General features: G+C 45.9%; 1 protein-coding gene across 1 annotated transcript; it reads left to right on the top strand.

Annotated features, from left to right (window-relative positions):
* The first annotated feature begins 23341 nt into the window (after positions 1–23341).
* On the top strand, positions 23342–54472 carry LOC134996703 (gastrula zinc finger protein XlCGF26.1-like). The gene is made up of 7 exons (XM_063951211.1): positions 23342–23429; positions 36319–36423; positions 36819–37010; positions 40294–40372; positions 40487–40584; positions 40749–40905; positions 50816–54472. Exons 2-7 carry the CDS (start codon positions 36346–36348, stop codon positions 52144–52146), a joined length of 1935 nt encoding a protein of 644 aa, XP_063807281.1. The 5' UTR covers positions 23342–23429; positions 36319–36345; the 3' UTR covers positions 52147–54472.
* Positions 54473–72089: the final 17617 nt, after the last annotated feature.

The following is a 72089-nucleotide window of genomic DNA, read 5'->3' on the forward strand; positions in this document are numbered from 1 at the left end:
GCAATGAGAAAGGCAAGTCAGATGCTTGGTGCATAGGGAGAGGAATCAGTAGCAGGAAAAGAGAAGTGATAATGCCACTGTATAGGTCATTGGTGCGGCCCCATCTGGAATACTGTGTCCAGTTCTGGAGACCATGTCTCTTGGGTAAGAAATTGGTTAGATAATAGGGAGCAGCGCGTTGTGGTTAATAGATCATTTTCAAATTGGACTGAAGTACTAAGTGGTGTGCCACAAGAGTCTGTACTTGGGCCGCTATTGTTCAACATTTTCATTAATGACCTAACAGTAGGTCTAGAGAGTTTGGCGTAAATTTTTGCAGACGATACCAAGTTATGTAAGATTATAAATTCGGAGGGCAATGCTGAGTCTCTCCAGAACGACTTAGTTAAACTGGAAGCATGGGCCCTTATTCCGAGTTGATCGCTCGCTAGCTGCTTTTAGCAGCATTGCACACGCTAGGCCGCCGCCCTCTGGTAGTGTATCTTAGCTTAGCAGAAGTGCGAACGAAAGGTTAGCAGAACTGCTCGTAAATATTTCCCTGCAGTGTCTGAGCAGCTCCAGACCTACTCCTACCTTGCCATCACTGCAGACAGTTTAGTTCCTGCTTTGACATCACAAACACGCCCTGCGTTTGGCCAGCCACTCCCCCGTTTCCCCAGGCACGCCTGCGTTTTCACCTGACACGCCTGCGTTTTTTAGCACACTCCCGGAAAACGGTCAGTTGCCACCCAGAAACACCCACTTCCTTTCAATCACTCACCGATCAACAGAGCGTCAGAAAAGCGTCGCTCGACCTTGTGTAAAACTGCATAGTTTTGTGTGATAGTACTTGGCGCGTGTGTACTGCGGCCCGTATGCATGCGCAGAAATGCCGCTTTTTCACCTAATCGTCGCGCTGCAACCAAAAGCAGCTAGCGAATAACTCGGAATGAGGGCTTCTGTACTGGAAAAAGACTTAGGTGTTCACATAGATAGCAAGCTAAGCGCAGTACCCAAAGTAGGATGCAGCAAAGAAGGCTAATAAGACGGGGAATGGATGCAAGCGACGAGAGTGTTATACTCCCATTATATAAATCACTAGTGAGGCCTCATCTCGAATACTGTGTACAATTTTGGGCACCATACTACAAAAAGGATATCCTGGAGCTAGAAAAGGTTCAGAGGCGGGCGACCAAACTAATTAAGGGCATGGAGATGCTGGAATATGAGGAAAGGCTTGCAAGTTTGGAGGGGGAGAAGGGAAAGGGGGGACATGATAGAAACTTTCAAATATACCAAGGGTCTTAACAAAGTTCAGGAGGGAAACATTCTTCAAAGGAAGAGAAGTATTAGAACTTGAGGACATATACTGAAACTGGAGGGAGGCAGGTTCAAGGGAAATTTAAGGAAAAATTACTTCACAGAAAGGGTAGTGTATAAGTGGAATAGCCTCCCATCAGAGGTGGTAGAGGCTAAGATGGTAGAGCAATTTAAACATGCTTGGGATAATATATATCTAAATATATATATATATATTATATGAATATCCTTACAAAGAATTAAGGTTCAAAAAGGGTTGAGATTACCCGAAGGATAAAAAAAAAGGGGTAGACTAGATGGGCCAAGTGGTTCTTATCTGCCGTCAAATTCTGTGTTTCTATGTTAAGAATTATATAATCTAAAGGCAAAAGTAATAAATATGGAAGACAGAGCAAGGAGAAACAACCAAACAAAATTGAGGCATCCCAGAAAGTGTTCAACCCGGGCAATTAATCCAGTATATCTCAGATATATTCCAAAAATTACTTCCAGATAATCCTAAATCACAGCTGATAATAGATCGCATACACAGGCTCCCAAAACCCCCAAAAAGTCCTTGAAGAGCCACCCAGGGACACGATAATGAGAATATAGTATCAAACCAAGGAACAAATCTTGAGATCAACCCGAGACAACCCAAAGTCAGAAAATATCTTGGGAAACCTACAGATTTTTGGGGACATTTCAATCGCAACACTTTCAAGAGAAGGGCCCTCTCCAGAGTTACAAATGTGCTCCGACAAGCAAATATAGCATAGAAATGGGGCTTCCCAGTTAAATCAATCCTAAATCATGAAGGCACTATTAAAATCTTGAAGTCCAAAGAAGAAGCACTTAAAGCCTTGGTGGAATGAAAATCAGATATCCCTCAAAACCACAAGAGGGAGCACAGCCAGTCCAACAGGCATGGTCGGATGTAGGCCACAAATAGGGAGAAGGAAACCTTGAAAAATGGTGGAGGACTACCCTAAAATGAAAAAGGAGGTGGTGGGGAGAGGTTTTGTTTTTTTCTCTCCCTCTCTATTTCTCCTTTATGTACAAAAGGGCAAAAGCATAACGAGGTATGGAGAGATTTATTATTGGTGCATCACAAACCTTAAATTAATGTATGTATAAATGTGTATATTCAGATGTGAAAATGTCATGTATTTGCCTCTTCTCTTTTCCCTCCCTGACCCCCCTTCCCCCTCTCCTTTGGACTCCCCTTACGGGAGAAGTCTTTCTTACCCTGAGTAGGAGTTCTAAGTGGTATATTAATAGGAGTAAACAAGCTCTTTTTTTAATTCAGTTTTTAATAGTGGATTTAATGTTGACATTGAGAATAACAAAAAGTAAAATTATTAATTTGTAGTTCGTGATGGGAAATTTAAAAATTCAAATGAATCCCTCAATGTCTAGAGGTTATGAAGGCACTCGAGTTAGAGCCTTGTCAGTGTAGGTCTGTATATGTAATGTCTTAAGTCTTGTTTGGTATTTGTTTTGTTATCTTTCATGTGATACACGACATAAGATAAAGAACATTATGGATTTAAACGTAATAAAGAAGAATAGAAGGGAAGAATCTAGAGAAGAAAGTAGAAAAGGGGGAAACATAAAGGAGTAAGATGATTAATATGATGTCAATAAAGGTTTATAATCACCCCAAAAGAGGAAAGGGCAATGTAATAATTTTATGATCCAAAAAATGACTTGGTAGCGTTTCAGGAGACATACCTTCTAAGGATGGCGCCCCCATCCTTTTTAGATAAAAAGATATACAAAGGCGTTCTTCTCTAGCGCTACCAACAAGAAATGTGGCGTTGCCCTTTTATTTAGCTGCAAATACTGATTTTGAGCTTGGTGCTCAAATCTCAGATAAATAACGTAGATATATCATCGTAAAAGGGATACTAAATGGAAAAACAAGTATGGTGGCATCCGTATATGCGCCTAATGTCTCACAAATAACTTTCATAAAAACTTTTTAGAAAAAAAAATACAGAAAATGTCAGAGGGCTCAGTCTTCCTATATGGAGACTTTAATCTTTAATCAATTTTTAATTCATCAGAGAAATTTAATAAATTGATACAGGAAACTGAATTATATGATATATGGAGAGTAAGACACCCAAACAACTCAAGAGTCGAGACTACACATTTTTTTTTTCTAGCGTACATAAAACATATTCACGAATAGATTTTGCCTCTAGTTAGGTTGACTTTACAGAATATTAAAAAAGCAGAGATTCTACCAAGATCATGGTCAGTCCATGCACCATTAGTGGTAAGATGGGAGGAGTGATTCCATAAGGAGTCCTAGAATATGGAAATGCCCACATTTTATCTTCAACTCACCAGAAACTAGACAACTGATTAAGAGGTTTCCGGAAGAATTCCTGATCTTTAATAATGAGCAAACTAGTCTTATTACTTAAAATATATAAAACTATCTTAGCATGGAAGAGGTCTAGGAAATCACTGGACATACATTGCCTTCATCACGGACAGGCCTCTTTTCCTTTCAATAGCTGGAACTTGGCAGGAATCGTCCATAGTCGAAATCTTCTCAACTCCTCACATGAACCCCTCACCTTCACTGAAGCTATAGATAAATATAATATTAACCCCAACCATGAATTTTATTATTTTCAGGCCTCCCATTATATATGCTCGATTCTAACACGACTTGATGCTAGGGATTTCCTTAACCCCCTTGATACGCTTCTACACTCCGGTACATATTCCATATCAACTATATATGCTCGAATACGCACGGACATCATTCCCTCTTCCGATCTCACACAACTCACAAGATGGGCGTCCCAAATCCCTTCTTTATCCCCGGAAGCAGTGTTAGACTGCTTCAATACATCTCTGAGGCTTATTCCAGCGAGTATCTATCAGGAAATGTCATATAAAATCTTACATAGGGCTTACATTTCCCCAAAACAAAGTCACCTGATGGGCCTCTCGGAGTCTGCAGCATGCGTCAAATGTTCCGCACCAGTAGCCGACATTATGCACTGCTTTTGGCACTGCCCCCACATGCAAACATTTTTGGGCGAACTGCAAGCATACAGCTCCTCCTCTTTAGGTATTAATTTTCAATGTACCGCCTCATGGGCTCTTTTTGGTTACCTCCTAGATCAGCCAACCATTCCCTCTACTGACAAAAAACTAGTGACTCTTTTATCAGCGGTGGGGAGAAAAGCTATTCTCCAGCAGTGGATACACGCTAATCCCCCCTCCCTACCCATGGCCACCTCCAGACTGCTCTTCCTTTTTACCATGGACTGGTTGTAGACCTCTCTTGATAGCGAGACCCTTACCCCTGCACTGTTTCTATGCTGGGGCAAATACATCCACACACTGCCCACATCCACCAAACGAGCCATCCAACAAAGCTTTCACTACACCACTTGGTACTGTCACCAACTTCTAGACCATAGACCCCCTGTCTCTCTTCCATAACTCGATGCGATGGGAACACTCCGTCTGCTTCGTGAGCCGACCCTCTCTTTTTCTCTCTTACTCCCCCCCCCCCCTTCCCGTCTTATGTCACTCCTTCTTAAACCTCTCTTTGATTTCCAGTACTCATATCCTCTTCTTTTTTCTCTGCCCTGATATTCTCTCCATGGATGGGTTGTGGACCCTCTGGCCTTGGCGGATGACTTAATTAAGTTTTATTTTTATTTTTGTTATATGTTTTTGGTTCTTAATAAAAGTTTTTTTTTCTTTTAGATATGTGTCCTCCGTGTTGAAGGACACCTTGATATAAGTATAGTTCAGAATAATATAGGACCGGTTGTGATTCCGTAGAGGTGTATTATTACTTCTACGTCTATTTGTATCATTTTCTCATACTATGTTCTGGTCACCCTTTTCTAGTCCACTTGTTTTATATTTGAAAATGGAAAATGTGAGGTATAATTGGGTTTATACAGATGCCGCTATATATCTCCTCGCTCAGATATCTTCAGTTTTGTACACAAGGCTTTATTCCTGTTACTTGTATTGCTCATGTTGGTTTATGACTGTACCTCAATAAAACATATTTTGAACAGAAAATATTTTTTTTATAAAACAAGAGGCTAGACTTTTTTAAATGAACTAGAAATTAAGATAATAATAGTAATAATAATAATCATCATCATCATTTTATTAATATAGCGCTCTTTCTCCAATAGGACTCAAGGGTTCTTGAACACAATCATAAGGCAAAACGCAATGATGATCAAATTAGACATGAACTTACTAAACTAAGAGCGGAACTAGAAACTCATAATATCAAACAGATCCTTAGGGATTGGTATAGGCTTAACCAAAGACACTATACAGAAGGAAATAAAGCCTCACCGTTTTTAGCTAGGAAGATTAAAGGGAGAAGATTGAGGAACTCGGTCAAAGCCCTTTATAATTCCAAGGAGCTAAAATAACAAATCCCTTAGAGATCTCGAATATATTTGCTGAATATCTTAAGCAATTATATAACATAAAAGAGGATACCAATACGTATCAGCCATCTAAAGAAGACATAAATGCCTTCCTATTAAAAGTAAATCTACCTAGAATAAACCAACAACAATTAGAAATACTTAATGTGCCTTGGAAATTACAGAAAGTGATAGAAGCCATTACGACATTGAAGGTAAATAAGTCGTCAGGGCCAGATGGATTAATAAATCATTTTTTATAAAAACTACCAAAAATAATTAGCTCCAGTTCTTTTACAAGTACACCAAGCAAGAATGCAGGAAGGGAAATTTCCGGAAGAGATGCTTGAATCCCATAGGGGAAGGGAAAGATCTAATATCATCACAAAACTATAGGCCGATATTCCTATTAAGTACGGATATCAAAATATATGCTAAAATGATTGTAAATAGATTGATCCCACCCCTGGGGGAACTTGTTAAACCAGATCAAGTAGGTTTTATAAAAGATAGAAAAGGACTGGATAATATTCGCAGAGCAATGAACATAATAGAACAACGTGCTCAAAAGGAAACTCCACTAGTGGTTATATCACTGGATGGAGAAAATGCTTTTGACCACTTGCATTGTGGTATATGAAAAGGACACTTTATGGAATAGTGGGGGGCTTCTTGGATGCCATATTGGCACTTTATACCAACAGCCCATGTCTATTGTAATGGACTTGTTTCATCCAAATTTCCCACCATGAATGGAACTAGACATGGGTGTCCCTTGTCCCCAATTATCTTTGTGTTGGTGATAGAACCACTAACGGAAATTATTAGACATGCTCAGGAAACAACTTGGGTAGGCTGGATTGCGGTGGGGGGAAATATTGAGTTGGAGGAGAAATTGGTAGGAGAAATACCATTGAGAGATATAATATGGTTGCCACCACAAAGTCAAAAGATGACAAAGCCAATATCAAAAGCAACAGGGGCGACATTGAAAGTCTGGGATGGCGTCATAGAGCAGCAGATACTCTGGAGCCCTGATGAGGCACTTATCAGTAGAGACACTGACAAACATCTCCCCTAACTTGAAGTTACACAGCTGGAGGAAGAAGGGAATTAACACATTGAACGATCTATATCTAGAGAATGTTCTGATGTCATTTGCACAGATTGAGGAAAAATATAAAATTGCAACAGGAGAATTGTATACAATTTGTAGAAATTAGACACTGGATACATTCATATCCTGCTGTCTAAAAGGTGGAGGGGGTACTGCCAAGGAAGGTCCTGGCCCAACTTTCTGCACCAATGAAAAGGGGAGGAATTGCATTTTGGAAGGTACTGCTAGAAGATAAATGGGAAGACAAGACCGTGTGGCAGAAAAGATTGGAACAAGACCTAACGATTTTGATGGATTAGACACAATGGGCCCAACTGTTCCACTCAGTACACCAAATGTCTAAATCAATGACCCATACTGAAAGATACATAAAGATTTATTTATCACATGTATCTAACGCCAGCCAAGATGCATAGAATATGGCCAGAGCAACTCGATCTCTGTTGGAGATGTCGAGAAGAAATTGGAGATATTATACATATATTTTGGTCCTCTAAAAACTTGATTCTTTTTGGACAGAGATAGGAAATCTGTTGACCCAAATCTTTGGGCTTGAAATACAAATATCTCCGCAGATGGTATTATTACATATCTTCTCACTTAGCATGGGGAACACACAGAAAATAGGATTTTAATGACCTACCGGTAAATCCTTTTCTCGTAGTCCGTAGAGGATGCTGGGGTTCCATTTAGTACCATGGGGTATAGATGGGTCCCTTGGGTGCCATGGACACTCTAAGAGTTTAATAGTGTGGGCTGGCTCCTCCCTCTATGCCCCTCCTACCAGACTCAGTCTAGAAACTGTGCCCGAGGAGACGGACATACTTTGAGAGAAGGAAATACACAGATAGTGGTGAGATTCATACCAGCTCACACATAACAAAAGGAAGGACAAGCTAACCAACTTGGAACAGTTCAGCAACGGCTGAACAACAGTACTTAATCAAGTAACAATGCAGTACTTAACCAAGTAACAATGCAGTACTTAACCAAGTAACAATGCAGTACTTAACCAAGTAACAATGCAGTACTTAACCAAGTAACAATGCAGGAACAACAAAGTGCTGGGCGGGTGCCCAGCATCCTCCATGGACTACGAGAAAAGGATTTACCGGTAGGTAATTAAAATCCTATTTCTCTTACATCCTAGAGGATACTGGGGACCACATTAGTACCATGGGGTATAGACTGGTCCACTAGGAGCCGTGGGCACTTTAAGAGTTTAATAATGTGGGCTGGCTCCTCCCTCTATGCCCCTCCTACCAGACTCCGTTTAGAAAATGTGCCCGGAGGAGGCGGTCACAGCTAGGGGAGCTTCTTTAGTTTTATTATCTTTCTAAGAGTATTTAAGCACAGGGAGGCTGCTGGCAACAGCCTCCCTGCTTCGTGGGACTTAGGGGAGAGTAGTGTCCGCCCTGCGGGGTCTGAGCCACTAACTCCGCTGACAGGACACTGAGCTCCTGTGGGTGATGATCGTTAGCCGCCCCAGGCGACCGCTCACTCCCGCAGCACGCCGCCACCCCCTAACAGAGCCAGAAGATTCCGGTGGCGAGTGAGTCACCAGCCCCCCTGACAAGCCGGGAGCTGGTGTGAAGATGGCGACAACAGGGTGGGAGCGCGGTATTAACCGCGCTCCGGAGGCTCACCGGTACAATGTGCGGTGCTGTGAGGGGCACCCTGAGACAGCGCCTATACCCTACACTGGTCACTCACACTGTCAGGGACCTCGGTAACGCTGCCAGCACCATTCCTCAGGCCAGTATAAAGATGGGGAGTGCGGGAAGCAGCGCCATGTTCAAGGGGCGGAGCTTCTCCTCAGAGCGGACCCAGCAGCTCACCAGTGCCATTTTCCTGCCTGCAGATCCAGCTACAGTGACGCTGACAGGGAGAGCTGTCCCTCCACGCGACTCCAGCTATCCTGTGTGGTACCAGGGGGTTGTAGAAGGAGGGGGGGGGGGTTGTGTAAAGTCTGTGTAGCTATTAAGGTATACAGACAGCGCTGGTAGTTTCATTACTTCTACCTCAAACAGCGCTGTGTGTGTGCTGGCTCCAGTCTCTGTGTCTCTCTGTGGCGTACTTGGGGGAAACTGTGTCTGGCATTTCCCTGGGTGAGTGTGGTGTATGTTTCTCACATAACCATGTCCAGGGACTCTGTGTCTTATGCTGCAGAGGATGTTTCTTCTCCAGAGGAATCCATTCCATGTACACAGGAATGTAATGTCTTGTCTCAGATTCCTGTTACTGAGCCAGAATGGCTGACATCTATTAAGGGACTGATCTCTCAGGTCTCTACTAGGGTAGCTCATACTGAGACTGAAACTCAGGTTTTAAAGAAGTCTATGGCAGTGTGGTCAGGTTTCATACCTATTCCTTCTAACACCCCTAGCGTATACCCACAGAAGCGTGCACTTGCCCAGATTATGCAAGATGACACAGATACCGACTCTGACACGGCGGACGGTGATGGGGATGTGCTGAGGGGGGTGGCATCCCTTGCAAAGGGGGTGCAGCTGATGATTGAGGCCATTAGAGATGTGTTAAACATTACTGACACACCACCTGAGCAGATTGAGGAGGCTTACTTCACAGACAATAAGAAAGCCTCGCTAACCTTCCCTGCGTCCAAAGAATTAAACGCTATATTTGTTAAATCCTGGGAAGACCCGGAGAAAAAATTCCAGATCCCCAAAAGGGTTATGGTTGCTTTTCCCTTCCCTGAAGAGGATAGAAAAAGTTGGGAGACTCCGCCTATAGTTGACACATCTGTCTCCAGGCTGTCAAAAAAGGTGGTGTTACCTGTCTACGTTAAAAGAACCGGCTGATCGTAAAATTCACACTATGCTCAAATCGATATACACTGCGTCAGGGGTGGCGTTAAGGCCTACTATTGCCTGTGCGAGGATCTCTAAAGCTATAGTAAAGTGGTCAGGCACGGTACTAGAGAGCTTAGATACAATGGTTAGAAGTGACATTGAATTGTTTTTACGCAACATACAGGATTCTGCGGGGTTCATGGTGGAATCCATGAAGGATCTGAATATGCTGAATGCAAGGATATCTTCCATGTCCATCTCAGCTCGCAGGGGACTCTGACTACGCCAATGGTCTGCCGACGCGGAATCCAGGAGAAGTGTGGAGAACCTACCCTACACAGGTCAGGCTCTATTTGGGGAAGCATTGGATGCGTTTATTTCCACGGCAACCGCGGGTAAGTCGCCTTTTCTTCACTCAGCTCCGCCTTCTATGAAGAAACCCTTTTCTTCATCTGCATCGCAGTCCTTTCGGGCCACTAAGACAAAAAAGTCCAAGCCTCCTACCACCTTTTTTAGAGGAGGTCGTGCAAAATCCAAAAAACCTGCACCTGCAGGTCAAAATTCTCAGCATGACGGTAGACCGCACAGCCTGGAGGATGGTCAAGTGGGAGCAAACTCAGAGGTTTCAGCCACGTCTGGGTGTCATCCAGCCTGGATCCCTGGGTACAGGATATTGTGTCCCATGGGTACAGGCTGGAGTTACAAGATCTCCCACCTCACCGATTCTTCAAATCAGACTTGCCAGCTTTACTGATAGGGCTATCCTACAGGAAGCTATCCAAAAATTAGAAAAGTCAGATGTCATTGTTTCAGTTCCACCTCATCAGCAAAACAAGGGTTACTATTCGCACCTTTTTGTGGTACCGAAACCGGATGGTTAGGTCAGGCCAATTTTGAACTTGAAATCGCTAAACCCTTATCTAAGGGAGTTCAAATTCAAGATGGAATCTCTGAGGGCGGTGATCTCAGGTCTGGAGGAGGGGGAGTTTCTGGTGTCCCTGGATATCAAGGATGCGTACCTCCACATTCCCATTTGGCCGCCGCATCAGGCTCATCTCAGGTTTGCACTGTTAGACGATCACTATCAGTTTCAAGCACTCCCATTCGGTCTCTCCACGGCACCGATGGTCTTCACCAAGGTGATGGCAGAGATTATGGTTCTCCACAGACAGGGAGTGAACATAATTCCATATCTGGATGATCTGCTGATAAAGGCATTGTCCAGGGAGAAGTTGTTACAGTCCATTGCTCTCACGACTCATCTGCTCAGGGAGCACGGTTGGATCCTGAACCTTCCAAAGTCACATTTGGAGCCGACAAGTAGATTATCTTTCCTGGGGATGATCCTCGACACGGAGGTGCAGAGGGTGTTTCTGCCAGGGGAGAAAGCGTTGGTGATACAATCAATGGTCCGGGATGTCTTGATGCCTGCCCGGGTATCGTTTCATCAGTGCATTCGCCTTCTGGGGAAGATGGTTGCCTCTTATGAGGCTCTACAGTACGGAAGATTTCATGCTCAGTTGTTCCAACTGGATCTGCTAGACCAGTGGTCGGGATCTCACCTACACATGTACCAGAGGATACGTCTGTCGCCGAATGCAAGGATTTCACTACTCTGGTGGCTGCAACTGCCTCACCTTCTGGAGGGCCGCAGGTACGGGGTTCTGAACTGGATCCTTCTAACCACGGATGCAAGTCTCAGAGGTTGGGGAGCAGTCGCCCAAGGGGAAACCTTCCAAGGAAGGTGGTCAAGTCAAGAATCCCTTCTTCCTATAAACATCCTGGAGCTCAGAGCCGTGTACAACGGGCTTCTTCAAGCAGCAAACCTTCTACAGGCTCAGGCCATTCAGGTGCAGTCGGACAATATAACGACAGTGGCCTACATAAACCGACAGGGCAGAACGAAGAGCAGAGCTGCAATGTCAGAGTGTCAGGCTCCGGAGCCTTACCTCCGGCGGGTGCTCCCATGGGTTACCGTCCCGCTGGTTGGCGCGGCCGCGGCGGCAGGGAGCTGCTGGCGGCGGGTCCTTCTGGACAGATGTGCAGCTGCCAAGGGCCGGGGGCCGAAGGTCTGGAGAGCCGTGCGCTGCGGCAGGGGTCGCTGCGGTAAGGTCCTCTAGTGGTGACACAGTATAGTGTGTCAGAGACTGAAGCTGGCTAAAGCTGTGCGCTAACAGCTAAGTATGTCTCCTGTGCTGGGGGGGCAGCCATATTGGAGACCAGAGTATTACCAATGAAGTTCCCAATCTGTGTCCAGCCAATCCTGCGTGTTCTCCCCTTACTAAAGGGGGCTGGTTCAGAGGGAGAGTGCCAGTGCTTCAAGTTACCTCCTTGTGAAAGGTTCTCCAGCTCTGTGCTCCCAGGTTACTTCTGGTTCCCTGGTCCTGGTTGCTCTCATCCATTGGTCACCTAAACACTGCTGCAGTCCTGCTGTCTAAGGCCGTTGCCATTCATGGAAGCGCTCATGGGGTCCCAGGTCGTAGAGGACTCCAGGTGCTAACAGCGGTTCCCGCAGACATCTTCATTTCTTGAAAGTCCAAGTTCTTCAGCCTCGTCTTTCAATCACAAACCACAGTCTTCATTTCTTCAAAGTCCAAGTTCTTCAGCCTCGTCTTTCAATCACAAACCACAGTCTTCATTTCTTCAAAGTCCAAGTTCTTCAGCATCGTCTTTCAATCACAAACAACAGTCTTCATTTCTTCAATGTCCAAGTTCTTCAGCCTCGTCTTTTAATCATAAAACACAGTCTTCAGTTCTTCTTTACCGGCGTTCTTCAGCTTCACTCTTCAAGTAATTTAACCATAGACTCTAATTCTTCCAGTTTCTTCAATTGCTCCAATATTCGTGTACAGCCTGATTAGTCATTAAAACTACAGTTATCTTCCTACGAAGTCCTCCTTTATTTTACGCCCTACGGCCAACGTTAACACTTAGTATGGCTTCCACCCCATGAGGAGGAATTACATTCAGCCACCTTGTTTGCTCTCCTCACAGGTAGCTGTCCCTTCAGCCAGAACTCTGTTGTCGGAACCCCAACTTACGCCGAGCGAGACACAGAGGTGACAAAAATACTCCTCTGGACAGAAAGGCACGCGGTGGCGCTGTCAGCAATCTTCATTCCGGGTGTGGACAACTGAGAAGCGGACTTCCTCTGCAGGCACGATCTCCATCCAGGAGAATGGGGCCTCTATCCGGAGGTGTTCACAGAGGTGACCAGTCATTGGGGCGTGCCTCACATAGACATGATGGACTCGCATCTCAACAAGAAACTTCGGAGGTACTGTTCCAGGTGGAGAGACCCACAAGCAGTGGCAGTGGATGCTCTGGTAACACCGTGGGTGTTCAAGTCAGTGTATGTGTTCCTTCCACTTCCACTCATTCCAAGAATTCTAAAGCTTGTAAAAAGAACAAGAGTTCAGGCGATCCTCATTGCTCCGGACTGGCCAAGGAGGGCTTGATACGCGGATCTTGTGGACTTACCGCTGGAAGATCCGAGGCCCCTTCCTCTTCACGAGGACCTTCTACTGCAGGGGTCATTCGCTTATCAAGACTTACCGTGGCTACGTTTGATGGAATGGAGGTTGAGCGACAGATCTTAGCTCTAAAGGGTATTCAGAGCGCGGTTATTCCTACCCTGATACAGGCTAGAAAGTAATAACATCTAAACACTAACATCACATGTGGTATATTACAGAGCTCCGGGCACTAACTGTGTATATTACAGAGCTCCGGGCACTAACTGTGTATATTACAGAGCTCCGGGCACTATCTGTGTATAATACAGAGCACCGGGCACTATCTGTGTATAATACAGGGGGAGCCGGGCACTATCTGTGTATAATACAGGGGGAGCCGGGCACTATCTGTGTATAATACAGGGGGAGCCGGGCACTATCTGTGTATAATACAGAGCACCGGGCACTATCTGTGTATAATACAGGGGGAGCCGGGCACTATCTGTGTATAATACAGAGCACCGGGCACTATCTGTGTATAATACAGGGGGAGCCGGGCACTATCTGTGTATAATACAGGGGGAGCCGGGCACTATCTGTGTATAATACAGGGGGAGCTGGGCACTATCTCTGTATAATACAGGGGGATCCGGGCACTATCTGTGTATAATACAGGAGGAGCCGGGAACTATCTGTGTATAATACAGGGGGAGCCGGGCACTATCTGTGTATAATACAGAGCACCGGGCACTATCTGTGTATAATACAGAGCACCGGGTACTATCTGTGTATAATACAGGGGGAGCCGGGCACTATCTGTGTATAATACAGGGGGAGCCGGGCACAATCTGTGTATAATACAGGGGGAGCCGGGCACTATCTGTGTATAATACAGGGGGAGCCGGGCACTATCTGTGTATAATACAGGGGGAGCCGGGCACTATCTGTGTATAATACAGAGCACCGGGCACTATCTGTGTATAATACAGGGGGAGCCGGGCACTATCTGTGTATAATACAGAGCACCGGGCACTATCTGTGCATAATACAGAGCACCGGGCACTATCTGTGTATAATACAGGGGGAGCCGGGCACTATCTGTGTATAATACAGGGGGAGCCGGGCACTATCTGTGTATAATACAGGGGGAGCCGGGCACTATCTGTGTATAATACAGGGGGAGCCGGGCACTATCTGTGTATAATACAGGGGGAGCCGGGCACAATCTGTGTATAATACAGGGGGAGCCGGGCACTATCTGTGTATAATACAGGGGGAGCCGGGCACTATCTGTGTATAATACAGTGGGAGCCGGGCACTATCTGTGTATAATACAGGGGGAGCCGGGCACTATCTGTGTATAATACAGGGGGAGCCGGGCACTATCTGTGTATAATACAGGGGGAGTCGGGCACTATCTGTGTATAATACAGGGGGAGTCGGGCACTATCTGTGTATAATACAGGGGGAGTCGGGCACTATCTGTGTATAATACAGGGGGAGCCGGGCACTATCTGTGTATAATACAGGGGGAGCCGGGCACTATCTGTGTATAATACAGGGGGAGTCGGGCACTATCTGTGTATAATACAGGGGGAGTCGGGCACTATCTGTGTATAATACAGGGGGAGCCGGGCACTATCTGTGTATAATACAGGGGGAGCCGGGCACTATCTGTGTATAATACAGGGGGAGCCGGGCACTATCTGTGTATAATACAGGAGGAGCCGGGCACTATCTGTGTATAATACAGAGCACCGGGCACTATCTGTGTATAATACAGAGCACCGGGCACTATCTGTGTATAATACAGGGGGAGCCGGGCACTATCTGTGTATAATACAGAGCACCGGGCACTATCTGTGCATAATACAGAGCACCGGGCACTATCTGTGTATAATACAGGGGGAGCCGGGCACTATCTGTGTATAATACAGGGGGAGCCGGGCACTATCTGTGTATAATACAGGGGGAGCCGGGCACTATCTGTGTATAATACAGGGGGAGCCGGGCACTATCTGTGTATATACAGGGGGAGCCGGGCACTATCTGTGTATAATACAGGGGGAGCCGGGCACTATCTGTGTATAATACAGGGGGAGCCGGGCACTATCTGTGTATAATACAGAGCACCGGGCACTATCTGTGTATAATACAGGGGGAGATGGGCACTATCTGTGTATAATACAGGAGGAGCCGGGCACTATCTGTGTATAATACAGGGGAGCCGGGCACTATCTATGTATAATACAGGGGGAGCCGGGCACTATCTGTGTATAATACAGGGGGAGCCGGGCACTATCTCTGTATAATACAGGGGGATCCGGGCACTATCTGTGTATAATACAGAGCACCGGGCACTATCTGTGTATAATACAGGGGGAGATGGACACTATCTGTGTATAATACAGGGGGAGCCGGGCACTATCTGTGTATAATACAGGGGGAGCCGGGCACTATCTGTGTATAATACAGGGGGAGCCAGGCACTATCTGTGTATAATACAGGAGGAGCCGGGCACTATCTTTGTATAATACAGGGGGAGCTGGGCACTATCTGTGTATAATACAGAGCTCCGGGCACTAACTGTGTATATTACAGAGCACCGGGCACTATCTGTGTATAATACAGGGGGAGCCGGTCACTATCTGTGTATAATACAGGGGGAGCCGGGTACTATCTGTGTATAATACAGGGGGAGCCGGGCACTATCTGTGTATAATACAGGGGGAGCCGGGTACTATCTGTGTATAATACAGGAGGAGCCGGGCACTATCTGTGTATAATACAGGGGGAGCCGGGCACTATCTGTGTATAATACAGAGCACCGGGCACTATCTGTGTATAATATAGGGGGAGCCGGGCACTATCTGTGTATAATACAGGGGGAGCCGGGCACTATCTGTGTATAATACAGGGGGAGCCGGGCACTATCTGTGTATAATACAGAGCACCGGGCACTATCTGTGTATAATACAGGGGGAGCCGGGCACTATCTGTGTATAATACAGGGGGAGCCGGGCACTATCTGTGTATAATACAGGGGGAGCCGGGCACTATCTGTGTATAATACAGGGGGAGCCGGGCACTATCTATGTATAATACAGGGGGAGCCGGACACTATCTATGTATAATACAGGGGGAGCCGGACACTATCTGTGTATAATACAGGGGGAGCCGGGCACTATCTGTGTATAATACAGGGGGAGCCGGGCACTATCTGTGTATAATACAGAGCACCGGGCACTATCTGTGTATAATACAGGGGGAGCCGGGCACTATCTGTGTATAATACAGGGGGAGCCGGGCACTATCTGTGTATAATACAGGGGGAGCCGGGCACTATCTGTGTATAATACAGGGGGAGCCGGGCACTATCTGTGTATAATACAGGGGGAGCCGGGCACTATCTGTGTATAATACAGGAGGAGCCGGGCACTATCTGTGTATAATACAGGGGGAGCCGGGCACTATCTGTGTATAATACAGGGGGAGCCGGGCACTATCTGTGTATAATACAGGGGGAGCCGGGCACTATCTGTGTATAATACAGGGGGAGCCGGGCACTATCTGTGTATAATACAGGGGGAGCCGAGCACTATCTGTGTATAATACAGAGCACCGGGCACTATCTGTGTATAATACAGGGGGAGCCGGGCACTATCTGTGTATAATACAGAGCATCGGGCACTATCTGTGTATAATACAGGGGGAGCCGGGCACTATCTGTGTATAATACAGGGGGAGCCGGGCACTATGTGTATAATACAGGGGAGCCGGGCACTATCTGTGTATAATACAGGGGGAGCCGGGCACTATCTGTGTATAATACAGAGCACCGGGCACTATCTGTGTATAATACAGGAGGAGCCGGGCACTATCTGTGTATAATACAGAGCACCGGGCACTATCTGTGTATAATACAGGGGGAGCCGGGCACTATCTGTGTATAATACAGAGCACCGGGCACTATCTGTGTATAATACAGGGGGAGCCGGGCACTATCTGTGTATAATACAGGAGGAGCCGGGCACTATCTGTGTATAATACAGGAGGAGCCGGGCACTATCTGTGTATAATACAGAGCACCGGGCACTATCTGTGAATAATACAGGGGGAGCCGGGCACTATCTGTGTATAATACAGAGCACCGGGCACTATCTGTGTATAATACAGGAGGAGCCGGGCACTATCTGTGTATAATACAGAGCACCGGGCACTATCTGTGTATAATACAGGGGGAGCCGGGCACTATCTGTGTATAATACAGAGCACCGGGCACTATCTGTGTATAATACAGGGGGAGCCGGGCACTATCTGTGTATAATACAGGAGGAGCCGGGCACTATCTGTGTATAATACAGGAGGAGCCGGGCACTATCTGTGTATAATACAGAGCACCGGTCACTATCTGTGTATAATACAGGGGGAGCCGGGCACTATCTGTGTATAATACAGAGCACCGGGCACTATCTGTGCATAATACAGAGCACCGGGCACTATCTGTGTATAATACAGGGGGAGCCGGGCACTATCTGTGTATAATACAGGGGGAGCCGGGCACTATCTGTGTATAATACAGGGGGAGCCGGGCACTATCTGTGTATATACAGGGGGAGCCGGGCACTATCTGTGTATAATACAGGGGGAGCCGGGCACTATCTGTGTATAATACAGGGGGAGCCGGGCACTATCTGTGTATAATACAGAGCACCGGGCACTATCTGTGTATAATACAGGGGGAGATGGGCACTATCTGTGTATAATACAGGAGGAGCCGGGCACTATCTGTGTATAATACAGGGGAGCCGGGCACTATCTATGTATAATACAGGGGGAGCCGGGCACTATCTGTGTATAATACAGGGGGAGCCGGGCACTATCTCTGTATAATACAGGGGGATCCGGGCACTATCTGTGTATAATACAGAGCACCGGGCACTATCTGTGTATAATACAGGGGGAGATGGACACTATCTGTGTATAATACAGGGGGAGCCGGGCACTATCTGTGTATAATACAGGGGGAGCCGGGCACTATCTGTGTATAATACAGGGGGAGCCAGGCACTATCTGTGTATAATACAGGAGGAGCCGGGCACTATCTTTGTATAATACAGGGGGAGCTGGGCACTATATGTGTATAATACAGAGCTCCGGGCACTAACTGTGTATATTACAGAGCACCGGGCACTATCTGTGTATAATACAGGGGGAGCCGGTCACTATCTGTGTATAATACAGGGGGAGCCGGGTACTATCTGTGTATAATACAGGGGGAGCCGGGCACTATCTGTGTATAATACAGGGGGAGCCGGGTACTATCTGTGTATAATACAGGAGGAGCCGGGCACTATCTGTGTATAATACAGGGGGAGCCGGGCACTATCTGTGTATAATACAGAGCACCGGGCACTATCTGTGTATAATATAGGGGGAGCCGGGCACTATCTGTGTATAATACAGGGGGAGCCGGGCACTATCTGTGTATAATACAGGGGGAGCCGGGCACTATCTGTGTATAATACAGAGCACCGGGCACTATCTGTGTATAATACAGGGGGAGCCGGGCACTATCTGTGTATAATACAGGGGGAGCCGGGCACTATCTGTGTATAATACAGGGGGAGCCGGGCACTATCTGTGTATAATACAGGGGGAGCCGGGCACTATCTATGTATAATACAGGGGGAGCCGGACACTATCTGTGTATAATACAGGGGGAGCCGGGCACTATCTGTGTATAATACAGGGGGAGCCGGGCACTATCTGTGTATAATACAGGGGGAGCCGGGCACTATCTGTGTATAATACAGAGCACCGGGCACTATCTGTGTATAATACAGGGGGAGCCGGGCACTATCTGTGTATAATACAGGGGGAGCCGGGCACTATCTGTGTATAATACAGGGGGAGCCGGGCACTATCTGTGTATAATACAGGGGGAGCCGGGCACTATCTGTGTATAATACAGGGGGAGCCGGGCACTATCTGTGTATAATACAGGAGGAGCCGGGCACTATCTGTGTATAATACAGGGGGAGCCGGGCACTATCTGTGTATAATACAGGGGGAGCCGGGCACTATCTGTGTATAATACAGGGGGAGCCGGGCACTATCTGTGTATAATACAGGGGGAGCCGGGCACTATCTGTGTATAATACAGGGGGAGCCGGGCACTATCTGTGTATAATACAGGGGGAGCCGAGCACTATCTGTGTATAATACAGAGCACCGGGCACTATCTGTGTATAATACAGGGGGAGCCGGGCACTATCTGTGTATAATACAGAGCATCGGGCACTATCTGTGTATAATACAGGGGGAGCCGGGCACTATCTGTGTATAATACAGGGGGAGCCGGGCACTATGTGTATAATACAGGGGAGCCGGGCACTATCTGTGTATAATACAGGGGGAGCCGGGCACTATCTGTGTATAATACAGAGCACCGGGCACTATCTGTGTATAATACAGGAGGAGCCGGGCACTATCTGTGTATAATACAGAGCACCGGGCACTATCTGTGTATAATACAGGGGGAGCCGGGCACTATCTGTGTATAATACAGAGCACCGGGCACTATCTGTGTATAATACAGGGGGAGCCGGGCACTATCTGTGTATAATACAGGAGGAGCCGGGCACTATCTGTGTATAATACAGGAGGAGCCGGGCACTATCTGTGTATAATACAGAGCACCGGGCACTATCTGTGTATAATACAGGGGGAGCCGGGCACTATCTGTGTATAATACAGGGGGAGCCGGGTACTATCTGTGTATAATACAGGGGGAGCCGGGCACTATCTGTGTATAATACAGGGGGAGCCGGGCACTATCTGTGTATAATACAGGAGGAGCCGGGCACTATCTGTGTATAATACAGGAGGAGCCGGGCACTATCTGTGTATAATACAGGGGGAGCCGGGCACTATCTGTGTATAATACAGGGGGAGCCGGGCACTATCTGTGTATAATACAGGAGGAGCCGGGCACTATCTGTGTATAATACAGAGCACCGGGCACTATCTGTGTATAATACAGGGGGAGCCGGGCACTATCTGTGTATAATACAGGGGGAGCCGGGCACTATCTGTGTATAATACAGGGGGAGCCGGGCACTATCTGTGTATAATACAGAGCACCGGGCACTATCTGTGTATAATACAGGGGGAGCCGGGCCCTATCTGTGTATAATACAGGGGGAGCCGGGCACTATCTGTGTATAATACAGGGGGAGCCGGGCACTATCTGTGTATAATACAGGGGGAGCCGGGCACTATCTGTGTATAATACAGGGGGAGCCGGGCACTATCTGTGTATAATACAAAGCACCGGGTACTATCTGTGTATAATACAGGGGGAGCCGGGCACTATCTGTGTATAATACAGAGCACCGGGCACTATCTGTGTATAATACAGGGGGAGCCGGGCACTATCTGTGTATAATACAGTGCGCCGGGCACTATCTGTGTATAATACAGGGGGAGCCGGGCACTATCTGTGTATAATACAGGGGGAGCCGGGCACTATCTGTGTATAATACAGGGGGAGCCGGGCACTATATGTGTATAATACAGAGCACCGGGCACTATCTGTGTATAATACAGGGGGAGCCGGGCACTATCTGTGTATAATACAGGGGGAGCCGGGCACTATCTGTGTATAATACAGGGGGAGCCGGGCACTATCTGTGTATAATACAGGGGGAGCCGGGCACTATCTGTGTATAATACAGAGCACCGGGCACTATCTGTGTATAATACAGAGCACCGGGCACTATCTGTGTATAATACAGGGGGAGCCGGGCACTATCTGTGTATAATACAGGGGGAGCCGGGCACTATCTGTGTATAATACAGGGGGAGCCGGGCACTATCTGTGTATAATACAGGGGGAGCCGGGCACTATCTGTGTATAATACAGAGCACCGGGCACTATCTGTGTATAATACAGAGCACCGGGCACTATCTGTGTATAATACAGGGGGAGCCGGGCACTATCTGTGTATAATACAGGGGGAGCCGGGCACTATCTGTGTATAATACAGGGAGAGCCGGGCACTATCTGTGTATAATACAGAGCACCGGGCACTATCTGTGTATAATACAGGGGGAGCCGGGCACTATCTGTGTATAATACAGGGGGAGCCGGGCAGTATCTGTGTATAATACAGGGGGAGCCGGGCACGATATGTGTATAATACAGGGGGAGCCGGGCACTATCTGTGTATAATACAGGGGGAGCCGGGTACTATCTGTGTATAATACAGGTGGAGCCGGGCACTATCTGTGTATAATACAGAGCACCGCGCACTATCTGTGTATAATACAGGGGGAGCCGTGCACTATCTGTGTATAATACAGAGCACCGGGCACTATCTGTGTATAATACAGGGGGAGCCGGGCACTATCTGTGTATAATACAGGGGGAGCCGGGCACTATCTGTGTATAATACAGGGGGAGCCGGGCACTATCTGTGTATAATACAGGGGGAGCCGGGCACTATCTGTGTATAATACAGGGGAGCCGGGCACTATCTGTGTATAATACAGAGCACCGGGCACTATCTGTGTATAATACAGAGCACCGGGCACTATCTGTGTATAATACAGGGGGAGCCGGGCACTATCTGTGTATAATACAGAGCACCGGGCACTATCTGTGTATAATACAGGAGGAGCCGGGCACTATCTGTGTATAATACAGAGCACCGGGCACTATCTGTGTATAATACAGGAGGAGCCGGGCACTATCTCTGTATAATACAGAGCACCGGGCACTATCTGTGTATAATACAGGGGGAGCCGGGCACTATCTGTGTATAATACAGGGGGAGCCGGGCACTATCTGTGTATAATACAGGGGGAGCCGGGCACTATCTGTGTATAATACAGAGCACCGGGCACTATCTGTGTATAATACAGGGGAGCCGGGCACTATCTGTGTATAATACAGGGGGAGCCGGACACTATCTGTGTATAATACAGGGGGAGCCGGGCACTATCTGTGTATAATACAGGGGGAGCCGGGCACTATCTGTGTATAATACAGAGCACCGGGCACTATCTGTGTATAATACAGGGGGAGCCGGGCACTATCTGTGTATATACAGGGGGAGCCGGGCACTATCTGTGTATAATACAGGAGGAGCCGGGCACTATCTGTGTATAATACAGGGGGAGCCGGGCACTATCTGTGTATAATACAGAGCACCGGGCACTATCTGTGTATAATACAGGGGGAGCCGGGCACTATCTGTGTATAATACAGGGGGAGCCGGGCACTATCTGTGTATAATACAGGAGGAGCAGGGCACTATCTCTGTATAATACAGGGGGAGCCGGGCACTATCTGTGTATAATACAGGGGGAGCCGGGCACTATCTGTGTATAATACAGAGCACCGGGCACTATCTGTGTATAATACAGGGGGAGCCGGGCACTATGTGTGTATAATACAGGGGGAGCCGGGCGCTATCTGTGTATAATACAGGGGGAGCCGGGCACTATCTGTGTATAATACAGGGGGAGCCGGGCACTATCTGTGTATAATACAGGGGGAGCCGTGCACTATCTGTGTATAATACAGGGGGAGCCGGGCACTATCTGTGTATAATACACGGGGAGCCGGGCACTATCTGTGTATAATACAGGAGGAGCCGGGCACTATCTGTGTATAATACAGGGGGAGCCGGGCGCTATCTGTGTATAATACAGGGGGAGCCGGGCACTATCTGTGTATAATACAGGGGGAGCCGGGCACTATCTGTGTATAATACAGGGGGAGCCGGGCACTATCTGTGTATAATACAGGGGGAGCCGCACTGCTGACACTCTATGCGGAGGCGGCAGGAGCGGGGGCAGGAAGGTCGGGCACAGGGACTGTACAGAGACACATGGGGATAATACCACACAGACTATAGCATAATAATATAAGGTCACTGTCCCCATAGTAGCAGCAGTCACACCCCAACCTCATTATACTGTATGTGCTCCGTACTCACTGACACCGCCACTGCTACACTCTCTGCTCTGATTGGCTCTCACAGTCATGTGATCCTGCACTCTCTGCTCTGATTGGCTCACAAAGTCATGTGACCCACACAGCAGAGTCATGTGGCACAACCACAGCCAGCACTAGGCTTACAGATGGTATTTCGGCCATTTTAAAGAAGCCTGAGACTGTTACTTTAGGAATGAACCCTACACAAAATGGCTGCCTGGGAGAGGACAAATGTGTCACATGACAGGGAAGCTCTAGTGGTCACCTGATATGTACTACACTACCCAGCATGCTTTGTGCCCTCATCTCATTCCCTGATATCACACGGTGAGTATGTGTCCTGCAGCGTAATAATCCCTGATGTTATATTATACTGTATATTATATCCCTGTTATACCTCATACACTGTAATATACACACACACAGCAATGTCATCACTGATCTGTATTATACTGTATATTATATCCCTGTTATACCTCATACACTGTAATATACACACACAGCAATGTCATCACTGATCTGTATTATAGTGTATATTATATCCCTGTTATACCTCATACACTGTAATATACACACACACAGCAATGTCATCACTGATCTGTATTATACTGTATATTATATCCCTGTTATACCTCATACACTGTAATATATACACACAGCAATGTCATCACTGATCTGTATTATACTGTATATTATATCCCTGTTATACCTCATACACTGTAATATACACACACAGCAATGTCATCACTGATCTGTATTATACTGTATATTATATCCCTGTTATACCTCATACACTGTAATATACACACACACACACAGCAATGTCATCACTGATCTGTATTATACTGTATATTATATCCCTGTTATACCTCATACACTGTAATATACACACACACACAGCAATGTCATCACTGATCTGTATTATACTGTATATTATATCCCTGTTATACCTCATACACTGTAATATACACACAGCAATGTCATCACTGATCTGTATTATACTGTATATTATATCCCTGTTATACCTCATACACTGTAATATACACACACAGCAATGTCATCACTGATCTGTATTATACTATATATTATATCTCTGTTATACCTCATACACTGTAATATATACACACACACAGCAATGTCATCACTGATCTGTATTATACTGTATATTATATCCCTGTTATACCTCATACACTGTAATATACACACACAGCAATGTCATCACTGATCTGTATTATACTGTATATGATATCCCTGTTATACCTCATACACTGTAATATACACACACACAGCAATGTCATCACTGATCTGTATTATACTGTATATTATATCCCTGTTATACCTCATACACTGTAATATACACACACACAGCAATGTCATCACTGATCTGTATTATACTGTATATTATATCCCTGTTATACCTCATACACTGTAATATACACACACAGCAATGTCATCACTGATCTGTATTATACTGTATATTATATCCCTGTTATACCTCATACACTGTAATATACACACACACACAGCAATGTCATCACTGATCTGTATTATACTGTATATTATATCCCTGTTATACCTCATACACTGTAATATACACACACAGCAATGTCATCACTGATCTGTATTATACTGTATATTATATCCCTGTTATACCTCATACACTGTAATATATACACACACAGCAATGTCATCACTGATCTGTATTATACTGTATATTATATCCGTTATACCTCATACACTGTAATATACACACACACAGCAATGTCATCACTGATCTGTATTATACTGTATATTATATCCCTGTTATACCTCATACACTGTAATATACACACACACAGCAATGTCATCACTGATCTGTATTATACTGTATATTATATCCCTGTTATACCTCATACACTGTAATATACACACACACAGCAATGTCATCACTGATCTGTATTATACTGTATATTATATCCCTGTTATACCTCATACACTGTAATACACACACACACACACACACACACACACACACACACACACACACACACACACACAGCAATGTCATCACTGATCTGTATTATACTGTATATTATATCCCTGTTATACCTCATACACTGTAATATACACACACACACAGCAATGTCATCACTGATCTGTATTATACTGTATATTATATCCCTGTTATACCTCATACACTGTAATATACACACACAGCAATGTCATCACTGATCTGTATTATACTGTATATTATATCCCTGTTATATCTCATACACTGTAATATACACACACAGCAATGTCATCACTGATCTGTATTATACTGCATATTATATCCCTGTTATACCTCATACACTGTAATATACACACACAGCAATGTCATCACTGATCTGTATTATACTGTATATTATATCCCTGTTATACCTCATACACTGTAATATACACACACACAGCAATGTCATCACTGATCTGTATTATACTGTATATTATATCCCTGTTATACCTCATACACTGTAATACACACACAGCAATGTCATCACTGATCTGTATTATACTGTATATTATATCCCTGTTATACCTCATACACTGTAATACACACACAGCAATGTCATCACTGATCTGTATTATACTGTATATTATATCCCTGTTATACCTCATACACTGTAATATACACACACAGCAATGTCATCACTGATCTGTATTATACTGTATATTATATCCCTGTTATACCTCATACACTATAATATACACACATAGCAATGTCATCACTGATCTGTATTATACTGTATATTATATCCCTGTTATACCTCATACACTGTAATACACACACACACAGCAATGTCATCACTGATCTGTATTATACTGTCTATTATATCCCTGTTATACCTCATACACTGTAATACACACACACACAGCAATGTCATCACTGATCTGTATTATACTGTATATTATATCCCTGTTATATCTCATACACTGTAATATACACACACACAGCAATGTCATCACTGATCTGTATTATACTGTATATTATATCCCTGTTATACCTCATACACTGTAATATACACACACAGCAATGTCATCACTGATCTGTATTATACTGTATATTATATCCCTGTTATACCTCATACACTGTAATATACACACACACACACACAGCAATGTCATCACTGATCTGTATTATACTGTATATTATATCCCTGTTATACCTCATACACTGTAATATACACACACACAGCAATGTCATCACTGATCTGTATTATACTGTATATTATATCCCTGTTATACCTCATACACTGTAATATACACATATAGCAATGTCATCACTGATCTGTATTATACTGTATATTATATCCCTGTTATACCTCATACACTGTAATATACACACACACAGCAATGTCATCACTGATCTGTATTATACTGTATATTATATCCCTGTTATACCTCATACACTGTAATATACACACACACACACACACACACACACACACACACACACACACAGCAATGTCATCACTGATCTGTATTATACTGTATATTATATCCCTGTTATACCTCATACACTGTAATACACACACACACACAGCAATGTCATCACTGATCTGTATTATACTGTATATTATATCCCTGTTATACCTCATACACTGTAATATACACACACACAGCAATGTCATCACTGATCTGTATTATACTGTATATTATATCCCTGTTATACCTCATACACTGTAATATACACACACAGCAATGTCATCACTGATCTGTATTATACTGTATATTATATCCCTGTTATACCTCATACACTGTAATATACACACACACAGCAATGTCATCACTGATCTGTATTATACTGTATATTATATCCCTGTTATACCTCATACACTGTAATATACACACACACACACAGCAATGTCATCACTGATCTGTATTATACTGTATATTATATCCCTGTTATACCTCATACACTAATATACACACACACACAGCAATGTCATCACTGATCTGTATTATACTGTATATTATATCCCTGTTATACCTCATACACTGTAATATATACACACAGCAATGTCATCACTGATCTGTATTATACTGTATATTATATCCCTGTTATACCTCATACACTGTAATATACACACACACAGCAATGTCATCACTGATCTGTATTATACTGTATATTATATCCCTGTTATACCTCATACACTGTAATACACACACACACAGCAATGTCATCACTGATCTGTATTATACTGTATATTATATCCCTGTTATACCTCATACACTGTAATATACACACACACAGCAATGTCATCACTGATCTGTATTATACTGTATATTATATCCCTGTTATACCTCATACACTGTAATATACACACACACACAGCAATGTCATCACTGATCTGTATTATACTGTATATTATATCCCTGTTATACCTCATACACTGTAATATACACACACACAGCAATGTCATCACTGATCTGTATTATACTGTATATTATATCCCTGTTATACCTCATACACTGTAATATACACACACAGCAATGTCATCACTGATCTGTATTATACTGTATATTATATCCCTGTTATACCTCATACACTGTAATATACACACACACAGCAATGTCATCACTGATCTGTATTATACTGTATATTATATCCCTGTTATACCTCATACACTGTAATATACACACACACACACACACACACACACACAGCAATGTCATCACTGATCTGTATTATACTGTATATTATATCCCTGTTATACCTCATACACTGTAATATACACACACACAGCAATGTCATCACTGATCTGTATTATACTGTATATTATATCCCTGTTATACCTCATACACTGTAATATACACACACAGCAATGTCATCACTGATCTGTATTATACTGTATATTATATCCCTGTTATACCTCATACACTGTAATATACACACACACACAGCAATATCATCACTGATCTGTATTATACTGTATATTATATCCCTGTTATACCTTATACACTGTAATATACACACACACACACACACACACACACACACACACACACACACACACACAGCAATGTCATCACTGATCTGTATTATACTGTATATTATATCCCTGTTATACCTCATACACTGTAATACACACACACACACACACACACACACACACAGCAATGTCATCACTGATCTGTATTATACTGTATATTATATCCCTGTTATACCTCATACACTGTAATATACACACACACAGCAATGTCATCACTGATCTGTATTATACTGTATATTATATCCCTGTTATACCTCATACACTGTAATATACACACACAGCAATGTCATCACTGATCTGTATTATACTGTATATTATATCCCTGTTATACCTCATACACTGTAATATACACACACACAGCAATGTCATCACTGATCTGTATTATACTGTATATTATATCCCTGTTATACCTCATACACACCGCAATGTCATCACTGATCTGTATTATACTGTATATTATATCCCTGTTATACCTCATACACTGTAATATACACACACACAGCAATGTCATCACTGATCTGTATTATACTGTATATTATATCCCTGTTATACCTCATACACTGTAATATATACACACAGCAATGTCATCACTGATCTGTATTATACTGTATATTATATCCCTGTTATACCTCATACACTGTAATATACACACACAGCAATGTCATCACTGATCTGTATTATACTGTATATTATATCCCTGTTATACCTCATACACTGTAATATACACACACACACAGCAATGTCATCACTGATCTGTATTATACTGTATATTATATCCCTGTTATACCTCATACACTGTAATATACACACACACACACACACACACACACACACACACACACACACACACACAGCAATGTCATCACTGATCTGTATTATAATGTATATTATATCCCTGTTATACCTCATACACTGTAATATATACACAGCAATGTCATCACTGATCTGTATTATACTGTATATTATATCCCTGTTATACCTCATACACTGTAATATACACACACACAGCAATGTCATCACTGATCTGTATTATACTGTATATTATATCCCTGTTATACCTCATACACTGTAATATATACACAGCAATGTCATCACTGATCTGTATTATACTGTATATAAAATCTTTCTACCTCCCAGCATGCAATGGTCCCGTCCTTATATCCCCACCTCCTGGCTTTCTTATTTTATTTTTATAGTCTTACTATTTTTCTTGAGTGATCTTTCTAAACAGCGTCTTATATGTACCTTAGAAAGCGTCGCTCCAACAACTCTCCGCCAGGCCGCAACAACGCTTACCCATGAGTACATTGCTGTTTCGGCAGGCGTCTGTGTTGCATATACTAGCAGGTCCAGCAGACGTTACCAGACTGTGGCCGGAGCACGGGGAGAAGGTAAGGCATCGGTTCTGCTTAGAAGGGGAATAGAGACACAGCCGCACTGTTCCAGGATGGAGACTATCAAACAGTCCCTGACACGGCTGCTACCTCGGGTACACCAGCGCTAGGCCTCATGTATCATAGGCTCCAGGGGTAGCATGAGGCCGCGATCCCTAGGGTTGATGTCAGCAGTGGGGAGTCAGACGCTCCCCTGGTCGGCCCTCCCACGGTTCATGACCAGTTTCCTCCAAGTCTCCCATGAACTGATTTCCTGCTTCCGTCTGAGATACTGTGTATCTAAAAGGACCAGGTTGCAGCATAGGCGGCTGTGTGACTCCTGCGTCGGTGTTCACTTGGGCGTCTGTGTTCACTGTAGGTTCACGGGGCGATTGTGTTCACTAATAGCGTCTGGATCCACTCAGCATTCACTAACGTATTGATCGATCCTGGAAGCGAGGTGATACAGCACTCTCCTGAACCCGGGTGATACAGCACTAAGTCTCTATCTACCTCTGAGAACGAATAGTTGGATAAGTGCCTGATGCAGATGAGTCTGTAAACTATTGCTGCTGGTTCCGACTGAATACGGTTAAACTCCTATATAAGGTAATGCAGTAATATGTTTCTCCTACATACTTGAAATGTGTCTGTAGTTGATGATGTGCTCATATTGCTTATTATACTAATGTATAACATGTGACTGATTGCTAGTGTGATTGCTGACTTTACTATTCCTGTCAGTTTCTGTGTATATACCGATCCTCAATGCTGGTGCAAAGCAGGGATGAATCGGATTGTATGTCACTTTAACACAATTTTAAAGTGATTGCAGTCACAAATTGTGTAGTTAACACTGTACAGGTGTGTGATTTATTTATCATGTCTAAGAGCGGCAAGGGTGAGGAGGATACACTCTCCACAGCAGCACCAACACTCATTTCATGTTTGTCTTGCAAAGCTGCGTTAACCTCACAGGATCTGGTTCAAAATGGATTATGTGCAAATTGTTTTAGCTTTCACCAAAGTCTCTTAAATAAGCCAAGGCAGGCACAGGTTTAAGTTGAAACCCCATGGGCTACTTTTGCACAGACGTAGACCTAAAACTACATCATCTGCACAGTCTACACATGTTTCAGATGAGGACTCATCAGAGGATGAGGACTCATCGCACTCTGGGTCTGTGTACGGAGACGAGGAGGAAGGCCTCAGCTCAGTGGGCATACCTGAGCTAATTAGTGCTATGAAATCCATTCTATCCTTAGAGGAGGCAGCAGAGCCTTTGGTAAAATCTAAGGCACCTGTGTTTAAACATCCCAAAAAAGATAGGACTGAGTTTCCTGGGTCAGAACAGCTGATGGAAATCCAAGAAGATCCAAGAATCCAAGATGGAGTCCAAGAAGGTTCTAGAGTCTTTGCCTTTTACTGGAGATATTCTTTTTGGTAAAGTATTAAACAGTATTTTGGAGTCAGAAGCAGACTCTCTAAGAAAGTGAAGTTTCCTTCCACACACAAATCCAAACCTAGGCTTCCAGCTTTTTGGCCCTTCTGGACTCAATGAAAAGGAAAAGGGAAGGGTTATGGCAAACAGTCTCAATCTGACAAGTCTGGGAAGACTAAAAAGCATTGGGCTACCAGAGTCAGAAGGTAAGCCATCAGCCTGATGGTGCTAGCCTCCACCTGGGGGACCCCAGGGTGGGAGGCCGACTTCTTCTATTTGCACAGATCTGGCAGCAGTCCACCACAGATGCCTGGGTGCAAGAGCGGTATCTCACGGTTATGACTTTGCTTTCAAGAAGCACCCTCCACAAAGGTTTTTTTTGTACCAGCCCGTCCTCAGTGGAAATGAAGGCCAGGGCCTTACATGAGGCAGCTCAGAAGTTGCTTCAATGAGGAGTGATAATTCCAGTTCCTCCGGCACAACGAGGACAAGGTTTCTATTCCAACCTGTTTCTAGTCCAGAAGCCAAATGGGTTGTTCCGGCCCATACTCAATCTCAAGGTGCTGAACAAGTACATTGGGTGCATCTGTTTCATATGGAGACTTTACCTTCCATTATTTTGGCCATAGAGCAGGAGGATTTTATGGTATTTGAAGGGAAAAGGGGAGGGGAAGACCTGAGCACAGGTGTATCAATTAGGGTGTGAATCAATTGCAAAGAATATATTGTTCCACAGTGTACTATAAGTACCATGGTTTTGTCCAATTCCACTTAGAAATACCTCAGGTGAAGGTGCTCCCCTGAGAGTATGAGGAACATATATACAAGAAGGGGCAGAAGAAACTCTAGGCAGTATACCAATCCCACAACGTCACAGTTAAAGATTTGTTTCAACTTGATTTCATTACCATCTCTGTCTATTATGGTCTCCTTTCTGGCCATATGATCTCAGGCCTTACATTTGCCACATGGGTAGGTACCCCTGAGTTTGGGTTCTCTCCTGGGGTTACCAACATAGTGGCTTCTCACCAATTTGTCCCTTAGGTTGTTGGCTTTTTCGCCTCATCAATCAGAAGAACTTGCCAGTGTTTCTGAACTATCTCCTGTAGTCCTCTCCATTCGTTGCAATAGTTGGTTACAAATCTGATTGATATGGTTTCTGTTTTATTTTCGTTTTTTGGGAACAGAAGGGTTTCTCGATTTGTCTTTGCGGCATGGAATTTTGCAGTCTTGATTGATTGTTTGCTGTAACCTCGTTCCAGAAGTCTTGTCATAAGTTCTTGACTCTTTTCTTCATATGCCTGGATAGTGGTACAATTCCTCCTTAATCGTAGGAATTCACCCTTAGGTAAGTTTCTAATTGTTGGTGGAAAGGGGGAGTTTTTCCTGTGTAGAAGGCTGTTTGTGGCCGCTTCCTTCCTATATAGTTCTGTTAGTAAGTATCCTTCCTCGTTGATGTATCATATATCCTCAACTATTTGGCAATTTTGTGAGATATTCTGTGGTGTGGACTCATTGGGGATTGTTGTTTGGAGTCATTATTATTCTTTACCAGCTGTATTCAGTATCTGCACTGTGAACTGCGTTACCTACTGTATCAATAGGAATTATCTAGGAGACCTTGAAAATAAGGTTCCAGTTTTGAAAAATTATTATTTTGCTCAAGCTTTCTGAATTATCCGTGAACTGCGCATTGTCTATTTGAAGCATTTATTACAGCAAGAGAATTTATAATCTCGGCTATTATCTACAACTATATGTTATATGTGATGTTTGTCTATCTGTATGTGATTACAATACTTATTGTTTTTAAAGTACAGTAATTAAAGTTACATTTTATAACTATAACTGCCCCCAGAAAAAAAGTTTCCTCTGCCCATTCTTGGATTTTATGGTATCCCTGGATATCCAGGATGCTTACCTACATGTTCCTATAGCATTGTCCCATCAGCACTGTCTCAGGTTTGCTATCCTCCAACAACACTTTCAGTACTATTTGTAGTGGCCACAGCTCCCAGAGTATTCACCAATATTATGGTGGTAATGGCGGCTTATCTTCGTCAGCAGGGGATAAGGTTTTTCCATACCTCAACGACTTATTAATCCTGGCACAATCTCTGGATTTGCTTCTGTGTCATCTGCAACAGACAATAACTTGTTTACAGAGACACAGGCCCTCATTCCGAGCTGTTCGCTCGCAAGCTGCGTTTAGCAGCTTTGCACACACTAAGCCGCCGCCTACTGGGAGTGAATCTTAGCTTCTTAAAATTGCGAACGAAAGATTCTCAAAATTGCGAATAGACACTTCTTAGCGGTTTCTGAGTAGCTCCAGACTTACTCGGCATCTGCGATCAGTTCAGTGCTTGTCGTTCCTGGTTTGACGTCACAAACACACCCAGCGTTCGCCCAGACACTCCCCCGTTTCTCCAGCCACTCCCGCGTTTTTCCCAGAAACGGTAGCGTTCTTTCGCACACACCCATAAAACGGCCGGTTTCCGCCCAGAAACACCCACTTCCTGTCAATCACATTACGATCACCAGAACGAAGAAAAAACCTCGTAATGCCGTGAGTAAAATACCTAACTGCATAGCAAATTTACTTGGCGCAGTCGCACTGCGGACATTGCGCATGCGCATTAGCGACTAATCGCTCCGTTGCGAGAAAAAAATAACGAGCGAACAACTCGGAATGACCCCCACAGTTGGCTCATAAATTGGGCAAAGTCGTCCCTGGTTTCGTCACAACGGATGACTCACTTGGGGGCTGTGTTGAGTTCGGGTCTTCAGAGTAATTTTACCTCTGTACAAAATATCCAAAGTTCAGTCAAGGATTCAGGACCTGCTACACAGTCAAAGGGTATCCACTCACGTGGCAATGCGTGTGATGGGATCTATGGTGTCGACATTCAACATGGTGGAGTATACTCAGTTCCACTCGAGACCTCTGCAGCATCTGATCCTTTCCAAATGGAATGGTTTTCATCAGACAATAAAAACTCAGACTATGGTCCGTCCTCTGGAAGTACACTAAGGAGGTCATTAGCATGGTGGTTACAGACATCCCATCTGGGTAGCAAAAGACCCTTTTGGATATCAGATTGGGAAATTCTGACCACGGATGCCAGCCTTCAGGGCTGGGGAGCGGTGTCAGGAAGAAGTTGCTTCCAGAGGCAGTGTACCAAGGAAGAAAGTTGCCTGCCAATAATTATATTGGAACTTCGAGCCATATATATATGGCACTTATTCAGGCAAAGGACATCCTTCAGGGGAAATCAGTTCAAATCCACTCGGACAATGCAACGACAGTAGCGAACATCAACCATCAGGGAGGAACTCGCAGCCAAAAATCAATGAAGGAGGTAAGTCACACGTTAAAGTGGACAGAACTTCATTATCCAGCCTTGTCCGCGCAGTGTTCATTCTGGGAGTCCTAAACTGGGAAGCGGATTTTCTCAGTTGACACGCCATTCATGCAAACGAATGGGCTTTACACCCCGAGGTCTTCCAAACTCTGGTAGACAAGTGGGGGTTTCCGGAGATAGATCTCATGGCATCCCGTCAGAACAACAAAGTTCCTGCATACAGGTCAAGAACAAAGGATCCCAAAGTGACCTTTGTGGATGCCCTGTCAGTGAGATGGGACTTTCGTCTGGCCTATGTGTTTCCACCAATCGCCCTGTTACCCAGGGTGATGCGAAAGGAAAAACAGGGAAAGAGCACCGTAATACTAATAGCTCTGGCTTGGCCCAGAAGACATTGGTGCACAGATCTGCAGAGGATGTCGATGGATGCTCCATTCCTACTCCCTCAACGTCCAGATTTACTGCCTCAGGGTCCTTGCTATCACCAGCACCTGGATTGACTATCTTTGACAGCGTGGCTCTTGAGACTTCCATCCTGAAGGCAAAAGGATTCTCACAACAGGTAATTCAAACTATGCTTAGAGCAAGGAAACCTTCCTCAGCTCGCATTTATTACCGAATATGGCAAGCCTATATTCAGTGGTGCAGTGACCGAAAATATGACCCTGGGTCTTTCAGAGTTTCCAGAGTCTTCGCATTCCTTCAGGCAGGAATGGATAAAGGTCTACAGGTGGCTTCCTCGAGAGTTCAGGTGTCAGCATTCACTGTATAGTTACAAAAGAAAATTGCTAACCTACAGGATGTGCACGTTTTTTTCCAAGGAATGCTGCACATTCCACCTCCTTTTGTTCCTCCTACAGTGCCTCAGGATTTAAGTTTAGTCCTAAAGGTTCTTCAAATTGCACCATTTGAACCACTAAAATGATTGGATCTTAAATGGTTGAAAGCTAAAGTTCTCTTTCTACTGGCCATTGCTTCAGTTAGAAGAGTTTCAGATTTAGGAGTATTGTTATGTTGCCCTCCTTTGCTGATTTTTTTTTTATCCAGATAGAGTGGTTCTCAGAACCAAATCTGGGTATCTTCCTAAGGTGGTGTCTAAATTCCACCTTTAATGAAGATATTATAGTCCCAGCCTTCAAAGGGACAGACTTTTCTGCGGGAGGTGCATCGTTGGACATAGTCCTTGCCTTAAGGATCTACGTGGATCGTACCAGTGCCATCGGAAAAACAGACACTCTCTTCATTCTCTACGGATGTCACAAGAGAGGATGGCCTGCTGACAAGCAGACACTGTCGAGGTGGCTTCGGATGACTATTTCAGAAGCATATTCTCAAGCTGATCTCCCTGTTCCGGCTAATGTCTCTGCTCACTCTACTCGTAAGGTAGGTCCTTCATGGGCAGCACAACATGATGCTTCAGCAGAACAGATATGTAAGGCAGCCATATGGTCTTCCATTAACACATTCATTAGACATCATGCCTTTGATACCTTTGCCTCTCAGGACGCTGAATTTGGGCAAAAGATTCTCCTGTCTAATCAGGAGTGTCCCCACCACTAAATTGCTTTGGGACATCCCAATGTTATCCTGTGGATAACCTGTGGACCGCGCCGGAGAAATATTCGTTACGGTAGACTTACCGTTGATAACGCTATTTCTCCTAAGTACTCAGGATCCACAGGGATCCCACCCTGACACACCTGACTTGAGGATCCTTTCACTCACTACCCTCTTCCTTCTTGTATGGAAGGGTGTGCATATGTGTTCTTCTCGCCTGATTAGGGCTCTCTATGATGCTCCTGCCTTGAACTTTGGAAAAACAACAGATTTGCCTGAGCTAGGAGGCGGGGATATAGGGACGGACCCGTTGCATGCTGGGAGGCCAAAAGCTTTGATCGTATGGTGCCAATCTGCTGTCGCTACCTCATATCCCAATGTTATTCTGTGGATCCTGTGGACTTAGGAGAAATAGCATTATGAACGGAAAGTCTACCATAATGAATATTTCATATAGAAGTATTGAAATTACAGGCGTAACACCGTAGAACATAAAAGAAGATGGACAAGAATAAAAATTTGAAAACAGAAAGTATACTAAATATCACCCTGGAGATAATCTACCTGCTGACTGGGGAGGTGAGTGGATCTGTGATCATCACAGTGACATCATTTATATCTATAGTAATAATACAAGGACATGACTGGAGAGGTGAGTGGATCTGTGATCGTCATAGTGACATCACTTATATCTATAGTAATAATACAGGGACATGACTGTGGAGGTGAGGGGATCTGGGAGCATCATAGTGACATCACTTATATCTATAGTAATAATACAGAGACTTGACTGGGGAGGTGAGGGGATCTGGTGGTGTCACAGTGACCACTTATATCTATAGTAATAATACAGGGACATGACTGGGGAGTTGAGGAGATCTGGGAACTTCACAATGAGATCAATTATATCTATAGTAATAATACAGGGAGATGACTGGGGACAGTGATATTTGATGTTTCCCTCATTTATACAGGATTACACAGTAGTGAGGAAGACATCCAGTGAGTGTGAGACATCCAGCATACATCCCAATGTGTCGGGAGGACTGAGCAGGAGCCAGAGCCCCATCCTGGTGCCTCCACCTCTCTCACTGACACATGAGAGACACAATGACCAGAGGATCCTGGAACTCACCAACAAGATCATTCAGCTGCTGACTGGAGAGGTGACTGCTGGGAATGGGGCATTATACAGTAACACCAGGGGATGTGTCTGGGTGATGATTGGAGAGGTGACTGCTGGGAATGGGACATTATACAGTAACACCAGGGGACGTGTCTGGGTGATGACTGGAGAGGTGACTGCTGGGAATGGGGCATTATACAGTAACACCAGGGGATGTGTCTGGGTGATGACTGGAGAGGTGACTGCTGGGAATGGGACATTATACAGTAACACCGGGGATGTGTCCGGGTGATGACTGGAGAGGTGACTGCTGGGAATGGGACATTATATAGTAACACCAGGGGATGTGTCTGGGTGATGACTGGAGAGATGACTGCTGGGAATGGAGCATTATACAGTAACACCAGGGGACGTGTCTGGGTGATGACTGGAGAGGTGACTGCCGGGAATGGGGCATTATACAGTAACACCAGGGGATGTGTCTGGGTGATGACTGGAGAGGTGACTGCTGGGAATGGAGCATATACAGTAACACCAGGGGACGTGTCTGGGTGATGACTGGAGAGGTGACTGCTGGGAATGGAGCATTATACAGTAACACCAGGGGACGTGTCTGGGTGATGACTGGAGAGGTGACTGCTGGGAATGGAGCATTATACAGTAACACCAGGGGACGTGTCTGGGTGATGACTGGAGAGGTGACTGCTGGGAATGTGACATTATACAGTAACACCAGGGGACGTGTCTGGGTGATGACTGGAGAGGTGACTGCTGGGAATGGGGCATTATACAGTAACACAGGGGGATGTGTCTGGGTGATGACTGGAGATGTGACTGCTGGGAATGGGACATTATACAGTAACACCAGGGGATGTGTCTGGGTGATGACTGGAGAGGTGACTGCTGGGAATGGGACATTATACAGTAACACCAGGGGATGTGTCTGGGTGATGACTGGAGAGGTGACTGCTGGGAATGGGACATTATACAGTAACACCAGGGGATGTGTCTGGGTGATGACTGGAGAGGTGACTGCTGGGAATGGGGCATTATACAGTAACACAGGGGGATGTGTCTGGGTGATGACTGGAGATGTGACTGCTGGGAATGGGACATTATACAGTAACACCAGGGGATGTGTCTGGGTGATGACTGGAGAGGTGACTGCTGGGAATGGGACATTATACAGTAACACCAGGGGATGTGTCTGGGTGATGACTGGAGAGGTGACTGCTGGGAATGGGACATTATACAGTAACACCAGGGGATGTGTCTGGGTGATGACTGGAGAGGTGACTGCTGGGAATGGGACATTATACAGTAACACCAGGGGATGTGTCTGGGTGATGACTGGAGAGGTGACTGCTGGGAATGGGGCATTATACAGTAACACCAGGGGATGTGTCTGGGTGATGACTGGAGAGGTGACTGCTGGGAATGGGACATTATACTGTAACACCGGGGGATGTGTCTCGGTGATGACTGGAGAGGTGACTGCTGGGAATGGGACATTATACAGTAACACCTGGGGATGTGTCTGGGTGATGACTAGAGAGGTGACTGCTGGGAATGGGACATTATACAGTAACACCAGGGGATGTGTCTGGGTGATGACTGGAGAGGTGACTGCTGGGAATGGGACATTATACAGTAACACCGGGGGATGTGTCTGGGTGATGACTGGAGAGGTGACTGCTGGGAATGGGATATTATACAGTAACACCAGGGGATGTGTCTGGGTGATGACTGGAGAGGTGACTGCTGGGAATGGGGCATTATACAGTAACACCAGGGGATGTCTGGGTGATGACTGGAGAGGTGACTGCTGGGAATGGGGCATTATACAGTAACACCGGGGGATGTGTCTGGGTGATGACTGGAGAGGTGACTGCTGGGAATGGGATATTATACAGTAACACCAGGGGATGTGTCTGGGTGATGACTGGAGAGGTGACTGCTGGGAATGGAGCATATACAGTAACACCAGGGGACGTGTCTGGGTGATGACTGGAGAGGTGACTGCTGGGAATGGAGCATTATACAGTAACACCAGGGGACGTGTCTGGGTGATGACTGGAGAGGTGACTGCTGGGAATGGAGCATTATACAGTAACACCAGGGGACGTGTCTGGGTGATGACTGGAGAGGTGACTGCTGGGAATGGAGCATTATACAGTAACACCAGGGGACGTGTCTGGGTGATGACTGGAGAGGTGACTGCTGGGAATGGGACATTATACAGTAACACCAGGGGATGTGTCTGGGTGATGACTGGAGAGGTGACTGCTGGGAATGGGACATTATACAGTAACACCAGGGGATGTGTCTGGGTGATGACTGGAGAGGTGACTGCTGGGAATGGGACATTATACAGTAACACCAGGGGATGTGTCTGGGTGATGACTGGAGAGGTGACTGCTGGGAATGGGGCATTATACAGTAACACAGGGGGATGTGTCTGGGTGATGACTGGAGATGTGACTGCTGGGAATGGGACATTATACAGTAACACCAGGGGATGTGTCTGGGTGATGACTGGAGAGGTGACTGCTGGGAATGGGACATTATACAGTAACACCAGGGGATGTGTCTGGGTGATGACTGGAGAGGTGACTGCTGGGAATGGGACATTATACAGTAACACCAGGGGATGTGTCTGGGTGATGACTGGAGAGGTGACTGCTGGGAATGGGACATTATACAGTAACACCAGGGGATGTGTCTGGGTGATGACTGGAGAGGTGACTGCTGGGAATGGGGCATTATACAGTAACACCAGGGGATGTGTCTGGGTGATGACTGGAGAGGTGACTGCTGGGAATGGGACATTATACTGTAACACCGGGGGATGTGTCTCGGTGATGACTGGAGAGGTGACTGCTGGGAATGGGACATTATACAGTAACACCTGGGGATGTGTCTGGGTGATGACTAGAGAGGTGACTGCTGGGAATGGGACATTATACAGTAACACCAGGGGATGTGTCTGGGTGATGACTGGAGAGGTGACTGCTGGGAATGGGGCATTATACAGTAACACCAGGGGATGTCTGGGTGATGACTGGAGAGGTGACTGCTGGGAATGGGGCATTATACAGTAACACCGGGGGATGTGTCTGGGTGATGACTGGAGAGGTGACTGCTGGGAATGGGATATTATACAGTAACACCAGGGGATGTGTCTGGGTGATGACTGGAGAGGTGACTGCTGGGAATGGGACATTATACAGTAACACCGGGGGATGTGTCTGGGTGATGACTGTATCACTGTGTGTCAGGTTCCTATAAGGTGTCAGGATGTCACTGTCTATGTCTCCATGCAGGAGGGGGAGTATATAGAGGAACACAGGGGTCTGTACAAGGACATGATGATGGAGAATCACCGGCCCCTCACATCACTGGGTAAGAGGAGACTGTCATGTACAGGGGAGAGCAGGTATGGGGGCCCCCTATATTCACACATCATCTGATAATCACATATATACACTGTACTCAGTCACTGTGTGTCTCCTACAGATGGGTCCAGTAACAGAGATACCCCAGAGAGATGTCCCCGTCCTCTGTATTCCCAGGACTGTACAGAGGAGAATCACAGGATCCCACAGGAGGATCAGGTAGGTGGGATTTAGGGTCTTCCCAATATACCAAAGTGACTGTCACTATATGATCTGTAGAGAAGCTGTGTGTCTTATAGACTGATATTTTACAGATAAAACATCAGTTTTATCAACATAAGACATAAATAATATATAATTGTATTGTTATGTGGGTTATTTAGAGTGAAGAACTAACTGATATAAAAACAGAAGATATAAAGAAAGAAGCCAAGATGCTTGTGACTTCTAATAAGGCAGAAGATACAGAGGGAGAAGAAGAGACATCTATAAGGAGTGTTCAGTGTAAGGTGGAGGAAATTCCTACAGATATCGGCAAAGGTGAGCAATAAACAATTATTACAGCCCCTATTATACTCCTGCTCTCCCCCTCACATCATGTCACTGTGTATTACCAGCCCAGAGATCTGACCAGTCTCCTCCCCACACTCTCTGGTGTATCTCATACATCAGGAGCCATCAGCCCCTATTATACGCCTGTCCTCCCCCTCACATCATGTCACTGTGTGTTACCAGCCCAGAGATCTGACCAGTCTCCTCCCCACACTCTCTGGTGTATCTCATACATCGGGAGCCATCAGCCCCTATTATACTCCTGCTCTTCCCTTCACATCATGTCACTGTGTTACCAGCCCAGAGATCTGTCCAGTCTCCTCCCCACACTCTCTGGTGTATCTCATACATCAGGTGCCATAGCCCCTATTTACTCCTGCTCTCCCCCTCACATCATATCACTGTGTGTTACCAGCCCAGAGATCTGACCAGTCTTCTCCCCGCACTCTCTGGTGTATCTCATACATCAGGAGCCATCAGCCCCTATTATACACCTGCTCCCCCGTCACATCATGTCACTGTGTATTACCAGCCCAGAGATCTGACCAGTCTCCTCCCCACACTCTCTGGTGTATCTCATACATCAGGAGCCATCAGCCCCTATTATACGCCTGTCCTCCCCCTCACATCATGTCACTGTGTGTTACCAGCCCAGAGATCTGACCAGTCTCCTCCACACACTCTCTGGTGTATCTCATACATCGGGAGACATCAGCCCCTATTATACTCCTGTTCTCCCCCTCATATCATGTCACTGTGCGTTACCAGCCCAGAGATGTGAACAGTCTCCTCCCCACACTCTCTGGTGTATCTCATACATCAGGAGACATCAGCCCCTATTATACTCCTGCTCTCCACCTCACATCATGTCACTGTGTGTTACCAGCCCAGAGATCTGACCAGTCTCCTCCCCACTCTCTCTGGTGTATCTCATATATCAGGAGCCATCAGCCTCTATTATACTCCTGCTCTCCCCCTTACATCATGTCACTGTGTGTTACCAGCCCAGAGATCTGATCAGTCTCCTCCCCACACTCTCTGGTGTATCTCATACATCAGGAACCATCAGCCACTATTATACTCCTGCTCTCCCCCTCACATCATGTCACTGTGTGTTACCAGCCCAGAGATCTGACCAGTCTCCTCCCCACTCTCTCTGGTGTATCTCATACATCAGGAGACATCAGCCCCTATTATACTCCTGTTCTCCCCCTCATATCATGTCACTGTGTGTTACCAGCCCAGAGATCTGACCAGTCTCCTCCCCACACTCTCTGGTGTATCTCATACATCAGGAGACATCAGCCCCTATTATACTCCTGTTCTCCCCTTCATATCATGTCACTGTGTTACCAGCCCAGAGATCTGACCAGTCTTCTCCCCGCACTCTCTGGTGTATCTCATACATCAGTAGCCGTCAGCCCCTATTATACTCCTGCTCTCCACCTCACATCATGTCACTGTGTGTTACCAGCCCAGAGATCTGACCAGTCTCCTCCCCACTCTCTCTGGTGTATCTCATATATCAGGAGCCATCAGCCTCTATTACACTCCTGCTCTCCCCCTCCCATCATGTCACTGTGTGTTACCAGCCCAGAGATCTAACCAGTCTCATCCCCACTCTCTCTGGTGTATCTCATACATCAGGAGACATCAGCCCCTATTATACTCCTGCTCTCCCCTCACATCATGTCACTGTGTGTTACCAGCCCAGAGATCTGACCAGTCTCCTCCCCACACTATCTGGTGTATCTCATACATCAGGAGACATCAGCCCCTATTATACTCCTGTTCTCCCCTTCATATCATGTCACTGTGTGTTACCAGCCCAGAGATCTGACCAGTCTCCTCCCCACACTCTCTGGTGTATCTCATACATCAGGAGCCATCAGCCCCTATTATACTCCTGCTCTCCCTCTCACATCATGTCACTGTGTGTTACCAGCCCAGATATCTGACCAGTCTCCTCCCCACACTCTCTGGTGTATCTCATACATCAGGAGCCATCATCCCCTATTATACTCCTGCTCTCCCCCTCACATCATATCACTGTGTGTTACCAGCCCAGAGATCTGACCTGTCTCCTCCCCACACTCTCTGGTGTATCTCATACATCAGGAGCCATCAGCCCCTATTATACTCCTGCTCTCCCCCATTATACTCCTGCTCTCCCCCTCACATCATGTCACTGTGTGTTACCAGCCCAGAGATCTGACCAGTCTCCTCCCCACACTCTCTGGTGTATATCATACATCAGGAGACATCAGCCCCTATTATACTCCTGCTCTCCACCTCACATCATGTCACTGTGTGTTACCAGCCCAGAGATCTGACCAGTCTCCTCCCCACTCTCTCTGGTGTATCTCATATATCAGGAGCCATCAGCCTCTATTATACTCATGCTCTCCCCCTTACATCATGTCACTGTGTGTTACCAGCCCAGAGATCTGACCAGTCTCCTCCCCACACTCTTTGGTGTATCTCATACATCAGGAACCATCAGCCACTATTATACTCCTGCTCTCCCCCTCACATCATGTCACTGTGTGTTACCAGCCCAGAGATCTGACCAGTCTCCTCCCCACTCTCTCTGGTGTATCTCATACATCAGGAGACATCAGCCCCTATTATACTCCTGTTCTCCCCCTCATATCATGTCACTGTGTGTTACCAGCCCAGAGATCTGACCAGTCTCCTCCCCACACTATCTGGTGTATCTCATACATCAGGAGACATCAGCCCCTATTATACTCCTGTTCTCCCCTTCATATCATGTCACTGTGTTACCAGCCCAGAGATCTGACCAGTCTTCTCCCCGCACTCTCTGGTGTATCTCATACATCAGTAGCCGTCAGCCTCTATTACACTCCTGCTCTCCCCCTTACTTACATCATGTCACTGTGTGTTACCAGCCCAGAGATCTGACCAGTCTCCTCCCCACACTCTCTGGTGTATCTCATACATCAGGAGCCAACAGCCCCTATTATACTCCTGCTCTCCCCCTCACATCATGTCACTGTGTGTTACCAGCCCAGAGATCTGACCAGTCTCCTCCCCACACTCTCTGGTGTATCTCATACATCAGGAGACATCAGCCCCTATTATACTCCTGCTCTCCACCTCACATCATGTCACTGTGTGTTACAAGCCCAGAGATCTGACCAGTCTCCTCCCCACTCTCTCTGGTGTATCTCTTATATCAGGAGCCATCAGCCTCTATTACTGTCCTGCTCTCCCCCTCACATCATGTCACTGTGTGTTACCAGCCCAGAGATCTAACCAGTCTCCTCCCCACTCTCTCTGGTGTATCTCATACATCAGGAGACATCAGCCCCTATTATACTCCTGCTCTCCCCTCACATCATGTCACTGTGTGTTACCAGCCCAGAGATCTGACCAGTCTCCTCCCCACACTATCTGGTGTATCTCATACATCAGGAGACATCAGCCCCTATTATACTCCTGTTCTCCCCTTCATATCATGTCTCTGTGTGTTACCAGCCCAGAGATCTGACCAGTCTCCTCCCCACACTCTCTGGTGTATCTCATACATCAGGAGCCATCAGCCTCTATTATACTCCTGCTCTCCCTCTCACATCATGTCACTGTGTGTTACCAGCCCAGATATCTGACCAGTCTCCTCCCCACACTCTCTGGTGTATCTCATACATCAGGAGCCATCATCCCCTATTATACTCCTGCTTTCCCCCTCACATCATATCACTGTGTGTTACCAGCCCAGAGATCTTACCAGTCTTCTCCCCGCACTCTCTGGTGTATCTCATACATCAGGAGCCATCAGCCCCTATTATACACCTGCTCCCCCGTCACATCATGTCACTGTGTATTACCAGCCCAGAGATCTGACCAGTCTACTCCCCACACTCTCTGGTGTATCTCATACATCAGGAGCCATCAGCCCCTATTATACTCCTGCTCTCCCCCTCACATCATATCATTGTGTTACCAGCCCAGAGATCTGACCAGTCTCCTCCCCACACTCTCTGGTGTATCTCATACATCAGGAGACATCAGCCCCTATTACACTCCTGCTCTCCCCCTCACATGTCACTGTGTTACCAGCCCAGAGATCTGACCAGTCTCCTCCCCATACTGTCTGGTGTATCTCTTACATCAGCAGCCATCAGCCCCTATTATACTCCTGCTCTCCCCCTCACATCATGTCACTGTGAGTTACCAGCCCAGAGATCTGACCAGTCTCCTCCCCACACTCTCTGGTGTATCTCATACATCAGGATCCATCAGCCCCTATTATACGCCTGCTCTCCCCTCGCATCATGTCACTGTGTGTTACCAGCCCAGAGATCTAACCAGTCTCCTCCCCACACTCTCTGGTGTATCTCATACATCAGGAGACATCAGCCCCAATTATACTCCTGCTCTTCCCTCACATCATGTCACTGTGTGTTATCAGCCCAGAGATCTGACCAGTCTCCTCCCCACACTCTCTGGTGTATCTCATACATCAGGAGCCATCAGCCCCTATTATACTCCTGCTCTCCCCCTCACATCATGTCATTGTGTGTTACCAGCCCAGAGATCTGACCAGTCTACTCCCCACACTCTCTGGTGTATCTCATACATCAGGAGACATCAGCCCCTATTATACTCCTGCTCTCCTCCTCACATCATGTCACTGTGTGTTACCAGCCCAGAGATCTGACCAGTCTCCTCCCCACACTCTCTGGTGTATCTCATACATCAGGAGACATCAGCCCCTATTATACTCCTGCTCTCCCCCTCACATCATGTCACTGTGTATTACCAGCCCAGAGATCTAACCAGTCTCCTCCCCACACTCTCTGGTGTATCTCATACATCAGGAGACATCAGCCCCTATTATACTCCTGCTCTTCCCTCACATCATGTCACTGTGTGTCACCAGCCCAGAGATTTGACCAGTCTCCTCCCCACACTCTCTGGTGTATCTCATACATCAGGAGCCATCAGCCCCTATTATACTCCTGCTCTCCACCTCACATCATGTCACTGTGTGTAACCAGCCCAGAGATCTGACCAGTCTCCTTACCACACTCTCTGGTGTATCTCATACATCAGGAGACATCAGCCCCTATTATACTCCTGCTCCCCCTCACATCATGTCACTGTGTGTTACCAGCCCAGAGATCTGACCAGTCTCCTCCCCACACTCTCTGGTGTATCTCATACATCAGGAGCCATCAGCCCCTATTATACACCTGCTCCCCCGTCACATCATGTCACTGTAATTATTAGGTGATTCCTTCACTTTATGTTCACACTCACCACCTTCACACAAGCATCACTGTCTCATACACAGCACTGTAACCACACATACGTCATTGTGCAGTAGCTCCAGTTAATGTATATGATGACTCTGTACTAATACTCTTTATGTTCTGTCCTTATACATCTCCCACATTCTGCTGTTCCCTATGAATGAGCTGCTGATCCCTACTCTATTGCTCTGTCCTGCTGCTTAGTCATGTTGCTACGTCCTGCTCTGTGGTTCTGTCCTGCTGTCCACTTACTCTGTCCTGCTGTATTTCCCTCTCCGTGCTGGTCTACCTGGTAGCCTCAGCCTAGAATATCAGTAAGACACTGGCTGCAGGGCTTTACTCCTTAAGGGCAACCACAAGAACCTATAGATGTTCAATTAGCCCATGTGTAGGACACAGTGTTCATTTAGGACATATCTGCTCTGCTTCCATTGTGTGTGTGTGTGTGTGTGTGTGTGTGTGTGTGTGTGTGTTTATGAGATGCCTGTGTGTGGGTAATATCTGTGTTGGGAGATATTACCACAGTGTGGATACTGGGTGTACAAGGGGGTTGAGGTTGGGATTGCTAGGGTCAGTTTCGGTCAGGTCAATTATATAGAGGTCAGTGTGGTCACTCATTCTCACCACCAGCATCACAGGACACCCTTGCAGAATCCAACATCCTCTGCATTGCTATGTGATGTTGACCTACCAGAGGCAAGAGTCATGCTGGGTAGATGTGCCATTCTTGCTGCTTCGGTCTTTACCTCTGGGCTGGTTGCTGGCAGATGTCTAGTCACTGTGATATGTTCCTCTGGGCTGTGCTGGTGTAGATGACACCTGCAACTGAGTGAAAGTAGAAAATAATGTATGGATTCCACCATCAGGGTCATTCCCTAGGACTACATCAGTTGGGAAACCATCCATGACTTAAACATCTCAAACCTTTTGACCCATTCCCCAGTCCAGGTAGACCCTTGCCATGGGTACCTCTTGTTCCTTTCCGTCTGCCACAGTAACGTCGGTTGGTCCTGGGATTGTAGAGCAGTATGGATGTATACTGCTGGGGCAGGGAGAACCAGCTACCCGGTTTCCCAGCACTGTAGGTTGGCAAGCTATAATTTTGACCTGGAGAGTGGCATGGTGCTGCCCACTGGGGTAACTGGAAAAGCTGGATCTCAGTGCGGTGCTTTAAGCTGTCAGCCCCTGGTGTGCTGAGGGAAAGCCCCAGTGGTCCCAGACTGCAGGGCTAGGGGAACCGAGCCCTGTGTGCTGGGCAGTAGAGACAACAATTTATAATAAGTATATAAATGTACTTAAATATATTTGCAGAAATCACCTGGTCCCAAGCTGCAGTGATGAGATGGTTAAAGCCAATGTATAAATGAATGCATGTTAAGTAAGAAAAGGGCACTTACTGGTATCCCTGGTGGTCTAGGGAGAATCTGGGGCTTGGACCACCAGCCCACCTCTCAGGAATGGTAATGGAATGCCTTCCCAATCAGCCTCCTCAATGAGAGTGCATGAAAAGGCAGAGGAAAGGTTTGCTAACCCAGCCAGCCCCTGGGTAACCAAGGTCCGAAGGAGACTCTGCCTGGTTACCTTGGTTGCCTATCTCTGGAGCTATGATTCAGACTGAAGGAAGCAGTTTTGGTCCCATAGCAGACTCCTGGAAGTAATTGTAGAGGAAACTTTTTTCCTCCCCAGACAAGCCAGCACCTGGGCTGTGACTAACACCCTGGGTGGACCAAGGCATAGAGAAGTGACCACTCCCCACTGTCCATAAGGGACAAATGTAAAGGTAATCATGCTCTGGGAATGCAAGGCACGTGCACTTCAGTAGATTGGGTAAAGACAACAGGGCAGAACTTCCCCCTGTGGTATTGTGTGTTGGATGAGAAAAAAAAGGTCAGTGAGTCTGTTTAAGGATATATACTTTCTATGACATCAAAAAGTATTGAACTGCTGTAACATCTTGTATGCTGTATCCCCCTTTCAAAAGGTGAGGCATCTTAAAGATTATTAGAGCAATAAACGTCTTGCCTTCAAGATGACTGCCTTCATCTTGTGACCAACGGGAATGTGACACCCGCAGTCCCATTCTCCACCTGTTCTGGGCTGAGCCCACTGTCTCCAATCTCCACTCTCTGCCAGTTATCAATACAGGGCCTGGTCTATGACCAGAGGGGTCAAACCGATACGAGTCAGAAGGTGTGTCAGCAGAGTGTCCACACATACACAGCTGCAAGCGGTAACAGGTGCCAGTAATAGAAGCCTGAGTAGAAATGTGGTTCCAAGTGCCACGTGTTAGGAGCCTGGTGGTGGCAGCAAAATAGTGAATTCCTTATTTTCCAAGGTCCTGTTTGACACAAGAACAATTTGTGATCACTTGGCGTTGGCAGTGAGGTCGCATCCGTTCATACTCTTTTTTTTTTTTCTTTTTGGATCTTCATCACTAACCAGCTTCCCGTGGTCCCAGTTTGCCCAACTTCTTTTAGCAATTTCCAGGGTAAATTTCACCTCCTTTATCTCTCCATGTTCTGTTACATTCATATTAAGCGATTTACTCACTGTCGGACTAAATAAATCTGCCTTACATGCTAATATAATATGTAGGGACAGAGATAGATATCGGAGGACCTGTTAGTTTAGGATAGCGTATATATTATGTCATGCTAGTTCCACCACTTTCTCCATCCTCTACGTATTCTATTATATATTAAAGGATACACACACAGAGTATAGGTTTGGAACAAATAATTTAATTAAGAATTACATTTTTGGAGCATAGATGTACAAGATTTTATATCACATTATTTCATACTCCACTTATATTCTGCTTACCTCAGAAGATGACGAGTTACTTTGTTGGTACTCCCTCCAGATTTTCACCATCAGTGATATTTAGGATGAGGTGTTTGAAAAGAAGGACAGAGAAGGTCAATTCAGTCTCTCGATTCTGCCTTTTACCAACCGTGGATCACTTACAACCCACCTGCATATGGGATGTCACTCACTAGGTGGAGTGGATGGTCATCACTAGCACTTTTGCCTTCAGGCCACATTTTTCACCTGTAGATGTTTGTGCAAGAGGAGAAAAGCTGTAGCCTTACACTGGGAGGTGCAAAGCCCACTGCACTTGGAAAGGAAAGAGGAGAGGAAGCACATAGAGACAGATGCATACTCAACATAGCTAACCTTGTCACTTTGTGGTCTGCTACATCGCCCTGTGGAGAAAGAGACAACACACCCGCACAGCTTCCTAATCCTCAACTAATTAGTGTACCACCCAACCAGGTGTCTAACGCTCTACACTGATTGCTGACTCTCAGCAGTGCTAGTGTGCAAACAATAACCTGGCCTAACTCTGAGCGTAGTGTACTAACACAACTTCTAGTGGATGAGACTACTTATTAATAATTATGCATGGAGGTGAGAACAGAGAAACAGCAACACATGAATGGATACGGGTAGTAGAAGAAGCACAACCTTTGGATTTATGTGGGATGGTGGAAAAAATGGCAGCCTCCTACATGTACAGCCTAAATTCTGAGGTGAGTGATAGACCATTACTCTTTGCTTGTACCTGGGGAACCAGGTGAAAGTCCCCCCTTGGGTGTTATCTAGTGCTGGCTGGCTCCTGGGCTAGGTAGAATAGACTAGGGGTCTACTCTATTTAGGAGGCCTATTTTCTACTTTGTCAGGGAATAATAACTTTATTTCTACTGGATAATGTTTCATGTCAATAAAGAGATATTTCTAAGTCATGGACTTGAAATTATTCTGCGCCTCGGACCCCACACTCAGACCTACAGTGTATTCATGGGTCTTACACCTGACATTACTGTATGCTACAGGCTTATTTCCAAATTTAGTGTGCACCAACAGCCTTGTGCCCATACTCCCTGGTGGTTTAGAGGATTCTAAGTAAGCAGTGAAGTCCCAAGTGTGTCTACCTAGTCTATAGGGAGAGGCTGCCTTGTATGGTTCTCTTGAATTCCCACCACTGCTGGCCTATCCAGTCCTCAGCTTCCTTCTTGGCTTTCACTGTCAGCCGTGGTTCTCAATGCTTAGCTGCAGCCTCAGAGTCTTCTCCTTCTGGCCTATTATTTGCCATTATAATGACTCCTTCCAGGCGCTCTTCTTTCTTGATGTGCCACCTGTGGACGGAGCTCTCCACAATCCCGACTCGCCACGTCTGCTCTGGATTGGCTGTCTACTGGCAATGCCTCGTATTCCAAACCAGGGATAGCATGTTTGAAATAAGAGCCACTCATTGGCTGTGCTTGAATCCCTTTGGTTTTGAGCGTGCTATTGCACCAAGGAGGACACAACTTGTGTGCCTCACACGGAGACATTATCTCCAGATCTGACATCCACAGGAGTTATGGGTAAGAGGTAAACACCTTCATCTGCTGGGCTTCTCAGGCACTCTGATGGGGACCCAGCCAGACTCTCATAAAACTCTCCTTGTTTCTGTTCTTCTCCAGTATTATGTTTCTGAGTGTGAAAGGTAGCACACCGAAAATATTGCACATGAGTCTTTACTGAGCACACACCTGAGAATAGTGGTGAGGTCATATTGTGATTAATGATGCCTCTGCTAAAGAAGACTTGGTTAACTATTTTATTTCCACCAGATGGATGCAATACAAGGAATACCTCTGAGGGACATCTTGTTTGGTCTCCAGATTGTAAATTAGAAGATAAGAACATCACACGAGGATCTCCAGAAGAAAACTGCATTAAACTAAATATACATCCAGCACTTCACAGTGCAGATATATCATCTGATCCATCTATTATTGAGGAATGTTCTCCTGGTAACTCACATACTACTGCACCTAGTACAGGTCATTGCGGTGATACAATAATTTCCTCTTCTAAAATTGGGAAATGTTTTACACATAAACAAGCTCTTGTTAAACATAAGAGCAGTCACGTAAGTAAGAAGCCTTTTCCATGTTCTGAGTGTGGGAAATGTTTTACACAGAAATCAGATCTTCGCAGACACCTGATGCGTCACATGGGTGAGAAACCATTTCCATGTTCTGAGTGTGAGAAATCTTTTATAGATAGATCACGTCTTGTTATACATGAGAGAAGTCACACAGGTGAGAAACCATTTCCATGCTCTGAATGTGGGAAATGTTTTCCATGTAAAAGATATCTTACTATACATGAAAGAAGTCACACAGGTGAGAAACAATTTCCATGCTCTGAATGTGGGAAATGTTTTCCATTTAAAAAAGAGCTTACTGTACATGAAAGAAGTCACACAGGTGAGAGGCCATTTCCATGCTCTGAGTGTAGAAAATGTTTTACTCAGAAATCACATCTTGTTGTACATCAGAGAATTCACACAGGTGAGAAACCTTTTCTATGTTCTGAGTGTGGGAAATATTTTACAAACAAATCAGATCTTATTAAGCATAACCTAAGTCACACAGGTGAGAAGCCATTTCCATGTTCTGAGTGTGGAAAGTGTTTTATAAAAAAATCAAAACTTGTTGCACATGAGAGAAGTCACACAGGTGAGAAGCCGTTTAGATGCTCTGAGTGTGGGAAACGTTTTACATCGAAAGGACATCTTGTTGTACATCAGAGAATTCACACAGGTGAGAAACCATTTCCATGTTCTGAGTGTGGGAAATCTTTTGTAGAGAAATCAAATCTTGTAAAACATCAGAGATGTCACACAGGTGAGAAACCATTTCCATGCTCTGAGTGTGGGAAATCTTTTGTGCAGAAATCAGAGCTTGTTATACATGAGAGAAGCCACACAGGTGAGAAACCATTTAGTTGCTCTGTGTGTGGGAAATGTTTTAAAGCTCAGTCTTCTCTTTTTGCACACAAAAAAGTTCACACAGATGAGAAGCCATTTCCATGCTCAGAGTGTGGGAAATGTTTGAAAACGAAATATTCTCTTTTTACACACATGAAAATACACACAGGTGAGAAGTATCACTGACCTGAATTGAGAGTGTTGTGAACTCGGGGGTTCTTCCGATGGTCGGAAAGAGGAACCACAGCTGGGCCGGAGTAGAGATAGCCGCAGAAATTGCAGAAATTTAACAGTTATAATTGATGTCAAATGCAAAGAACTTTATGATGAGAAGGGTCGGGCACGATGCTGAGGCACATAGAAGAATGGGAACTTGTGAGCGATGTTTAAAGACACTGATGAACTCGTGAGCGATGTTTGAAGATACTGAAGAAATGATGCACTCGTGAGCGATGTTTAAAGACACTAGAAATGAAGAACTTGTGAGCGATGTTTAAAGACACTGATGAATTTGTGAGCGATGTTTAAAGACACTGAAGAAATGAAGAACTTGTGAGCGATGGTGAAAGACACTGATGAACTTGTGAGCGATGTTTAAAGACACTGAAGAAATGAAGACCTTGGGAGCGATGTTTAAAGACACTGAAGAATTGAAGAACTTGTGAGCGATGTTTTAAGACTCTGATGAACTTGTGAGCGATGTTTAAAGACACTGAAGAAATGAAGAACTTGTGAGCGATGTTTAAAGTCACTGATGAACTTGTGAGCGATGTTTAAAGACGCTGAAGAAATGAAGAACTTGGGAGCGATGTTTAAAGTCACTGAAGAAATGAAGACCTTGGGAGCGATGTTTAAAGACACTGAAGAAATGAAGAACTCGTGAGCGTTGTTTAAAGACACTGGAGAAATGAAGAACTTGTGAGCGATGTTTAAAGACACTGAAGAAATGAAGAACTTGTGAGCGATGTTTAAAGACACTGAAGAAATGAAGAACTTGGGAGCGTTGTTTAAAGACACTGGAGAAATGAAGACCTTGTGAGCGATGTTTAAAGACACTGAAGAAATGAAGAACTTGTGAGCGATGTTTAAAGACACTGAAGAAATGAAGACCTTGTGAGCGATGTTTAAAGACACTGAAGAAATGAAGACCTTGGGAGCGATGTTTAAAGACACTGAAGAAATGAATTTGCAGGCAGACACCTAGAATGCAGGGAGCGCTAGAGTATAGCCGCTGGTAAGCACACTGCTGTCAGGAGCACTGGTGTTCGCCACAGTGGAGAGACGATACTCAGGCGCCGGACACAGAAGAGCGTCCGCTTTTAAAGTTCCCGCTTTGCCCTGATTGGCGGAGAGGGGAGCAAGTGAAGTCACCCGCTCACAACACCTATGTGGGCGCCAGGTACAATGGCGGCGCCCACGCTCCGGAGGATCGCCGGGAGCAGCGCCGGCCAGACGCCGGGGCCCGGAACCCACCGGAGGCCGGAGCCGCCAGGAGAGCCAGCGAACACGCAGGGGTAAGCGCGGCGGCGGCCGCGATCCCCGATGTGTGACAAGAAGTAGCCATTCATGTTCTCTGATTGTGGGAAATGGTTTACACAGAAATCAGCTTGTGTTACACATGAGAGAAGTCACACAGGTGAGAGGCCATTTCCATGATCTGTGTGTGTGTGTGTGGAAATGTTTTACTTAGACATCAGAGTCGTCACACACAGGAGAGAAGTCATTTCTGTTTTCTGAGTAGGTATAAATATAGGGGGTGGGATATAATGGAGTCCAAGATTGCCGGATGTGCAGTATGCCTGGCTTATCTCTGATGCTTTTTAAAGGGGTAATCATTTACAAGGCATGGTTTTGCATTGAAAATTATTGCTGCTTTATAAAAAGTCAGAAATCGGTCAGTATTCCGCACGTCAGGCAATCTCAGACTCCATTACATCCTGCCATGGAAGTCCGGCATGAAATGGTCACAGTTGAGTGTCCTCGAGCCTGTAGACATTAGACAGGGTTACATTAATATTTTATATAAGAAATCTGTGGTAACGATAAATCTGTAATAAACTCATTTGCATATTAGTATAAGGGGAGGCAGCCATCTTGGGTATGCGCAGTTGCTATTACAGGTAATCAGTCATATCGATCCATGCCCCTTTGGAGCTTACAATTAAATTCCATATCACACACCGGGTTCCAATTTTTCTCAGGTTCCTCTTAATCTACCAGTCTGGTGTTGAACTTAGTGGTATGAAACCATAGTATCCATTGGCAACCCATGCAAACATGGCAAGAACGTACAAACTCCACACTAATAGGGCCTTGGTGGGAATCCTACCTGAGCAATTCTAATCACTATGCCGCCATACATAGTAAGAGTAGTCTATATAAGTGATGGGAAAGTATAACCAAATGTGCAGAGTGTATTTAAAAACAAAACAAACAATATGTTTTTATTGAGTTTTTGATGAGCAATAACATTTACCGCACAATAAACAACAAGCTGAACAATTTGTGTGGCCTCTTTCACTTTAGCAATTTGTTATACAAGCAGCGTATGACGTGGTTGTAGACAGTTATCCATTTTGGAAATTGGTCCCAGATCTCCCTCCCGTTGTAACTCGAGAGAAGGCAGGTCAGCTATGATTGGCCTGCAATAGATTAGCTTACAGGACAGATACTAGTTGGATATGGTATGCCGCCGCATTTGCCACCCAATGTATCCAGCTGGCTGGTCTGGTGCTCCATAAATGCCATGTGGTATTGACGCAATTGGTTGAGGGAGATGGCGATCTCTTCCAAATTGGGAAAGTTGGGCTGTGGCCTAGGTGGTGGTGGTAACGGCTGCTGTGGCGGTGGAATAAGAAATATGACATAAATACCCTTGTAATGGGGACTAAAAATAACCTACACTAATCTGTAACACCTACCAATGCATGTGCTTAAAAACCATGCTAGCTGGGGTGGTGACCGGATAATCATGAGGAGAGGAAGAAGGAAATGCTCTCTCCAAGCCGGAGTAGCAGCAGGAGATGCTGGCTAGCCCAACACGTGGAGCCACGGCTACAGGACAGAGCGTGCAGCTGCAGCGGACTACCGGGTGAGACTCGGGAGGGAGGCGGGCGGACACAGCGGCAACGGAACGTGAGAGGGATACATCCCTGACCCAAGAAAAGGAGGTGGCTGCGGGAGATCAAGGGAGCCACGTGAAAGCTTCGGGATAGGACTTCCCGTATGAGAGCCGGGTCAGCTAGCAAGACTGGGCTACAGAGACCTGCGACACCATCCCGGCCCCAGTCTTGTGCCTGGAGTACCAGAGAGGAGGCCAGGGGAGCCACAAATAAACACCTGCCGGTGCCAGAACCCATAAACCCCACACTCCTTCCCAGAAGCCACCATGGTAACCTGAAGTGTGAGGTCAGGAGGGAAGTGGAGAGAGGAGGGCGACCCTGAGTACAGAGCATTGTACTACAGGCAGCCTGGAGAGATCCAGAAAGGTACTTGGTGGGAAAGAACTGGGGTTTGAGGGGGGAACACTAGCCCGGGGGAGGAGAAGGGGTTATAAAGACTATGAACTATTTATATCTAAGAATATCTCCAACCCAAGTTTTTTGAAACCCTCCCAAATGCCAATAAATAAACAAAAAGATAGATTGTCTACATCCCCACATTCATGAACAAACTCCCCCCAGCCAAAGAATTTAGATATATCGACTACATCCAAGGAGGAAAATATGGACGAACACATTACACTCCGTAAAATGCTTCAACTCATGAGCAATTTAAAACTCGGCTGATTGTGGCACACAAATCTTCTCGAGAAGAAGACTTTTTTTCTGTGATGAAAATAAATTGCAGACTGCTAAATAAACTTGAAAGCCTGGGGATGGATTATAATACAGTTAAATGGAAAAGAACCTGGTTGCAGGATAGGAAACAGACAGTTGTAGTAAATGGAGTGCAATCTATGGAGGGAAATGTTACCAGTGGAGTACCCCAGGGATCTGTACTCGGTCCAGTTCTCTTTAATATCTTTGTTGGTGACACTGCAGATGGTATTGAAGGGAATGTATGCCTTTTTGCAGATGATACAAAGATATGCAACAGGGTAGACATGGTGGGAGGGGTAAAACAAATGATTGATGACCTAGTGTCATGACTGAGGTTTTGTGAACCCGGTGTTAGTGAAGTCTGTGCGGGCGACTGGAGGATTATATGAATACTCCCACTGACCTGGTTTGGGAGTGTTGTGGACTCGGGGTTTCTTCCGGTGACCTGGATGAGGAACCGCAGCAGAGATGGCCGAATCTAGGTTCTCCTCATGCAGGATTAGGTTGGCAGACAAGAGGTGCACGTGTGGACGCTGAAGGTCTCCTGAAAGACAGAACTGGAAAGGCGCTGATGAATCAGTGAAGAATACCAGGTACAACTGTACTAAAGGGCACTGGATGCTTGGAGACACTGAGGTGCTAGGAGGCACCGAAGTGCTTGGACGCACTGAGGTGCGTAGAGACACCGGGGTGCGTAGAGACGCTGGGGTGCGTAGAGACACTAGGGTGCGTAGAGACACTGGGGTGCGTAGAAGCACTGAGGTGCTTGGAGGCACTGAGGTGCTGAGGCATGGAGATGCTGAAGCACGGAGATGCTGGAGGCACGGAGGTGCTGAGGCACGAGGTGCTGAGGCACGGATGTACTGGAGGCATAGAGGTGCTGAGGCACGGAGGTACTGGAGGCACGAGGTGCTGAGGTATGGAGATGCTGGAAGCACGGAGATGCTGAGGTACGGAGGTACTGGACGCAAGAGGTGCTGAGACATGGAGATGCTGGAAGCACGGAGGTGCAGAGGCACGGAGATTCTGAGGCACGGAGGTACTGAGGCACGGAGGTGCAGAGGCACAGAGGCCACAGGGATACGGGAGCTCTGGAGATCACAACTTTAGGGAGCTCAGCATTAAGGCTCACACATAGCTGTGTGTGACACGAGGAACTGGCCCAGTTTTTAACTCAGTCTCCCAACTTATACTTCCTGGTCCTTGGTGATTGGAGAGCAGGATTAGGTGATGCAGAGAGTCTCAGACTGGCAGAGGATTGGACAACTCTGGTTCAGGTGAACAGTCACTGTCATGTGACTACTCTAGACTAGGCTGTGATGTAGAATGAGGCCTAGTAGGCCGAGAGAACACTGAAGCCTGAACTTCAGATTACTGAATTCAGCCTCACATAGGAGATCACCACAGGTGGAGCTAATTAACTATTACCTTTCAGGGAACTCAGGAAAACTCATAGTGCTGACAAGCTGTTTAACTCGGTGAGTAAAAGACACAGGATCTGGGACAGATGGCAGGGGTAAGTCACCAAATATGAAACCTACAGTCAGGATTGTGACAGTATCCTCCTCTTCAAGGGTGGACTCCGGACATCCATCTTGAATCTTAGAGGAACTTGAGAAATTCATACAGAAGAATTTAGGACCTTCGTTGATGCCTCTTCTTCTTACGGGAACATTTGGTTTTGACCAAGGACAGCGGAATCTCCTGTAAAGAAAAAACTTCCTTAGAAAACATGGGACCTCCCCTGAAAGAAGTAGCATCATAAACTGGATCAAATTCAGAGTTTGAGTCCAAGTCTATTGGAAGATACCAGTCTTCTTTGGGAGTAACTACATGCGTTTTGTAAGCTGCATTAACAAGTTCGGAACAACACAAGGAACTTGGAGTGGAATCAATGGAAACGTAACCAACTCTTAAATCATCAGGCTGTTGTCTTTGTACTGTTTTCCAATTCTTGGCATTCCAGAAATTCCTAATGTATTGGTTTCATCAAGGCATTATCTTGCTCAGAAAGTGATGGGTCAGAAAACGGAGCATTGGCTGAATGTTCTGAAGACTGAGTGGAGGATATAATTGGACTCAAGGAAACAGATGCCACTGAAACAACATTAGACTGAGGTACACATTCAAACATTAGGTCAATAGCCTTGGTATTTTTCTTGACTTTAGATGCTACAGCAGAATTATCCCGACATCGAGGAGATGAGATACTAGAATTCCCTGCGGAAGCTGTGGACTCAGTGCTGGAAGACAAGGAAACAGAATCAGAGACAGACTGAAGTCTAATTTTAGAACTAGATGGTGGAAGTCCTTTACTGGGACCAACTGACAAAAGTTCTTTACTCGGACCAATGCTTGGAATCGGTTTGAGTCCAAATGAGTTTGAACAGACTGAAACTGGAGAAATCTTTGGCTGAAGGAGTAGGACTGGATTGGATCCGAGGATACTTGAATTGGCTGGGGCCAAAGGAGACTGACCAGGCTGGTCCTGGAGTATTGCTGGACCGGCTGGAACTGGGACAGGCTGACCAGGCTGGGCCTGGAGTATTGCTGGACCGGCTGGAATCGGGACGGACTGACCAGGCTGGACCTGGAGTATTGCTGGACCGGCTGGAACCGGGACAGACTGACCAGGCAGAGCCTGAAGTATTGCTGGACCGGCTGGAACCGGGACGGACTGACCAGGCAGAGCCTGGAGTATTGCTGGACCGGCTGGAACCGGGATGGACTGACCAGGCAAGGCCTGGAGTATCGCTGGACCGGATGGAACCGGGACGGACTGACCAGGTGGAGTCTGAAATATTGCTGGACCGGCAGGAGCCCCACTTCACGGGGCTGGGCTGAGGCAAGAGCCCCCACTTCACGGGGCTGGGCTGAGGCAAGAGCACCCACTTCACGGGGCTGGGCTGAGGCAAGAGCACCCACTTCACGGGGCTGGGCTGAGGCAAGAGCCCCCACTTCACGGGGCTGGGCTGAGGCAAGAGCCCCCACTTCACGGGGCTGGGCTGAGGCAAGAGCCCCCACTTCACGGGGCTGGGCTGAGGCAAGAGCCCCCACTTCACGGGGCTGGGCTGAGGCAAGAGCCCCCACTTCACGGGGCGGGGCTGAGGCAAGAGCCCCCACTTCACGGGGCTGGGCTGAGGCAAGAGCCCCCACTTCACGGGGCTGGGCTGAGGCAAGAGCCCCCACTTCACAGGGCTGGGCTGAACTCTAGACTCTCTGGCTGGGCAGCACTCTAGACTCTCTGGCTGGGCAGCACTCTGTAGACTCTCTGGCTGGGCAGCACTCTGTAGACTCTCTGGCTGGGCAGCACTCTGTAGACTCTCTGGCTGGGCAGCACTCTGTAGACTCTCTGGCTGGGCAGCACTCTGTAGACTCTCTGGCTGGGCAGCACTCTGTAGACTCTCTGGCTGGGCAGCACTCTGTAGACTCTCTGGCTGGGCAGCACTCTGTAGACTCTCTGGCTGGGCAGCACTCTGTAGACTCTCTGGCTGGGCAGCACTCTGTAGACTCTCTGGCTGGGCAGCACTCTGTAGACTCTCTGGCTGGGCAGCACTCTGTAGACTCTCTGGCTGGGCAGCACTCTGTAGACTCTCTGGCTGGGCAGCACTCTGTAGACTCTCTGGCTGGGCAGCACTCTGTAGACTCTCTGGCTGGGCAGCACTCTGTAGACTCTCTGGCTGGGCAGCACTCTGTAGACTCTCTGGCTGGGCAGCACTCTGTAGACTCTCTGGCTGGGCAGCACTCTGTAGACTCTCTGGCTGGGCAGCACTCTGTAGTCTCTCTGGCTGGGCAGCACTCTGTAGTCTCTCTGGCTGGGCAGCGCTCTGTAGTCTCTCTGGCTGGGCAGCGCTCTGTAGTCTCTCTGGGCTGGACCCTCTGAACCCCTCTCTGGGGCTAAAGACACGGACGCCCCTCCTAGGGCTGAAGACACGAACGCCCCTCCTTGGGCTGAAGACACGGACGCCCCTCCTTGGGCTGAAGACACGGACGCCCCTCCTTGGGCTGAAGACACGGACGCCCCTCCTTGGGCTGAAGACACGGACGCCCCTCCTTGGGCTGAAGAAACGGACGCCCCTCCTTGGGCTGAAGACACGGACGCCCCTCCTTGGGCTGAAGACACGGACGCCCCTCCTTGGGCGTAAGACACGGACGCCCCTCCTTGGGCTGAAGACACGGATGCCCCTCCTTGGGCTAAAGACACGGCCTCCTCTGTGACTCTAAATGGCTTGAATATTCTTCTCTGGACACCCAACTTGGGATAAGGTCTTTAATCACCGGACCCCAGTCATAAATTTGAGTCTCTTTCAGAGTAGCCATCTTGATACCCCTGTCAGCAGTATCAGGATCGGCTACTGTGGATGACTTGTAGACATGAGCACTGTGATACTGAGATTTGTCACCATTCCCTGGCTTACGAAGAATGCAGTCTTTAACAAAATGACCGGAATTTCCACAGTAAAGACAGAGGTGTAGTTCCCTACGCCGCTGACGTTCAGCTTCAGAGAGTTTGGGCCGTGTATAGCTCTGATGAACAACTTTTCCTTGCACAGAGGAAGAGACTCTATTAACTGGATGGGACAAAACAGGATCAACAACGTTGGTAGTATTCCTGAGGAGATCAGGCATCACAGAGAGAATACTAGACAAAAGTTCTTGTAACTGTAATAACATCTGGTAGAAAATCTGCAGTTGGTCAGGAGTCTTAGTGCAGAAGGTCAGAGAATCTCTGGAGAAAGAATTCTGCTGCAGACACTGTGCCAATTGATGCTGAGTCGACTCCAGACCTTCCAAGCGTCCTGCAATATTGCTTAGGAGGTCCTGCGTCAGACAAACACTTTCAGCCGGGTCCATGTGGCCAGTTCCTACTGTCATGACTGAGGTTTTGTGAACCCGGTGTTAGTGAAGTCTGTGCGGGCGACTGGAGGATTATATGAATACTACCACTGACCTGGTATGGGAGTGTTGTGGACTCGGGGTTTCTTCCGGTGACTGGGAAGAGGAACCGCAGCAGAGATGGCCGAATCTAGGTTCTCCTCATGCAGGATTAGGTCGGCAGACAGGAGGCACGTGTGAACGCTGAAGGTCTCCTGAAAGACAGAACTGGAAAGGCGCTGATGAATCAGTGAAGAATACCAGGTACAACTGCGCTAAAGCGCACTGGATGCTTGGAGACACTGAGGTGCTAGGAGGCACGGAAGTGCTTGGACGCACTGAGGTGCGTAGAGACACCGGGGTGCGTAGAGACACTGGGGTGCTGGGGTGCGTAGAGACACTAGGGTGCGTAGAGGCACTGGGGTGCGTAGAGGCACTGGGGTGCTTGGAGGCACTGAAGTGCAGAGGCACGGAGATGCTGGAAGCACGGAGATGCTGGAGGCACGAGGTGCTGAGGCACGAGGTGCTGGAAGCACTGAGGCACGGAGGTACTGGAGGCATGGAGGTGCTGAGGCACGGAGGTACTGGAGGCAGGAGGTGCTGATGTACGGAGATGCTGAGGCACGGAGGTACTGGAGGCAAGAGGTGCTGAGACACGGAGATGCTGGAAGCACGGAGGTGCAGAGGCACGGAGATTCTAAGGCACGGAGGTACTGAGGCACGGAGGTGCAGAGGCACGGAGGCCACAGGGATACGGGAGCTCTGGAGATCACAACTTTAGGGAGCTCAGCATTAAGGCTCACACATAGCTGTATGTGACACGAGGAACTGGCCCAGTTTCTAACTCAGTCTCCCAACTTATACTTCCTGGTCCTTGGTGATTGGAGAGCAGGATTAGGTGATGCAGAGAGTCTCAGACTGGCAGAGGATTGGACAACTCTGGTTCAGGTGAACAGTCACTGTCATGTGACTACTCTAGACTAGGCTGTGATGTAGAATGAGGCCTAGTAGGCCGAGAGAACACTGAAGCCTGAACTTCAGATTACTGAATTCAGCCTCACACAGGAGATCACCACAGGTGGAGCTAATTAACTATTACCTTTCAGGCAGAGAACTCAGGAAAACTCATAGTGCTGACAAGCTGTTTAACTCAGTGAGTAAAAAACACAGGATCCAGGACAGATGGCAGGGGTAAGTCACCAAATATGAAACCTACAGTCGGGATTGTGACACCTAGGTAGGCTTGAGAAATGGTCGAGAACATGGCAACTACAGTTTAATGCTAAAAAATGCAAAAATCATGCACTTGGGTCTCAAAAATCCAAAGGCTATATATATAGTATCAAGGGTACTATAATGGAAATTACTGAGGAGGAAAGGGATTTAGGAGTCACTATTTCAAGTGACTTAAAGGCAGGAAAGCAATGTAACTAAGCAATGAGAAAGGCAAGTCAGATGCTTGGTTGCATAGGGAGAGGAATCAGTAGCAGGTAAAGAGAAGTAATAATGCCACTGTATAGGTCATTGGTACGGCCCCATCTGGAATACTGTGTCCAGTTCTGGAGACCATGTCTCTTGGGTGAGAAATTGGTTAGATAATAGGGAACAGCGCGTTGTGGTTAATAGATCATTTCCAAATTGGACTGAAGTACTAAGTGGTGTGCCACAAGGGTCTGTACTTGGACCACTATTGTTCAATATTTTCATTAATGACCTAACAGTAGGTCTAGAGAGTTTGACGTAAATTTTTGCAGATGATACCAAATTGTGTAAGATTATAAATTCGGAGGGCAATGCCGAGTCTCTCCAGAACGACTTAGTTAAACTGGAAGCATGGGCCCTTATTCCGAGTTGATCGCTCGCTAGCTGCTTTCTGCTTTTAGCAGCATTGCACACGTTAGGCCGCCGCCCTCTGGTAGTGTATCTTAGCTTAGCAGAAGTGCGAACGAAAGGTTAGCAGAACTGCTCGTAAATATTTCCCTGCAGTTTCTGAGCAGCTCCAGACCTACTCCTACCTTGCGATCACTGCAGACAGTTTAGTTCCTGCTTTGACATCACAAACACGCCCTGCGTTTGGCCAGCCACTCCCCCGTTTCCCCAGGCACGACTGCGTTTTCACCTGACACGCCTGCGTTTTTTAGCACACTCCCGGAAAACGGTCAGTTACCACCCAGAAACACCCACTTCCTGTCAATCACTCACCGATCAACAGAGCGACAGAAAAGCGTCGCTCGACCTTGTGTAAAACGGCATAGTTTTGTGTAAAAAGTACTTCGCGCGTGCGTATTGTGGCCCGTATGCATGCGCAGAAATGCCGCTTTTTCACCTAATCACTGCACTGCGACCGAAAGCAGCTAGCGAACAACTCGGAATGAGGGCCTCTGTACTGGAAAAAGACTTAGGTGTCCTCATAGATAGCAAACTAAGCAGCAGTACCCAAAGTAGGATTGCAGCAAAGAAGGCTAATAAGACGGGGAATGGATGCAAGCGACGAGAGTGTTATACTCCCATTATATAAATCACTAGTGAGGCCTCATCTCGAATACTGTGTACAATTTTGGGCACCATATTACAAAAAGGATATCCTGGAGTTAGAAAAGGTTCAGAGGCGGGCGACCAAACTAATTAAGGGCATGGAGATGCTGGAATATGAGGAAAGGCTTGCAAGTTTGGAGGGGGAGAAGGGAAAGGGGGGACATGATAGAAACTTTCAAATATACCAAGGGTCTTAACAAAGTTCAGGAGGGAAACATTCTTCAAAGGAAGAGAAGTATTAGAACTCGAGGACATACACTGAGACTGGAGGGGGGGAGGTTCAGGGGAAATTTAAGGAAAAATTACTTCACAGAAAGGGTAGTGTATAAGTGGAATAGCCTCCCATCAGAGGTGGTAGAGGCTAAGATGGTAGAGCAATTTAAACATGCTTGGGATAATATATATCTAAATATATATATATATATATATTATATGAATATCCTTACAAAGAATTAAGGTTCAAAAAGGGTTGAGATTACCCGAAGGATAAAAAAAAAGGGGCAGACTAGATGGGCCAAGTGGTTCTTATCTGCCGTCAAATTCTGTGTTTCTATGTTAAGAATTATATAATCTAAAGGCAAAAGTAATAAATATGGAAGACAGAGCAAGGAGAAACAACCAAAAAAAATTGAGGCATCCCAGAAAGTGTTCAACCCGGGCAATTAATCCAGTATATCTCAGATATATTCCAAAAATTACTTCCAGATAATCCTAAATCACAGCTGATAATAGATCGCATACACAGGCTCCCAAAACCCCCAAAAAGTCCTTGAAGAGCCACCCAGGGACACGATAATGAGAATATATTATCAAACCAAGGAACAAATCTTGAGATCAACCCGAGACAACCCAAAGTCAGAAAATATCTTGGGAAACCTACAGATTTTTGGGGACATTTCAATCGCAACACTTTCAAGAGAAGGGCCCTCTCCAGAGTTACAAATGTGCTCCGACAAGCAAATATAGCATAGAAATGGGGCTTCCCAGTTAAATCAATCCTAAATCATGAAGGCACTATTAAAATCTTGAAGTCCAAAGAAGAAGCACTTAAAGCCTTGGTGGAATGAAAATCAGATATCCCTCAAAACCACAAGAGGGAGCACAGCCAGTCCAACAGGCATGGTCGGATGTAGGCCACAAATAGGGAGAAGGAAACCTTGAAAAATGGTGGAGGACTACCCTAAAATGAAAAAGGAGGAGGTGGGGAGAGGTTTTGTTTTTTTCTCTCCCTCTCTATTTCTCCTTTATGTACAAAAGGGCAAAAGCATAACGAGGTATGGAGAGATTTATTATTGGTGCATCACAAACCTTAAATTAATGTATGTATAAATGTGTATATTCAGATGTGAAAATGTCATGTATTTGCCTCTTCTCTTTTCCCTCCCTGACCCCCCTTCCCCCTCTCCTTTGGACTCCCCTTACGGGAGAAGTCTTTCTTACCCTGAGTAGGAGTTCTAAGTGGTATATTAATAGGAGTAAACAAGCTCTTTTTTTAATTCAGTTTTTAATAGTGGATTTAATGTTGACATTGAGAATAACAAAAAGTAAAATTATTAATTTGTAGTTCGTGATGGGAAATTTAAAAATTCAAATGAATCCCTCAATGTCTAGAGGTTATGAAGGCACTAGAGTTAGAGCCTTGTCAGTGTAGGTCTGTATATGTAATGTCTTAAGTCTTGTTTGGTATTTGTTTTGTTATCTTTCATGTGATACACGACATAAGATAAAGAACATTATGGATTTAAACGTAATAAAGAAGAATAGAAGGGAAGAATCTAGAGAAGAAAGTAGAAAAGGGGGAAACATAAAGGAGTAAGATGATTAATATGATGTCAATAAAGGTTTATAATCACCCCAAAAGAGGAAAGGGCAATGTAATAATTTTATGATCCAAAAAATGACTTGGTAGCGTTTCAGGAGACATACCTTCTAAGGATGGCGCCCCCATCCTTTTTAGATAAAAAGATATACAAAGACGTTCTTCTCTAGCGCTACCAACAAGAAATGTGGCGTTGCCCTTTTATTTAGCTGCAAATATTGATTTTGAGCTTGGTGCTCAAATCTCAGATAAATAACGTAGATATATCATCGTAAAAGGGATACTAAATGGAAAAACAAGTATGGTGGCATCCGTATATGCGCCTAATGTCTCACAAATAACTTTCATAAAAACTTTTTAGAAAAAAAAATACAGAAAATGTCAGAGGGCTCAGTCTTCCTATTTGGAGACTTTAATCTTTAATCAATTTTTAATTCATCAGAGAAATGTAATAAATTGATACAGGAAACCGAATTATATGATATATGGAGAGTAAGACACCCAAACAACTCAAGAGTCGAGACTACACATTTTTTTTTTCTAGCGTACATAAAACATATTCAGGAATAGATTTTGCCTCTAGTTAGGTTGACTTTACAGGATATTAAAAAAGCAGAGATTCTTCCAAGATCATGGTCAGTCCATGCACCATTAGTGGTAAGATGGGAGGAGTGATTCCATAAGGAGTCCTAGAATATGGAAATGCCCACATTTTATCTTCAACTCACCAGAAACTAGACAACTGATTAAGAGGTTTCCGGAAGAATTCCTGATCTTTCATAATGAACAAATTAGTCTTATTACTTAAAAATATAAAACTATCTTAGCATGGAAGAGGTCTAGGAAATCACTGGACATACATTGCCTTCATTCTACGTTTCTCCCATTTCTGGGGAACTTAGACTTTCATCACGGACAGGCCTCTTTTCCTTTCAATAGCTGGCACTTGGCAGGAATCGTCCATAGTCCAAATCTTCTCAACTCCTCACATGAACCCCTCACCTTCACTGAAGCTATAGATAAATATAATATTAACCCCAACCATGAATTTTATTATTTTCAGGCCTCCCATTATATACGCTCGATTCTAACACGACTTGATGCTAGGGACTTCCTTAACCCCCTTGATATGCTTCTACACTCCGGTACATATTCCATATCAACTATATACGCTCGAATACGCACGGACATCATTCCCTCTTCCGATCTCACACAACTCACAAGATGGGCGTCCCAAATCCCTTCTTTATCCCCGGAAGCAGTGTTAGACTGCTTCAATACATCTCTGAGGCTTATTCCAGCGAGTATCTATCAGGAAATGTCATATAAAATCTTACATAGGGCTTACATTTCCCCAAAGCGAAGCCACTTGATGGGCCTCTCGGAGTCTGCAGCATGCGTCAAATGTTCCGCACCAGTAGCCGACATTATGCACTGCTTTTGGCACTGCCCCCACATACAAACATTTTGGGGTGAACTTCAAGCATACAGCTCCTCCTCATTAGGTATTAATTTTCAATGTACCACCTCATGGGCTCTTTTTGGTTACCTCCTAGATCAGCCAACCATTCCCTCTACTGACAAAAAACTAGTGACTCTTTTATCAGCGGTGGGAAGAAAAGCTATTCTCCAGGAGTGGATACACGCTAATCCCCGCTCCCTACCCATGGCCACCTCCAGATTGCTCTTCCTTTTTACCATGGATTGGTTAGAGACCTCTCTTGATAAAGAGACCCTTACCCCTGCACTGTTTCTATGCTGGGGCAAATACATCCACACACTGCCCACATCCACCAAACGAGCCATCCAACAAAGCTTTCACTACACCACTTGGTACTGTCACCAACTTCTAGACCATAGACCCCCTTGTCTCTCTTCCATAACTCGATGCGATGGGAACACTCCGTCTGCTTCGTGAGCCGACCCTCTCTTTTTCTCTCTTACTCTCTCCCCCCCCCCCCCTTCCCGTCTTACGTCACTCCTTCTTAAACCTCTCTTTGATTTCCAGTACTCATATCCTCTTCTTTTTTCTCTGCCCTGATATTCTCTCCATGGATGGGTTGTGGACCCTCTGGCCTTGGCGGACAACGACTTAATTAAGTTTTATTTTTATTTTTGTTATATGTTTTTGGTTCTTAATAAAAGTTTTTGTTTTTTCTTTTAGATATGTGTCCTCCGTGTTGAAGGACACCTTGATATAAGTATAGTTCAGGATAATATAGGACCGGTTGTGATTCCGTAGAGGTGTATTATTATTATTATTATTAGGGAAATTTCCGGAAGAGATGCTTGAATCCCATAGGGGAAGGGAAAGATCTAATATCATCACAAAACTATAGGCCGATATTCCTATTAAGTACGGATATCAAAATATATGCTAAAATGATTGTAAATAGATTGATCCCACCCCTGGGGGAACTTGTTAAACCAGATCAAGTAGGTTTTATAAAAGACAGAAAAGGACTGGATAATATTCGCAGAGCAATGAACATAATAGAACAACGAGCTCAAAAGGAAACTCCACTACTGGTTATATCGCTGGATGGAGAAAAAGCTTTTGACCACTTGCATTGTGGTATATGAAAAGGACACTTTATGGAATAGTGGGGGGCTTCTTGGATGCCATATTGGCACTTTATACCAACAGCCCATGTCTATTGTAATGGGCTTGTTTCATCCAAATTTCCCACCATGAATGGAACTAGACATGGGTGTCCCTTGTCCCCAATTATCTTTGTGTTGGTGATAGAACCACTAACGGAAATGATTAGACATGCTCAGGAAACAACTTGGGTAGGCTGGATTGCGGTGGGGGGAAATATTGAGTTGGAGGAGAAATTGGTAGGAGAAATACCATTGAGAGATATAATATGGTTGCCACCACAAAGTCAAAAGATGACAAAGCCAATATCAAAAGCAACAGGGGTGACATTGAGAGTCTGGGATGGCGTCATAGAACAGCAGATACTCTGGAGCCCTGATAAGGCACTTATCAGTAGAGGCACTGCCAAACATCTTCCCTAACTTGTAGTTACACAGCTGGAGGAAGAAGGGAATAAACACATTGAACGATCTATATCTAGAGAATGTTCTGATGTCATTTGCACAGATTGAGGAAATATATAAAATTGCAACAGTAGAATTGTATACAATTTGTAGAAATTAGACACTGGATACATTCATATCCTACTGTCTAAAAGGTGGAGGGGGTACTGCCAAGGAAGGTCCTGGCCCAACTTTCTGCACCAATGAAAAGGGGAGGAATTGCATTTTGGAAGGTACTGCTAGAAGATAAAGGGGAACACAAGACCGTGTGGCAGAAAAGATTGGAACAAGACCTAACGATTTTGATGGATTAGACACAATGGGCCAAACTGTTCCACTCAGTACACCAAATGTCCAAATCAATGACCCATATTGAAAGATACATAAAGATTTCTTATCACATGTATCTAACGCCAGCCAAGATGCATAGAATATGGCCAGAGCAACTCGATCTCTGTTGGAGATGTCGAGAAGAAATTGGAGATATTATACATATATTTTGGTCCTGTAAAAAATTTGATTCTTTTTGGACAGAGATAGGAAATCTGTTGACCCAAATCTTTGGGCTTGAAATGCAAATATCTCCGCAGATGGTATTATTACATATCTTCTCACTTAGCATGGGGAACACACAGAAAATAGGATTTTAATTACCTACCGGTAAATGCTTTTCTCGTAGTCCGTAGAGGATGCTGGGTTTCCATTTAGTACCATGGGGTATAGACGGGTCCCTTGGGTGCCATGGACACTCTAAGAGTTTAATTGTGTGGGCTGGCTCCTCCCTCTATGCCCCTCCTACCAGACTCAGTCTAGAAACTGTACCCGAGGAGACGGACATACTTCGAGAGAAGGAAATACACAGATAGTGGTGAGATTCATACCAGCCCACACATAACAAAAGGAAGGACAAGCTAACCAACTTGGAACCGCTCAGCAACGGCTGAACCAGCAATACTGAACCAAGTAACACTGCAGTACTTAACCAAGTAACACTGCAGTACTTAACCAAGTAACACTGCAGTACTTAACCAAGTAACACTGCAGTACTTAACCAAGTAACACTGCAGTACTTAACCAAGAAACAGTGCAGGAACAACAAAGTTGAGAAGAAAGAAAGAACTATCAGTTCCAGGCACTACCATTTGGCCTCTCCACGGCACCGAGGGTCTTCACCAAGGTGATGGCAGAGATGATGGTTCTCCACAGACAGGGAGTGAACATAATTCCATATCTGGATGATCTGCTGATAAAGGCATTGTCCAGGGAGAAGTTGTTACAGTCCATTGCTCTCACGACTCATCTGCTCAGGGAGCACGGTTGGATCCTGAACCTTCCAAAGTCACATTTGGAGCTAACAAGGAAATTATCTTTCCTGTGGATGATTCTCGACACGGAGGTGCAGAGGGTGTTTCTACCAGTGGAGAAAGCGTTGGTGATACAGTCAATGGTCCGGGATGTCTTGATGCCTGCCCGGGTATCGTTTCATCAGTGCATTCGCCTTCTGGGGAAGATGGTTGCCTCTTATAAGGCTCTACAGTACAGAAGATTTCATGCTCAGTTGTTCCAACTGGATCTGCTAGACCAGTGGTCGGGATCTCACCTACACATGTACCAGAGGATACGTCTGTCGCCGAAAGCAAGGATTTCACTACTCTGGTGGCTGCAACTGCCTCACCTTCTGGAGGGCCGCAGGTACGGGGTTCTGAACTGGATCCTTCTAACCACGGATGCAAGTCTCAGAGGTTGGGGAGCAGTCGCCCAAGGGGAAACCTTCCAAGGAAGGTGGTCAAGTCAGGAATCCCTTCTTCCTATAAACATCCTGGAGCTCAGAGCCGTGTACAACGGGCTTCTTCAAGCAGCAAACCTTCTACAGGCTCAGGCCATTCAGGTGCAGTCGGACAATGTAACGACAGTGGCCTACATAAACCGACAGGGCGGAACGAAGAGCAGAGCTGCAATGTCAGAGTGTCAGGCTCCGGAGCCTTACCTCCGGCGGGTGCTCCCATGGGTTACCGTCCCGCTGGTTGGCGCGGCTGCGGCGGCAGGGAGCCTCTGGCAGCGGGTTCTTCTGGACAGATGTGCGGCTGCCAAGGGCCGGGGGCCAAGGGTCTGGAGAGCCGGGCGCTGCACGGGGATCGCTGCGGTAAGGTCCTCTAGTGGTGACACAGTATAGTGTGTCAGAGACAGAAGCTGGCTAAAGCTGTGTGCTAACAGCTAAGTATGTCTCCTGTGCTGGGGCAGCCATGTTGGAGACCAGAGTATTACCAATGAAGTTCCTAACCTGTGTCCAGCCAATCCTGCGTGTTCTTCCCTTACAAAAGGGGGCTGGCTCAGAGGGAGAGTGCCAGTGCTTCAAGTTACCTCCTTGTGAAAGGTTCTCCAGCTCTGTGCTCCCAGGTTACTTCTGGTTCCCTGGTCCTGGTTGCTCTCATCCATCGGTTTCCTAAACACTGCTGCAGTCCTGCTGTCTAAGTCCGTTGCCACTCGTGGAAGCGCTCACGGGGTCCCAGGTCGTAGAGGACTCCAGGTGCTAACAGCGGTTCCCGCAGACATCTTCATTTCTTGAAAGTCCACGTTCTTCAGCCTCGTCTTTCAATCACAAACCAGTCTTCATTTCTTCAAAGTCCAAGTTCTTCAGCCTCGTCTTTCAATCACAAACCACAGTCTTCATTTCTTCAAAGTCCAAGTTCTTCAGCCTCGTCTTTCAATCACAAACCACAGTCTTCATTTCTTCAAAGTCCAAGTTCTTCAGCCTCGTCTTTCAATCACAAACCAGTCTTCATTTCTTCAAAGTCCAAGTTCTTCAGCCTCGTCTTTCAATCACAAACCAGTCTTCATTTCTTCAAAGTCCAAGTTCTTCAGCCTCGTCTTTCAATCACAATCCACAGTCTTCATTTCTTCAAAGTCCAAGTTCTTCAGCATCGTCTTTCAATCACAAACCACAGTCTTCATTTCTTCAATGTCCAAGTTCTTCAGCCTCGTCTTTCAATCACAATCCACAGTCTTCATTTCTTCAAAGTCCAAGTTCTTCAGCATCGTCTTTCAATCACAAACCACAGTCTTCATTTCTTCAAAGTTCAAGTTCTTAAGCCTCGTCTTTCAATCACAAACGACAGTCCCTTCAGCCAGAACTCGGTTGTCAGAACCTCAACTTACGCCGAGCGTGACACAGAGGTGACAAAAATACTCCTCTGGACAGAAAGACACGCGGTGGCGCTGTCAGTAATCTTCATTCCGGGCGTGGACAACTGAGAAGCAGACTTCCTCAGCAGGCACGATCTCCATCCAGGAGAATGGGGCCTCCATCCGGAGGTGTTCACAGAGGTGACCAGTCATTGGGGTGTGCCTCACATAGACATGATGGACTCGCATCTCAACAAGAAACTTCGGAGGTACTGTTCCAGGTCGACAGACCCACAAGCAGTGGCAGTGGATGCCCTGGTAACACCGTGGGTGTTCAAGTCAGTGTATGTGTTCCTTCCACTTCCACTCATTCCAAGAATTCTAAAGCTTGTAAAAAGAACAAGAGTTCAGGCGATCCTGATTGCTCCGGACTGGCCAAGGAGGGCTTGGTACGCGGATCTTGTGGACTTACCGCTGGAAGATCCGAGGCCCCTTCCTCTTCGCGAGGACCTTCTACTGCAGGGGCCATTCGCTTATCAAGACTTACCGCGGCTACGTTTGATGGAATGGAGGTTGAGTGCCAGATCTTGGCTCTAAAGGGTATTCCGAGCAAGGTTATTCCTACCCTGATACAGGCTAGAAAGTAATAACATCTAAACATTACCATCACATTTGGTATATTACAGAGCTCCGGGCACTAACTGTGTATAATACAGAGCACCGGGCACTATCTGTGTATAATACAGAGCACCGGCACTATCTGTGTATAATACAGAGCACCGGGCACTATCTGTGTATAATACAGGAGGAGCCGGGCACTATCTTTGTATAATACAGGGGGAGCCGGGCACTATCTGTGTATAATACAGGGGGAGCCGGGCACTATCTGTGTATAATACAGGGGGAGCCGG

This window comes from Pseudophryne corroboree, unplaced genomic scaffold, assembly GCF_028390025.1.
Source record: "Pseudophryne corroboree isolate aPseCor3 unplaced genomic scaffold, aPseCor3.hap2 scaffold_1423, whole genome shotgun sequence".
NCBI classification, from domain to species: Eukaryota; Metazoa; Chordata; class Amphibia; order Anura; family Myobatrachidae; genus Pseudophryne; species Pseudophryne corroboree.

Bases quoted from the DNA above. Each gene is read 5' to 3' on its own strand.
- LOC134996703 (XM_063951211.1), top strand. From the start codon at position 36,346: ATGGACAAGAATAAAAATTTGAAAACAGAAAGTATACTAAATATCACC. The intron at 36,424-36,818 runs GTGAGTGGATCT...TCATTTATACAG, and splicing joins TCTACCTGCTGACTGGGGAG to GATTACACAGTAGTGAGGAA. The intron at 40,373-40,486 runs GTAAGAGGAGAC...TGTCTCCTACAG, and splicing joins CCGGCCCCTCACATCACTGG to ATGGGTCCAGTAACAGAGAT.